Here is a 72,089-nt window from a genome sequence, read left to right on the forward strand (position 1 = left end):
TTCCCTGCAATAGGAAAAAGTAATATAGGGATGGGTGAGATACATACAGCTCCTCAAGCTTCACTCATTTGGGTAGTAAAATTGATGATTATGGTAAGTTTCTTTCTGTGTCTTTTTTTCCCTTTTTATTCAGGGTCTTATGTAACCTAGACTGGCAACAAACTAGCTGTGTAGCCAGGCATGAGCTTGAACACCTGATCCTCTTGCATCTTCTAAGTAGTGGGTTACCACTATGCCCAGCATTACCAAGAGATTTTAAGTAACTCTTATAGAGAAAGCAATAGCAGAGCGTGCACACATGCACACTTACACTTTTTTTATAGTGTTATTTTTAGTCACATGAAGAAAGGGAGGAGGGAGAACATCTAAGTTGTAGGTCTCCTAGCTATTCACTGAGAACATATACCATGGTATGTCAGTGGTCGTGACTGAAAGGCGATTGTTTCTAACCAGTATGTCTGATTTTTCACTGGAGTCTGACTTAGTTTACATCAGGTTTCAGATCACACAGTAGGTTCAGGTTTGGTCCGGCATTCGCAGGACTTTTGGAACTAGGACTACTCCAGGCATATTCCTTTTACAGTGATAGCAAAAGTGCCAGAGGGCAAGACCAACTATTTATGCTCAGGTTGCTTATCTTCTTGATGATATTCTAAGGCTTCATAGAGCAGGATGAATCTTAGAATCTAAAGTCTCAGGCCCAAAGTGTCCTCTGCCATCTGCACTTGTCAGTGTGGTCAGTGAAACAAACGTACTGGTCAGTGAAAACTGAGAATAAAAGAATTCCTTCTAATGTAGCAGGATTAATATATCCTTTACTTTATTCATGTGTTTCTCATATACTACATTTTTTTTTACAAATGCATGAACAAAACTACTTAAAATATTGGAGACATACTGATCTGACAATCCAGAAATAAACTCTTGGATTTATGATCAACTGATATTTTTGCATATGATGTATACAGTGTGTGTGTGTGTATGTGTGTGTGTGTGTAACTTCAGACTTGGCATCTGGTGTTCTCATATATGTCTCTATTTTATTTATTGAGGAAGGGTCTCTCAAATGAGTTTACAACACGACAGTCAGCTAGTCTGACTAGCCAGCCTGCCCTGGAGCTCTCCGTCTGCTTCAGTGTGCTGACACTACAGGCAGACATCACAAGTGCCCAGTCTTTATGTAGGTTCTGGGGATCCGTATTCTAATCCTCCAAATTCTGGTCCTCATGCTTGTGCAGCAAGTGCCTTGCCTACAGAGCTGCCTCTGCAGTCCAGCAAGGTGATTTGTAATATGGGTGCCAAGACAATTCAATGGAGGAAAGCTCAGTCTGTTCTAGAACTAGTGCACATACACACACAGAAGACTGATACAGAACTTATTTTACAATTTATACAAAGCTCAACGTGATAGAGATAAAGCACAGGGGCAGAAGACATGTGATGGCTATTATTGGTTGTCAACTTGACTACATCTGGAATTAACAAAGACCCAAGCACCTGGGTAACCTGTAAGGCATTGTTTTCTTAATTAAATCACTTGAAGTAGAAGACTTACCTTTAATCCAGATTCTTTGAGGTGGAAAGATCCACCTTTAATCTGGGCCATACCTTCTGGTGACTGCCTATATAAAGGACATGGAAGAAGCAAGTTTTTGCTCTTTGCTTGTTTGTCTTTGATCTTGTTTACAAGTTTACTGAGCAACTGGATTCTTGGATTTTTCATTTGTAGACAATATTGTTGGTGTTGAACTAGGTGGACCTCAGTCTGTAAGCCAATTCTAATAAATCTCTCCTCTCTCTCTCTCTCTCTCTCTCTCTCTCTCTCTCTCTCTCATATATATGTGTGTGTGTGTGTGTGTATACACAGACATGTTTGTATATGTACAAATACACAAATACACACACATACACACACACACACACACACAATCAGTTCTGTTCCTTTAGAGAACCCTGACTAATATATGAGGGAAAAGCATAAAATACTCAGAAGAAGATAAGCATAAGTCTTCTGGGTTTTTTTGGTTTGAATAAGAATGCCCCTATAGACACATATATTTGAAAACTTAGTCACTGGGGAGTGGCACTCTCTGAAAAGGGTATGGAGGTGTGGTCTTGATGGAAAAGTTTATCACAGGGTGTGGGCTTTGAGGTTTCAAAAGCCCAGTCCAAACCCAGTCTCTGTCTCTGTCTTGTTGTGTTTCTGTATCTATCTCTGTCTACCTATGAATCAGGATGCAGCTCTCAGCTTCTGTTCCAGTGCCTATCTGCATGCCAGCATGCTTACTGCTATGGTGATAATGGACTAAACCTCTGAAACTGTAAGCAAGTCCACAATTAATTGCTTTCTTTAGTAAGAGCTGCCTTGATCACAGTGTTTCTTCACATCAATAAAACAGTGACTAAGACCATGAGTTTGAACTGTGCAGATTTTTTTAAATGAATCACAAAACTGCAAGTAACAAAAGAGGGACATGTCATCTGAGATTTCACAAAATGTAAAAGATTTCGTACTTAGAAATGTCCCTCCAAAAATGTTTAAAGATATAACACAGCAATAAAAAGAAAAATAATCTGAATTCATCAAAGAATTTGAGCAGCTATACATCCATAGAAAATGTCAGTGTGCATGTGAAAAAGTGCACAGATCATTAGCTGTTGGGGATCTTTATATCAAATGACAGAATGGCAGCCTCTTTACACCCACTATAATGGCGAAGATACAGATGGGAACAAGTCTGGGTGAGGAGCTTCCAATATATTTCCTAAGGTTGCAAATAGTGCAACCCAGCATTCTTGGGCAGACACCCACCCAAGAAGACACATAAGAATTGTCGTGTGGTAGATCCGTGAAGCTCTTAGATTCCGTAAGAGAGGTTTCTCTGTGGATGGCAGCTAACACAGAAACTGACAACTAGTCAGAGCACAGAGAACAAGCACCCATGGAGTGCTCCTCCATACACAAGACATCTGTATCATACTTCTTATCCCCAGGTTTCAGGGACCGCCATGGAAGAGAGGTGTGGAAAGATTAAAAGATTAAGACATCCTCCAGATGTCGGGGAAGACTAGGGCAAAGCAATGTCTTCTGAACATGACAGGACCACTGCACCGAGGAACTCAGCAGTGATGGTTGCCGGCATAAAACCTCAGGATCAGGCCCATCAACAGACCAGAATGGAAGGACGAAAGGTTCATGAACCCCAACCCTTAGCTGAGGAGCTAGTGACTCCTGATGGGGACTGCAAGAGGGAGAGCCAGTTTTCTTTAACGTTGTGTCCTCCTGTAAGTCAATCATGTTTCTGTGGATGGCCATATACCCATGAGTATATGGACAGAAAAAATAGGATTCAAAGAAGATGTAAAGTTGCCTGCAGGCATGGGGTGAATCTGGGAGAACTTAAAAGAGGAACGGGAATGAAGATGATCAAAATTACACTGTCTTCTTGCGTGAAATTCTCAAATAGCTAATACAAACATATTTAAATTTATGTAAATATTCATAGCATTATTTGTGATAGCCAAAAAATGGAAACAACTCAAGGATCCATCAATTGATGAATAGATAAAGAATATGTAGTACATGGTTTTGAAGATGACTCAGGGATAAAATATTGCCACACCAGTGTGAGGACCTGAATTCAAATTTACAGCCCCCTTGTTTGAAAAAAAAAGAAGAAAGTATGATGAGTGTCTATAATCCCAGCACTACTGTGGCAAGATAGAAGTCAGAGACAGGAGAGTACCTGGAAACTTATAGGTATGCTAGCCTATACAAACATCCAGTGGAAAAACAACAAAAGAAGCCCTGTCTCAAACAAGGTAAAACACTCGCAATCACCCTCTGTCTTCCACAAGCATACCACGATACAAGTATCACTCCCACCCCTGTCCCCCTGCCCCGCCAAAACACACACACAGACACACACACACACACACACACACACACACACACACACACAGAATATATAGTATAAACATCAGTGGCATATTGATTAGAAATGAGAATGAAGTACTGATCCATGCTATAAAATAGGTAATCCTTAAAAATAGGAAGCTAAGTCAGGTTGGTCAAGAAGTACCAATACATGATTCCGGTTTTTATTTATTTATTTTTTTAAATTTATTTATTTATTACAGATTTCTGTCTCTTCCCCGCCACCGCCTCCCATTTCCCTCCCCCTCCCCCAATTAAGTCCCCCCCCTCCTCAGCCCGAAAAGCAATCAGGGTTCCCTGTCCTGTGGGAAGTCCAAGGAACCCCCACCTCCATCCAGGTCTAGTAAGTTGAGCATCCAAACTGCCTAGGCTCCCACAAAGCCAGTGCGTGCAGAAGGATCAGAAACCCATTGCCATTGTTCTTGAGTTAAAAAGATTTATTTATTTATTATGCATACAGTGTTCTGTCTACATGTTTGCCTGCGGGCCAGAAGAGGGCGCCAGAACAAGCTACTCTACAGAGGAAGAAAATCAGCTAGTGCTTGTGAACTCAGCTGTAGAGCAGACATGGTGAGGAAAGTCTGTAGAACATGAACAGTAACCACTATTTACTGTGAGTTTCTTGGGGGTAAGAAAAACATTTTATGCTGTGTATGGTGATAGCAACTCAACCAATTTTAAAAAATTTCATTTAGTTACATTACATAAATTTTATAGCATGAATTATGTGCCAGTACAACTGTCATAAAAGATACTTCCTGATCCGAATCCCAGGAAGTTATTGGGAAAACTATATAGTGGAAGCTCAGTTTGTGCAGACTCATCATGTTTCCCTGAAATTCAAAACCCGTTTTTGTCCAACAGAGACTCCCAGAAGTGGAAGCTTTCCCAGGTCTTTATCTGGCAGCTGGGTCATTGCTCTGCAAGTCAGACAGGAAATCAGCCTGAGTGTGTGAGAGCTAACAAATGGGCTGGGGGATTGCTCATAGGCTAAGTGCTCTTATTCCTGGTGTAACTGTGATGGGCTGTGTTCACACCTGTAACTACATAACAGGCTGAGTGAGGTACTTCCTGTGTCTGTAACCTCAGGGCTAGAGAGACTGGAGACAGGAGAATGGCTGGGGATTCCTGACTGCCAGCCTAGCCAAAAACAGTCAGGGTTGCAAAAGAGAGAGGAGGATACCGAACGCTCTCTTCCGGCCTATGCACACAGAGCATAGACAGAACACAAACATACAAAGAAAAGAAGAACTAACAAAAGCTGTGCAGTTAAACACTCTATTAATGACGAGAGGCATTTCAGCAAAGAAAGAAGCTCTTTGCCTCATTGTCTTTTGCTGTGCATGCATCACAGTAGCCCCATAAACCTATTTTACAGGCAAGTAAACTGAGGCTTGGAGAATTGACATAGCACAGCATCTTTGTGATGCTTCCGAAATTCACATGTCCTGGGATGGCAGAAACCTTCTTTCTACAAACATCACAGTTACTTTTCAAAGAGAATAAGAAGTGGATGACTTGGATGGAATGTTCAGTTGGTAACGACTGGTGCACATTTCTTCCGGAGAGCCCTCTGATGAATTCACCATACAGTTTGAATATCCTCTGGTCTGCGAAGCCCTCTCCTGCCTCCCTCTTGCTTGCTGACTGCTGCTTGAACACTTCTACTCTGTGCTGAAGGTGAACCGATATTGATGCTCGTATTTCTGTCTCCACTGCAGCAACGGCTGCAAGCACCATCGCCCATCTCAAATCTGAAGCCCAGGGCAGGTCAGAGGACAGGTGTTTGTTTTACTCCAGCTTCCTAATCTTTGTTGGGAGCCAGCACACAAAGCAGGTTTGCGTGCTGCAAGAAGGGAGGCCGTTTCTGCACTGGCACTAGATTGTTCCCCGTGAACCTACACTTAGAGCTAAATGGTCCAGTGGAGAAGGACACTAAGACACCGACTTTAGATTCCTCCTTACTCTGATCTGAAACTGCTGAAAACTCAGAATTTGTAGGTGATTATTTTGTCTTTACCCTTGGGCCTCTGTTCTCTTAAAAATTATTGAAGTTCTATCTTTTAAAATTAATGACCCGGTATGAAATTTCAGAGCAACTCAAATTGATTCGTCTATTTACTTACCTCTTTTAAATGTAAAATAAAATTGCATTTGTGTGTAAAATCCCCCAGCACCAATGGAAACTGCGATTCTACATTTGCTGAGAAATATCTTTATTTGTCCTCTGGGAGATCTTAAACTTTAGTTGGCTTCTATGAAACTTTTATGAGAACAAAACTAGGGAATGACTTTTCCTTCAAACAGGTGCTTTTTGTTGTTCCACAGAAGAGCACACAGGCCTGAAACAGAATTTTTGCCTCAGCAAATTACTGCCTGTCGCTTACAGAGGAAAGGCCAAAGGGGGGATAGAGCGGGGAGACAGCTGCCAGCACTCCTGAACTGCAGACTGTAACATCAGGTCACAATCATATTATTTCCCGGCTTATCTAAATATTGCCTCAAATGTCTTCCTCAAGTGGGTAGCATTGCTATTAACTCCCAGCACGGTGAGAAGAGTCCATCTGCCTTCTCGGGCAAGTGTAAAGATGTCACTGCTTCTAGCAGGAGGGTAAAGTGAGCAGGGTGGAGGCTGAAGGGCATTCTGCTTATATTCAGCTGTGTGTTTGGTTTTGTGTGTGTGTGTGCTTATGTAAGGGTGAGGTGGGTGTGTCTGTCAGTCTGCCTTTATGCAGCAGTAAATGTGTATGTGTATGATGTGCGTGTGTTTATGTGTATGCACACCCACACATGCACATATATATGTGTTTAGGACAGAGTTCAATCTCTAGTATTATTCTTTAGGAACCTGATCATCTTATTTTAGGGGATAGCATCTCTCAGCAGCCGGCACCTGTCAGTTCTGCTACACTGATCGGTCATCAGTAAGCTCAAGGTATCTACCTACTTCTGCTTCCCCAGTTCTGGGACTACATGTGTCTGCCCTCATGCCTTGCTTCATTTTACAAGGGTTCTGGGGTTTGAACTTAGTTCCTCATGCTTGGACATCAAACACATTACCGATTTGCTATTCCCCCAGTCCCTGAGCTGCATTTGCGATGGAAGTCACACAACCTACCTAAAGCCAAAAGGGAGAAGTCAGGAAAGCACTTGATGTTATCAGATGCAGCTAAAGTTATCACATCTTTGTGGATCTTTCTGTGGTGTTCCTTTATCTCCCAAGCTGCCTAGCCATTGAAGTACACCCTTAGAGATTTCACAGGCAGGATGATGGGAAAACCCAGAAATCAGCCTACTTCCATGAAACAGAGAATTAAGGTAAAAAATTTTCTGTAGAAAGATCATCTTAGGATATCTAGATAAACAAATCCAGTTGCCCATGTTTTTGTGACAGGGTGGCCGGAAGAAGCAGAAGGGAATGAGCTGTTCTCTCAGCTTTGAAAGTGGAGAAAGAAATCCTCTTGGATCTAGAAAAAGCACACAGAATCCCCAGAATATTCAGAAGGAACCCCACTCAATAAACTTGTTTTAGAACTTTGTCCTTGAGGTAGTATGACTTAGAAATGTCTCCCACAGACTCAGGCATTCGTACTCTTGGTCCCCAGTTGGTGGTACTGTGCTGGAAAATTAGGAGGTGGGGCCTTGCAGGAGTAAGTACCCCACTGGAGGCCAGCATTGAGACTTGGTAAATTCACCCCACTTACTGTGTGCTCACAGTCGGGGGATCTGAGCTCTCAGCCTCCTGCCATCATGCTTGACTCTTACTGCTGTGTTTCTTCACCATGGTGGAGACTTATCGCTTTGAAAACGAAGGTCAAAATAAACACCTCCTTCCGTGAGTCACTTCTGGACTTTGTGCTTTATCAGAGCAAGAGAACAGTAACTAACACACACTTCCAGAGCTGTGAGCTGATGAACTGATGTGGTTTCAAGTCATTACATTTGGTGTCGTTGGCTCCCCCAGGGAGCTAATGCAGTGGGTTGCCAGTATTTTCCTCTCCTCACTTCATCTTTAGCTTTTCTCAGTTTTCTTTTGGTTACCATGAATTTTTCTTTTGCCCCCAGTGCCTCTCTTGGCCCAAGTGCATGTGTACATCAGCTCCAGCCTCCTCTCCAGTCCTTCATGCCACTGCTGTGCTGTGATCACTCTTGGGAAAACACAAGTGAATTTATGAAAACCCCTCTTCAGTAAACCCATTAATTCTTTACTCTTAAAGTTAAAAATAAATTCAGTGTCATGATGCACAGTGTTACCCAGTCTGATCTGATCTCTGTGACCTCCTCCAGTGTAATCAGTGTTGAGTAACAGTTCTGAGTCAGAATGCTTGAATCCAAAATTCCTCTTGTAGCTTTTGATGACTGTTCTTAGTTGTCAACTTGACTACATCTGGAATTAACTGAGGTCTAAGGGGCTGGGTACACCAATGAAGGACTTTTCTTAAATAAATTACTTGAAGTAGATGGACTCTCCTTTGATCTGGATTTTTTTTTTTTTAGGGTAGGATGATATACCTTTAACCCAGATCTTTTGAGTTGGGAAGTTCTGGGCCACACCTGCTGGCAGTCTATGTAACTTTGGGATCCTGGCAAGTACTAAAGATCATACAAGACACCCAGCCTCATGGACTGAACAACTCTGGTCTTGACCCTTGTATTGGTAGACATCATTATTTGACTAGTTAGATCACATCCTGTAAACCATCCTAATAAATTTCTTACATATATATTTTTGTACATACATATATGTCTAGGTTCATTTTATTTCACTTTCCTGATTTTTCTTTTTAATCACATTATCTTCTAGCTGATGAGTAATCACCTTGACTGTGATTTTTCTCTAGAATAGTACAAACCTGCAAGATCCTTACAGGGTACTCTGTACTATAATTATCTCACAGTATAAAGTACATACCCAGAGAGAATTCTTCCTGTGCTGTTTTGTGTTAAATACCAGCTCTTGTAAGCATTACAGCTCAGATGGAAAGGTAACCTGGCAGTTAGGAGCCAAGGAACACCACAAAGTCACTGTAAGCTTGACAGCTTAGAGCTCTACTCCAGGAAAAGGGTTCCCCAATGCAAGCATAACAACTCTGCTCAGGCAGATTGGGGTTTCCCCAGAGAAGTTGCTACAACTCTTCTCTGCTTTGCTCTGGAGAAGTGTTACCGCTTGCTCTGGTCCCTAGGAATGTAATAAATCTGCTCCTCTAGGGGAAAGTTTCCCCAAGAAGGTGTTACAAATCTGTTCTGCTCCAGCTTGGTGAAAGTTGTTACAGCTGGGCTCAGCTCCAGGGAAAGTGTCACACTGCACAACAAACCTCATTCAAGAGATTTATTGGGAAAGAAGAGTCCAGGGGGGCGGTTGCCTCAGCAAAGAAATAGCAGCAATCTGGACAGAGTACAGAACTCACACAGGGTTTCTTAGGTTTGGTGTGTGGCTTTCCAGGGTAGCTTGGGACTGACTGGAGGATTTTTGGGTCTGATTTTAGGGCAAGCTCAGGGATTCGTACAATTTCATGCCCAGGGATTGGCAGTATTTCAAGCTCAGGGACCTCAGGGATTAATGGGATTCTGTGCTCAGAAATAGGTGGAATTCTACAGCCTGACTCTGGGGCCAACTCAAGAATTGGTGAGATTTCAAGCCCTGGTCTTGGGGTTAAGTCAGGTTCAGGGTGTTCAGGGTGCTTTTCCTTGGCCAGGTCTTGGATCTAGTCAGGGGCAGTATGTTTTTCCTTGACCCCCTTCCCCATACACTTCTGAAAGTGGAGCTTTTATTTCCCTTATGAATGGTATGTATTAAGTGTAAGCCCCTAGAATCACAAGTGGCTAGGCCCCTCCCTTGAGGACTTCCAACTGTCAAGTTCTGTCCACAGAACACTCTAACTTCCCTAATGGCTAAACTATGCCCCCACCTGGTGTAGGAGGACCTTCTTTCTATGTGTTACTTGTATTGGTTAATGAATAAATAAACTGCCTTGGCCTGATAGGCTAGAACTTAGGTAGGCAAAGAAGACAGAAATGAATTCTGGGAGGAAGAAAGCAGAGTCAGAGAGAAGCCATGGATCCTCTGCCTGAGACAGATGTTGGTTAGAATCTTTCCTGGTAAGCCACTGCCACATGGCAATATACAGATTAATAGAAATGGGTTAAATCAAGATGTGAGAGTTAGCCAATAAGAGGCTAGAAATAATGGGCCAAGCAGTGATTTAATTAATGTGATTTCTGTGTGAGTATTTCAAGGGCTAAACTAGCCGGGTGGCTAGGGCGAACAAGTGGGCCCTCTTTGCAACACCCACCCTGACTTTTCAACATGGGTGTTTGGAGGGAGCCCTTGTTTGTCCTGGCTGCCCAACTAGCTTACACCTGAAATAACCACACAGAAACTGTATTCATTAAAACACTGCTTGGTCCATTAACTCTAGTTTCTTATTGGCTAATTCTTACATGGTAATTTAACCTTTTCTATTAATCTATGTATCACCACGTGACTTTGGCTTACTGGCAAGATTCTAACCGGCATCCGTCTCAGGCAGAAGATCCATGGCATCTCTCAATCTGCCCTTCTTTCCATCATTCAGTTCTGTCTTCTCCACTTACCTAAGTTCTGCCCCATCAGACCCAAAGCAGTTTCTTTATTCATTAACCAATGAAAGCAATACATGAACAAAAGAACCTCCTACACCACATGGGACTGGAATTTTCATATAAGACCCAACAAAGCTTTAAAAAAAAAAACAAGTCTAAGCATACAAAAATAGAGCCAAACATGACTTTCTGATAACTGCCTTTTCTCGGGTAGACTTGATACTAGTGACAAAGAGAGGCATGGCTACCGTAAACACTTTTATCAAACACTTAAATGAGGTTTATGAGCAGCAAGCTCCTTGCTACTTGGTTACAGTGAGAACCCAACAACTTCCAGAGCTGGGGCGGTAAAATGGCTCCTGCTGGTACCTGCACCATGAGGCTAAGATCTCAGGCAGCAAGGGAAGGAGTCATTCAACAATACCATTCACCAACTCATATGCTAAACTGAGTTGTGCCATTTAAGAGTCAACTCATGCAATCAAAAACCATTACAGTTGTTCAGTAAAGACAGATTCAGATAAAAGAAACCTACAAACAGGTTACAGTGTGTTTAAAAATAGACCTAGGCTTGGGAGAGAGAAGAGAAAGGGTATATACAGTCATAGATTAAAATAGTTTAGAAGTAATAAAATAAAGTCCTAAAAAAGAAATAAAGTAACAAAATGAAAATAAATAAAAGCTATGTAAAGATGGAAAAACACAGTGAGTATGGATTATATATATTATTGTGTTGTCTTTAGAGTTTCTGATTGCTAATGAAGGAACAGCAACTGCAAAGACAAATTGGATTGTGAAAACTGTTGGATTAAGCCAACCTATAAAATTTTCTTAAAATGTCTTAATTTCAAAATGGAAATAAAAAGAAACATTACTTGAGGGAGAGGTATAGACTGAAGTTTCTGTCCCACTCAGTCCCTTCAGTCTTTTAGTCCCAAAGAAACACAGATGTGATTATATTAATTATAAACTGTTTGGCCTATCAACTCAGGTTTATTATTAACTAGCTCTTCCAATTTAAATTAACACAAAATTCTTATCTATTTTTAGTCACATGGCTTCGTACCTTTACTCAGTAAGGCATTCTCATCTTGCTTCCTCTGCACGTGGCTTGTGACTGCTTCTCTGCCTTTTCTCTTCCCAGAATTCTCCTTGTCCGGTCACCCTGCCTATACATCCAGCCTGGCTACTGGTCAGTCAGCATTTTATTAAATCAATATGAGTGACAAATATTTGCAGTGTACAAGAGCATTACCCCATAGAAGAGAGGCCATACTTTTATTTCCACATGAAAGGAGCGGTTGTGGATTCATTCCAGGTTGATATGGATCATGTTTGATCAGGGAAGAGTTCTCCCTGCCCTTAAAATCCTAGATACAGACATAAACAAATAAACCTATAAAAACTACAAAACACATGACATATATTTTACTTGTTCAAACATAAAACAAGAAATCATCTTAAATGACTCGTATACACCACATATTCCATGATAGTAACAAATGTTACCTTTAAAAGGTTTTGCTTTTTCAGAATAAGGGGACCAAACACCAATGAAAACAGATGACCCAGGTGATCCAACATTCCAGAAGGTCTCTGTTCCAGTTTCTGAATTCTGCATTCAGAACAGCTTCAAGGCTGCTGGCTGAGATGATCCAGCCTCACAGACTACTCCAGCCAAGATGTAACCATTTATCCTGAATTTTCTCAATATTTCCCCAAAGATGACAGTGCCCCCGGACAACAAGAAGCAGTCTAAAGAAAATAGCACCCACATTCCCAAAAAATGGGTTATGGAAATTTGTTATCAATTAAGTAGGGTTGGTTATAAACTGTTAATGGTCATAGTCAGAAAAATAGGTATACAAAAGAATTAAATTCAAACATCTCTTTCTAAAGGAGAAAAAGGGGATATGATACAGAAATGACATTAAAAGAGTATATTATTGAATCTACTTTACTCCAAAAATATTAATCTCAAAATATTTTATATTACTATAGATTTTGGTTTATTGATACAAATGTAGAGTTATTTTGCTATAATATATGTATGTTTCTACTCTTGTTTGGGGTATTGTGCTTATGCAGCTCATTTTAAAATGTACAGTTAAGAAATACAGGTTATAGTCATTGATAATAATCAAACTTGTAATCATATTAGGTATTTTTCAAGTTTAAACAGATATATTTAAATAGCTATATTGTCTTTAAACTCTTCAAAGACCTACAGAATATGGCATTTAAAGTGTTTAATAACCTAAGTCTTTTCAAGACTATGAGATACCCTTGCTCTTGACAGCACCAAAATACTTCAAAAGTAGATGATGGGAATCAAAGAACCTCCTTATGGAGGTTTTTTTTTTTTTATGGTAAAAGCTAGCCATTTGGGCAAGAAACTGTACTTGCTTCAATTGTTGATAGTGTACTGTCCAAATTGGAGCAGTAGGACACAAAAGAAAGTGACTGCCAAACTTTGTCAAGACAAGGTAAGAAAGGTTTACAAAATTCCCCACTTCTCAAAAATGTCTGTCAGATATTCTAGGCCTATAGGTTGAAGATGGATGCCCCAACGTTACAAAAGAAAGTAGGTGATTGTCCAGATAGCCAGTTATTTCTGTTAACTCTTAATTTAGGAAGTCCCTTGTTCTGCACTTCCTGTTTACTCAGGTAATATTGTATTCTTCTCAGGTCTTTGATGGGGTTGATAGTTACATTTCTTCCTAATCATGGTAGAAAGCAAATTAGGTACGAAACTCTGGAATCGTCAGGAAGGACAGCTGATGGATTATTTTCTCTATTTTTCCAAATACAAATGGACTGCATATTGTAACTGTAATTCTTACTTGATAACTGTTTTTGTTGTATGTAATTTTATTTTGTTAAATGTAAAATGTTCCTTTTTAATTAGAACAAAAGGTGGGAAATGTGGACTATTCCTTTACATGTGTGAATATATGTCACTGTAATTAGGTTAATTAAGAAATTGACTTGCCAATAACTGGACAGGTAGAGGTAAGACAGGACTTGCAGACGAAAAGAAGGCACAAAAAAGAGGAGGAGTCTGAGAATTGTGAGAATACACATTCAAAAAAAGGAGACTTCAATTTCCCAGACTCCAAAAGACAGTCCAAAAAGCCAGAAGTGGACTCAACTTATCTATAGGAGGATTTCACGAGGCTGCTGCAGCTCTACAGAAAGGAGTCATTTCCCTTACCAGAGGCAGAATGAACAAATGGCTTACCCATGGTGTCAATTAGCATACAAAAGCCAGTGCTGGCCTCAGGGCTCCCTCAGTACCACAATCAAGTTTCTGAGTCCCTGCTACCATCCTAGTATACTTGATTTTTTGTGCACGTGAGAAATAATGATCTACACTTGTGGACATGAGCCTGTCTTTTCTCCAATGAGTATTTCCAGCACTTTTGCAAAAAATAAGACATTTATAGCCCCGAGTGTTCATGCCTGAGTCTTCCATTCTGTTCAATTGGTCTACATGCCTATTTTCGAGCTAGTAGCGTGCTATTTTTATTACTGCCTCTGTAATATAACTTGAAGCCAGATGTGGTGACTTAGTAATGCCTCCAGCCTTACTCCTTTTGTAGAGGTTTGCTTTGACTATCTCAGGTCTTTTGTGTTTTCAAAGGTATTTTAAGTTTGTTTTACTTATGTGTGGTGGTTAGAATGTAATTGGCCCCCATAATCTCATAGGGAGTGGCACTCTTAGGAGGTGTGGCTTTGTTGAAGTAGGTATGGCCTCCTTGGAGAAAATATGTCATAACAATAGGAGGTGGACTTTGAGGTCTCATACATGCTCAAGTCAGGTCCAGAGTCTCAGACCACTTTCTCTTGCCTGTGGGTCAAGACGTAGGAATCTCAACTCCTTCTCCAGCACCATGTCTGTCTGTATGCCACGATGTCATACTATGATAATGAACTAAACCTGATAAAATGTGAGCCACTCTATTCAAATGTTTTTCTTTTATAAGAGTTTCCGTGATCATGGTGTCTCTTTGTAACAATAGGAGACCTAACAAGACACTATGTCTCTGAAGAATATTGGTATTTTGATGGGAATTGCATTAAATCTGTCGATTGTTCATTCTACCAACGCAAGAGCATGAATGATCTTTCCTTCTAGGGCCTTCAATTTCTGTGGGGTGCTTTTAGTTCTCATACTGGTTATTTGCTTCCAGGTTAGGTTTACTCTAGCTATTTTAGAAGTAACTTTGAATAGGAATGTTTTCATGATCTCTTCTCCATGTTAGTGATATATAGGAACATGTCTTTTCTTAAGTGTTAATTCTATACTCTACTACTTTGCTTCAAGCATTTATCATTTGCAGGAGTTTCCTGATGGAAACTTTAAGGTCTCTTGTATATAGTCATTGAACTGTCTTTTATTCTTGCTTTCTGTTAATTAATGATAAACTAGTCAAACTTTGGAAATAAGAAGCTATACTGAATAACTGCTATGTTCCAAATACTAGGGAGACGTAATCCAAATTCTACTCAGTCTGAGTTGTAGATTTTTATACAGGTCCCTTTCACTTTACTGAGAAAGTCCTTTTTAATCTTAATTTTCTAAGTGAGTGTATAAAAACTAAGAGCACTTTTTTTGTGTGTGTCTGGTGTCTATGGCTCCTTTTTCAGGGTCTGTTAGCACAGTGAGTTATCTTAACTGGTTTCTGAATTAACAACTCTAGCTCGTATTCCTTGCCTCACAATAAACTCAAGCTTTCAAGCATCATTTTTTGTATATGTTGTTGTGGGATTCAGTTTGCTAATATTTTTGTTACTTGTTTATTACTTTGGAGATGGGAGTTTGCCCTATTAGACACGTTATCTTACCTCAGTGAAGTTATCTCTTCTTATAGAATTTATCCTAATATTATCAACTTAGTCTTCTAGGATAAAGTCGAGGATTCTTTGGACTGTGTCTCTGGATCTCGGAGTGGGACAGGCAGTCTGTCGTTTCAAAATGTAGATACCCAAGTTTCCTGAAGATAAGGGACCGGGTGGTGGGAAACACCGAAACATTAAAGCGTTCTCGTTTATCAAGGAAATCTTTTAGAAAGATGAAGGAATTTTAAGTCTCAGACCTGTTTTCCCACTCTCTCCACTTTGCAAAGGATTTCATCAAAACAAAGTTCTTCGCGTTGCCTGGCGAAGCCTCTAAACCAGGTAGCAACGGTCACGCAAAGTTGGTAACTGTTCAGATAAAGCGTGTTGGGGGTTTCAAGCACAGAAAAGGGCAGGCTGCTTATTTTCACTATTCAAATGCCCCAGAACGCTGCCAGCCTTGCGCGCAGACGCAGGAGGAGCCGCGCCACTCGGAAAGCCTTGCCCCTCCCAGAGGAAGTGGGCGGAACCTCTCGTGGCGACTCATTTGCTGCGGTGCCTCAGTACGTTCAACGTCACTGCGCCGCGACCCGGAAGTGCGCGTGTGGCGGGGAGGGGGGCGGGTCAGAGGCCCTCGGCGTGGGAGTGCTGCGTTCGTAAGGGACCGAGGCGACTCCGCCGGTACCGCGAGCGTCCGAAAGCCCTTGGGGGCGGGGGGGGGGGGGGGATGGCGGGAGGTCGAAGCTGCTCCGCCCTCTTGGCGACACCCGGCCTCCTCACCGAGCCATGGGCGGCCGGAGCCGGTGCCCGGCGCGCGTTTCAGACACACGTGGCCTGCTCCAGCGTGCCTGTTCCGGGGCGCGTCATTTTTCTCGGGCTCCTTTAAGAGCTATGGCCCGCCGAGGCAACCCCGCCACCTTCGTACTTTGGAGGCAGTAACCCTGAAGTCGGCATTGGGTGGGGAAGGAGGGTGATGAGCACGTGTAACTGATCTGTTTTGGAGACCAATTGTTCCTGCCGGTCTAATATTTCATTTTCGGGGACTCTCTTCCCCTCCTGCTTCCGATATAGTAAAAGTGTGAGGAGTACAGAATTGGGTAGTTGCCATCCGAGACCTTTAGTATTCCTTAAAGGGTCACTTCCAGGTTCTTACCCAGAGAGGGTTTTGCTAGTTGACTTGTCTGATAGTATTTGTTTGCCTTCATTTTGAAATTTAATTTGCGTGCCCTTGTGTTTGCCTTTGTAGATGCGTGGTTGGTGACTGTCTCCAGATGCAGAGGCGCCTGCTTCCTTGGCACAGGCAGGTCCTGAACTGTAGTTGGAGTAGATTGTGCCTTCTAAAGCGACACCTATTTACAATGAAGTTGCAGTCTCCAGAATTCCAGTCACTTTTCACGGAAGGCTTGAAGAGCCTGACAGGTGAGAGGTGATGGTAGTCTTCTGTACTTTGGAATTGTTCACCACAAATAAAGGGGAAACTTTCTTTGCCCGATTTTGAGATAGTTATTGTGGGGCTAATGAAAGAAAGGCCTGCTTGGGATAAACTGAAAATCATAAACCCAATCACTAGAAGTGGGGAGTTGACTGTAGCATAAAGCACAGCTTTTCTATGTCTCTAAGAAATCCCATTTACCCATCATGAGACCCAACGCCTCTAGATGTGTGTATGGAAGAGGAAACACCTAATTAGGAAGTAAAATTCCTCTTCTGTTTCCCAAATAACTAACTGAAGGAGTTGGATTTTAAATTTGCAGAGTCTGATGTCATGCAGTTTGTAAGCAGTGAAGTTACAGTCTCTTCCTTTGTATAATTGCTTTCTGAGAGAACGGAAGGAACTATCCCTTATGTCCTCTTTTTCTGTGTCTGGGAGGCAGACAGCAAATGGCTGTTGCTACAGTTTTGCCAGTATTGGTCTTTAAAGTGAGCAAATGACATTGAAGCAGCCCACGGCTGCCATGGAAAGCTTGGGGGTATGCTAGGAATGACTGCCAGGAATACACTGAGTTGTGTGGGTGTGTAAAACACCTAGGATGCACTTGAGGTGCCTCTTTATTATTGGGATGAGCAGAATGCATGTTCTGTGTTGAGGTCAGACTTCTACTTGTAGAAGTCAGTAGTCTCCACCATGTGTGTTCCAGGAATGCAACTCAGGATATTAGACTTGATGGCAAGTACTCTTACCCACTCAGACATCTCACAGGCCCTTGAAGTACTTTCAAACCATAAAAGCTAGGATTCTATCCTATATCCCACTGACTCAGAAGGAAGAACATCTGTTTGCTTTTGTTTTAACTCTGTACACTAATTCTGTTGAACAAACTGGGGAACCATTGGTTTTAAGTTATTATGCTGTTCCCAAAACTGCTTTTTATTCTTCACATGAGATAATGGGTACCTACCGAGGAGAACGTCCTTTTAAGTTCTTTAGTGGAAGTAGAGGGTTTAAATACAAGTTTACGATGCTGTAGTCACAGTGATTTAATCGGAATGAAAAATTCTAGAAATTTGCTCTCTAATAGAAATATATAAACCTTCATGTGATAACCTTTTCTGGTTACATTATAAAACTAGAAAGAATAGAGTGAAATTAATAGTTCTCCAAGCATTATATTCAACCTTCTGTAACTAATGGTTATTCTTGCCACATTTATGCGTGTTAGGCTATATTTAGCACATATAGCACGTCTCTATTCAGATTCACACATTTCAAATGTTCAGTAACCATAAGTGGCTATCAGCTGCTTGGGCACTGCAGTCCTAACAGCTCTAATATAGGTTGATTGAACCTGTTCTTTTCTCATGTGCTCTCACAGCCCCTACTTTTCCCAGTCTCTATTGCCCCTCCTTTAAATAAAACAATACTTACGATGTTACGTATTATAGTCTAACTCCTCTAGCTCCTTCCCTCGCCACTTTTTTTTTTTTTTAATAACCCATCAACTCCAATTTGTGCTGCCCATTCATTCCTAGGTGTAGAGCATAGCTTCTCAGGGGTCACACCCTTAAAGTCCATTTCACTGCTCTCTATAAGTAGTGTCTTTCCTAGTTGGTGTTACCGGACAGGAAGTTGGACCATTGGCCAATGAGCTGGATTGACCAAAGTGGAAAAGTGCTTGCAGTGAAGCGCTCAGTGCAAACAAATTGAAAGTAAACTGCAGAGAGTGGTATAGGTAAAGTGTGAGGCAGAGATTAGAGAGAGATGAGATAGAAGTGGGATATGGGAGCCGTTGTTTGTTGTGTTAGAGAATTTGGACATTGCAGTGCAAATCTTTAGGAGGAGTTGCCTAGTGTAATTTACTCTGGTGCTTTTGAGTAATCCAACTATTGAGACTGGATTTAAGGGACTTGGTATTGGAGCAAGGAGATCTATGAAGACACTGGAGAGCCCTGAAAAAGCCCAGATTTTAGAGGCCTGCTTTAAGTGTTAAAGGAAACAGATCGCAGCTTGGACAGTTTTTCAGTTGTTTGGGACATGGACCTCTCCATTAGTGTTAGGACAGTTGTGAACATGATTTTTACATTTTAAAGACCCTTAACAGGGGTATTTGGTTGAGAGACTCGATTGGAAATTAAGGGAGCAAAACCCTTATTGGGGAGGGCTTATGGAAGTAGAATCATGTGTAAGAGCCCATGTTTATTTTAGACACGATTGTTTAGTCAAGCCATTTTAGAAAATCTAAGGTGGAAGAAGATTATGGGAGGAAAATATGTTGAGGATTCTATTTGAGTTGGGAGTGATTAGGGCTGAGTTTAGCTGAATGCATGATCCCCAAGGACACACCAAGCTGCTTCTTGCAGTAAAGGAAGACTACTACCTATGGAGAGGCCAATGACCTTGCAACAGAGCATTTTCAAACTGACTTTCCAATATTGGGTCCTCGATTAGTTTGTTTTGGAGAGAGTTTAGGAAGTGGGATCTGAAGAAGATTGTCTGTTTTCAGGAAAAAGATGTTATTCTTTGGTTATCAACTTATAAACCACAACTTCCATCTTAAGGGGAGCCATGTGAGCCCAGGAAGACAAACTTTTAGGTTACCTCAAATTCCATGTTTCAGTGTGAAAGCAGTTTCACTGTTTTATAGAACAGAGACAGTCATAAATCAATACAAGTTTAAAATACATTGGTGTGGTACATCAGAAACGTAGGTGCAATGAAATAAATGAGCTTTTCTATAGGATTGAGTTGCTCTCTGCTGGCATTCTTAGCTTTTGAATTGGTAGAAGCTAATTGTTTGCTAGTTTATCTTAATTTGTGGCTAGAAAACACAGACTAAAACTGACTGGAAAGCGGGGGCAGTCATTCAAGAATTGTGCAAGGCATGCCTTGGATAATGTTTATACTTTATATAGCACAGATTCAAATTAGTTTCAAACAATATGTGCAGTTTTGTTTTTTAAGAGTTCTTGGCTCTAATATTTATCATAAGTTTCATGCATAAGTTTACTGTCTCTACATTTGTCCCAAAGACAGAATAATTTCCATTCTAAAGTGTACACATACACCACAGAGAAACAATCAGAATTGTTTATTGCTGTTGAAACTCATACTTACAGTGATGATCTTAAGGCATCTTAGAATTCTATACTATCTGCTGGATCAGAAAGAAATTCTCAAAGTTCTCTTTCTACAGTTCTTAGGGGCAATCTACTGTAGGGAACCATCTCAGATGTTCAGACCTTTTGTTGTTTTTTTTTGAGACAGGATTTTCTCTGTGTAGTTATGGCTGCCCTAGAACTTGATCAGTAGACCAGGCTGACCTTGAACTCACAAACATCTCCCTGCCTCAATGTTGATGGAGGTCACTAGTTAATTCCCGGCCGCTTAGCCCCGAAATAATCACACAGAAACTGTATTAGTTAAATCACTGCTTGTTAGCTCTAGGTTATTATTGGCTAACTCTTACATCTCAATTTAACCCATCTCCATTAATCTGTGCCTCACCACGAGGTCCTGGCCTACCAGCAAAGTTTCAGCACGTCTCTCTCCAGCAGCTGCACCATAGTTTCTCCCTAACTCTGCTGTTCTTTCTCCCAGAATCTGTGTATCGCCATGTGGCTGTGGCTTGCTAGCTAAAGTCTGTCTCCAGCGGGGGCTACATGGCTTCTCCTCTGACTCTGCCTCCTTTCTCTGAGCATTCAGATATTCAGATTAGTTTTCACCGCCCACCTAAGTTCTGCCCTATAAACAGGCCAAGGCAGTTTCTTTATTCACCAATGGAATTACAGCATTCAGAGGGGAATCTCACATCACCTCTGCCTCCTGAGTGCTAGATTAAAGGCATATACACCACTGCCTAACTTGTTTTCATTCTCATACAAGACTGCTCAGTTCAGTGATCTATCTGTAATAGATGACAAGACCTTATGCTTATATGAGCTTTAATCTTCAACACTGTTGTGTTAAAAAAAATAAACAAATAACCTTCTTTCCTCAGAATTATTTGCCAAAGAGAATCATGAATTAAGAATAGCAGGAGGAGCAGTGAGGGATTTACTAAATGGGGTGAAGCCTCAAGATGTGGATTTTGCCACCACTGCCACCCCTACTCAGATGAAGGAGATGTTCCAGTCAGCTGGTGTTCGCATGATAAACAACAAAGGAGAGAAGCATGGGACGATCACTGCCAGGGTGAGTGAAAGTGTAAATTGGTTTCAAACAGTATCAACTTTTTAGAAAGTACAGAGAAGTCATTGCCTCCTGCCCTCTGAAATCTTGCATACCCCTCCATTGGAGCTATGTATTATATAAGTTTGACACTCAACTCACTTTCAGTTCATGAGGGAAAACCAAGTAAGTCCTCTGTTGGAGATTTTGTTTTTAATTTGTAGGTTTAACGATACTCTTCATTTATGTGAGTTAGTTTCCTTGCCACCCTTCACAGCAGGCCCATATACTTTTGTTCTAGGGTATTATTAATAACAGTGTTTGGTTAATTCAGGTTGAGAGTTTGGATTTATGACGGTTAGTTACAACTGTGTTCTGGGAGTATATTTTATTAGATCCAGGCAGGTCTTTTAGAACATGCTCCATGGTACTGCTCTTTCATGGGGGAGAACAGCTCCATCTGTGTCACTCTGAGCTGTCCAGTGGGCCAAGATATGGGGTGGACAGCAGTGATCCTCACTACCTCCTCTTCTAATTTGTGTCTTGTTAACAAAAAAGTTTTTAAAGAGTAATATGATTTACAACAGGACATTAACTAATTTTATAGCAGTATCTTATATTTCAAATGTTACTGTAAAAAGTTTAAAATCAACTAAATTCTTAATGAAATTGCCCAGCAACCAATTTCTTTGAACATGCTTCCTTTGTTAAATGAATGATATGTGACATACATTAAGGTAAGTATAAATGTAATGTGGTAAATACAGAAACTAGTAACATAGTTGTTTATGATAATAAATATGTACTATACATGACTATATGTTACGCTTTTGGGTGCACAAATACTATGTATAATATGATAGACTGAGGTTCTTTGTTAAAGTGTCCTTATGTGGCACAGGACTGTATTTCTTTTAGTGTTCAGTTCTTGTTTCATATTGAAAATTTTTATTTTCCATTGGCTATTAGTTATAAATTGCTTTGACAAAGTGTTTTCTTTAAGCATTTTTTGTTTGTCTTAATGGTTTTCCTTAAATGAGCATGTTCTACTGTTCTCATTATATTCGAATGATGCTCTTAATGAAGTTTGGCCAGGCAGGGCCCCTTGGACATGTGTCCCCAGATAACTATGAATACAGTCCATCGCATTTGCAGATGACAGTGTCATGTCAAAACGTCAAAAGATTGTTTACCCATGCTTCCATTCTTCAGCAAAGTGACCTGTGGTTGGTAGTCTATGGAAGTGAGCTAGTGCTCCTGATGTTAAGAATTTTCATTCGCAATCAGAATTCCACAGAGTTGTGTGCCAGGGGATAAGCTCAGTTGTGCTGTGGAATGATCTTTCTGTAGTCTGAAATGTATTCCTCTAATTGGTTAATAATAAAAGCTGTTTGACCAATGCTCAGATGAGATAAGGTTAGGCATAATGATCAAACTGAGGACTTGGATGAGGAGAGACCAAGAGGAAGATGCCAGCCAGCTGACAGGGGAACAAGATATATTAGAGCACAGGCAAAGCCACAAGAAATGTGGCAAAACATAGATTAATAGAAATGGGTTAAATTAAAAGTAAGAGCTAGTTAGTAATAAATCCGTGCTGTTCAGCCAAGCAGTCTGTAATTACAATTAAGCCTCTGAGTGATTTAGAAGCAGCTGCGGGATGGGGCGGGACAGAGAAACTTCCGATTACACGGTTGTATAATATTTTGAAAATTAAATAGTGAAAAAGACAAGTCTTGTTGATTTCCACTTAATCCCGTTTTTATTGTGGTGTTTCATTTCTATCTACTATCAACAGTTTCTGGTGCTCCAAATTTTGATTATTTTTGGTCTGTCCTGGTTTTGTATAGGGAGGAAAAGTATATTGTTTCTGATAATAATTTCACATAGTTTCCTGCATCAAGTCCGTTTCTTTCGTTTCATATGTCATTGTATCTCAAGAGCCTTAGGTTATGATGAAACTATAGGTATAGCTTTGTGTCTGGAAAAGGATGTGAAACTGTGTGGAATGCTAGAACAAACTTCCTAATGAGGAGGTCCTAAGCTCCTGTGTGATTGAAAATCTCTGTGCTTGACTACTGCTAATTTGTCATTTGGCAGTGCAGCACTGATATAATCAAATGAGCTTGCATTTTAAATGTGGTTTTGCCCACATCCCATGTCCAGGTCTTTCTCAGTGTTTTGCTCACACCATGTTGTTACCAGCCTTTGCAGCTGGAGGTGTCTTTCCTGAAGACTCAGTATTTCAGCAGCTGCTGCTCAGTGGTCTGTGGTCCAGAAACTGGTCTTTGCCTCTCTTCAGACTGGAGCTGTTCAATAGTATGTCAGAGAAGAGCTTGCTCTAAAGTGGAATAACTGGAGTCAAATGTACTGAGTGCATTTCCTACCACCCCACTCCTCACAGTTGTGTTTGTCTCTGAAATTAATCTTAATCACAGTGGGTAATTTTAAGAAACTGTTATTTGGATTTTTTTTTTGAATTGTATGTTTTTGTACAGAGTTATATGTGTAAACTAATAGACTTTAAAAGACATACAGGAATTGGCAGGTATCACAATATCCTGCCTTGATGTAGTCAAGTTTTTAAAATACTTGGTGATACTAAAACCAAATAAAAAGAAAACAAAAACCTTTGTGGGGGCTCAGTTAGGTAAAGATACCTGCTGCCCAACCTGACATCTTGAATTTAGTCCCCAGAAGACCAATAGTGGAAGGAGATAACGGACTTGGGAATGTTTTCCTTAGCTGTGGCACGCGAATGCACACTCATACATGCTAAAATTTAAAAAGATAACAAATTTGTCTTTAATTGCAGCTTCATGAAGAAAATTTTGAAGTTACTACACTCCGGATTGATGTCACCACTGATGGAAGACATGCTGAGGTAGAATTTACAACTGACTGGCAGAAGGATGCCGAACGAAGAGATCTCACCATAAACTCTATGTTCCTAGGTAATCTCTTGAGAAGTCAAGACTGTGTTTTAATTCAGCCTGTCAGGGTTTCCTTTCCTTGGTAAACTTGTGCTATGGAAATGGTGTTGAACTCACTAACTTATGAGAGCCAGTATATCCTGTTGACTGGAGCCAACATCTCTGGGCTCAGATACGGTTACTCACTAGCTGCAATCTGAAGTATTTCTGTCAGCCTCCTTTGTTCTACTGTAGTGAAGATTAAGGGAATAAATGACAGTCAGTGCTTAACTGCCACATTTGTACATTCTTTTAACTTACTGTACTTAAACAGTGCAAGAAAAATGTGTAACACAAACACTCCCCCTATATCATATCATTCTCTGCACTGTGTTTTATACATATGTATCCAAAAATGTTGTGTAGAATGGCATATAACTATCAAATCTTTGTTAGTGACTCTACATACAACCTCAAAATCTTTTTGAGCATCCAATCTTAGGAAGCAGCAATGAATTTGCCATAGATAATGAAACACCTGTCAGCTTAATCCTCTGTGGTATGAAAGGTGAGGAGAAATAGGAGTTGAGGTGAGTTGGGATGGTACATCTCTGCTACACCAATTTTTATACTTCTAATTTCACACAGTCTCTTTGTTTGATTATTGCTTCATGTTCTGAGAAAGTAAGTTTAGGCAAGATGGATATATAAAACTGCAGAATGCTAAAGTTAGTGATGGTGAGAGCTTCCAAAACCTAGGCAGTAAGGAGCCCAGATAATGAATGTGCTCTGTGTGTTTCTTTTTTTTCGTGTATGTTTTTTTTTACATAATTCAAATTTAAACTACTTCACCTGGTTTTATAGAGTCTCATCCAACAGGAATATTTTCAGTATGCTTCACTAAACAGAAAAACCGAGTCTTTAAAAAAGTAGTATTTCACATGAAACAAAGCTACTCTTGATGCTGTTTTGCTGGAATTTATCATTTGCCCAGCTCAACTACAGGCACATTGCATAAATTTAATCTCAACAAGTCTATGAAGCCATTTAATTGATGTAAATGCCTAATGTGTAGCTTGTAAATTGAACAATTAGGATTCTCGCTGAAGTAGTCTGGTTCTAAAGGTCATGCTTTTTATATCTTTAGTGCTTTTGTTTGTTTGTTTTCTTTTAAATATAGTAATCCCACCAAAACAATAACAATGCTTACATTAGCCTAGTTTTCTTCAGGCTTCTTTCAGTTGTTACTGGTTCAAACATTAATAGTATGGATGTTAATGGCTGGTTACTTTGCTTCCAAAGACATTATCACCCCTCCCTGTTTCTTTTTGCATTACTAGAGATGGAAATGAGGGGCCTGTACATGGTAGCTTGGGAGAGTTAGCCATCCTGCCATTCTTGTATTAGAACATGATCTTAAGGTACACGCTATAGTCTTATTTTGCTTATTTAGCATTCTTTTCTCCATTTTTGCTTTGTTTCATATGGAACTTTTGGAAATTGTCATATAAATCAAGATTCTAATGCATAAATCCAAAACAGCCCAGAAACACTTAAAGACTTGCCCAATATTATCCAGTCTGAGAGAAATCTGAAAAGCTTTTCAAAACCTTGTGACTAAGGTTAAAATGTTATTTTTTAAGATTGCTGGGTTTTATTTTTTTAACCTGTGTTTTATTTGTTTTGCTTTTTGTTATTTTCAATTTTGAGGATGTGTTCAGACCATCTTAAAAACTCTTCTCTTAGGGTCCTCATGCTGAGATAATAGGTATTTTACCATCTTGGGTCTGTTTATTTCAAAACAGCATTTGCATATTAGGGAAATGAGACATTAGCCTCTTTTGGTACTGATATATTTTCCCCAGAATATTATTGAAGCTTGTAATTTTCTGTATGATGCATGCTGGCTTTCTTCTTTTTCCTACCAATAAGCATATTTTTATTTTCAAATAGTTTTTGTCTACTATATTACTATGCTTAAGATTTATTTGTGTTTATGGGTGTATGCATATGTGTATATGCACATGTATGCATGTACACAGAGGATGGAAAACGGTATTGAGTGCTCTGTATTACTTTCCACCAATACTTTTGAGGCAGGGTCTCTTTCTATTCATATTTTACGAATATATGTTTTCATTGCTGGTGGTGTTCTGTATTAATATGAAAATTAGCTTGTCTGGTGTCTTCCCCTCCCCATTTTATACGAATTTAGTAAATTGATTTTGTTCGTTTGTAATTTTTAGCCTTATTGAATTTTTACTGTGTGGTAGTTTTCAGATGATTCTTTTTCCTTCCCACTCTAAATTCTTGCCAATGATTTTTCTTCCCTCTTTTATAATGAATAGGTTTTGATGGTACCTTGTTTGATTATTTTAATGGTTATGAAGATTTAAAAAATAAAAAAATTCGATTTGTCGGACATGCTAACCAGAGAATTCAAGAAGACTATCTTCGAATTTTAAGATATTTCAGGTAAGAATTTGTAAATTTTAACAACAGAAAATTTCAGGTTTTTTTCCCTTTGAGCACAGTCCTTTTTTGTGTAGTGCATATCAGCAGAAATATAAAATAGGGACCCCCAAGTACCTGTCTTCTGTGATGAGGTAGCACCCTTTGACTTTCAAAATATACATAAACCATCCTTTGTGGAATGTTCTATATGAAAGCTTTAAGTTTTTAATGTATTTTGCTTCATTGTGGTTTGAGTCCTCACCATGCACAGTGCTAGGTGCTCTGATCACAGTGAGGATGACTTAAAGTGTCTGCCTTCACAGAGCTGCAGAGTATGAGATGCTCTGGGACAGACCTGCTCAGATGCCTCACCACAAAACGACACTGACAAAAAGAAAATGCTATTAAATGAGTGGCGAACTAAATCAGAATATAGATAAATATACTTAAAAGATGGATAACCTTGGTGAGTGTAAGATGCATGGATAGATTTGTGGGTAGCAGTGATTTTAATTTTTGTAGGCATGACTTTCAACTTCTATACATGTATATGTAATGTTGTGATACACTGTAATTTAAGGTAAAGCTCCTGTCTGCCCTCAAACACATAGCATGTTTATGAGAAAACATCATACTCCTTCAAGCTTTTTGGTTATCTGTGTCACTCCAGTCTGGATCAGTGATGAGGATGTCATCTCGTGTGTGTACCTATCATCATTGCCCACTGATGAGTCAGCTGATCCTCGGTTTAGGCTCACCTTCTTTGACTACATTGATACATAATGAGATTATGCATTTCTAGTCTTTTTGTGTCTAGATTATTTAACAGTCATCTCTAGCTTCATCTATTGCTATACTTGACAGGATATTGCATCAGGAGTGGCGGCATATGCCTATAATCCTAACACTGAGGGATCCTAAGGCAGGAAGGTCATGAGTTCAAGGCCAGCCTTGGCTAACCATAAGTTTCAGGCCACTGTACCACATGTTCAATGCGCTACATTTTCTAACAGTTGATCAGCAGTTTATTTTCAAAAGTGACCCACAGGGAACACAGGAGAGCCGGGGTCACCTCATACTGACCTGACTTTCTTTGGATATAAACCATTGTAGATCTGTTTGTCTTCAGAGGATTCTCCCCATTTTTTAGTGCCTATGCTAGTTTACTTCTGCTTAGCTTTACAAGTGTGTTTCTGTCTGCCTTGTTTAGCACTTGCTGCCTTTGATAAGGGCCATTCTCCCTGGAGTGATTCCTGTGCATTTCCCTGGTGACTAGTGATACTAGACATGATTCATAGACTTTTGATCATTTATACATTTTGCAATTATTTTTGAATTCCTTCTATAATGCCCCATCTGATGGGACATTTACAAACATTCTGTAGGTTTTATCTTGATAGTTTCTTACCAGGGATTAAAAAAATCCAAATTCTAACCTTAAATAAAAAATGCCGACCTGAGTAGTGTGCATCTGGTAACATTCACTGGCCACTTTTTGGGCCCACTCAGAATACTGTGTAGCAGGGCATAAGTATTTAGTCAATAAATCCAAGTTTTCTAAGCGAGTATATGCAAACAATCTGTCAAAAACAGACCAAACAGCAAAACTTTGAAATTGTCGCTCTGTCTATGTTTTGTTGACCCATTACCTAGATGGGAAACAACCCCGGGAAAAAATGGAAAAATACTTTATATGGTGATAAACGTTGGTATAGAAGTAACAAAATTCTGAGGCTTGTCTTGTAGGGTTTTTTCCTCTTTAATAAAACATTTTAAAAAACCTTAAAGAAAAAAAAAGTCACACGTCAAATGTCTTACAGGTTTTATGGCAGAATTGTGGACAAACCTGGTGACCATGACCCCGAGACTCTAGAAGCGATTGCAGAAAATGCCAAAGGCTTGGCTGGAATATCAGGAGAGAGGATTTGGATAGAACTGAAGAAAATTCTCACTGGGAACCATGTAAACCATTTGATCCACCTGATCTATGATCTTGATGTGGCTTCTCACATAGGTGAGCATAGGTTATACAACTATGTAAACATTTTGAGCAACAAAAGACCTAGTTTAAAGTACATGAGGTAAAATGTTTTGTGTTATATAGCTAAGGAATTTTTAGTGGGGAAATTGTATTCTAAGGTAAACATTGGGATTAAAGGTTAACAATTTATGGGTAAAGAATAGTCCAGTGAACACTTGGATTTGATGAAGCTGTGCCACTTACTGGCTTTACAGGTGGGTTATCATCAAAAAGCAGTTAGACCTAGTTACTCCTTCTCCAAGAAAACTTAGTATGTAGAAATGAGGCCAGTCAGGAACACAGACTTACTGAGCGGGAGTGGGTGCAGACGGGAGCATGACTGAGAAAGCATCTGCTGTGCACTTGACGTGACCATGGCTCCTGGGCCTCCTGCTACAGCTTGCTAGGGAAAACAGGAACATGATAGGGTTTCCTAGGAGTTGAGAGTGACAGATGGGCTGAGAAAAAAAAGTGGAAAAAGAATACTGCTGGAAAAATACTTCATGGTGGACTGGGCAGTGGTGGCATATGCCTTTAAGCCCAGCACTCAGGAGGAAGAGGCAGACAGGATCTGGCTAGCCTGTTCCAGGACACACTCCAAAGCTATACAGAGAAAGCCTCAAAAAACCCACAAAACTACGTGGTATGAGAGACAAGTGAGGGTTTTATAATTAAAAACAATGACTAGGGTTTTATAAATAAAAACAATGTCTTTTTTTTTTTTTTTGCCATACAGGTTTACCTGCTAATGCAAATTTAGAGGAATTTAACAAAGTCAGTAAAAATGTTGAAGGTTTTTCACCAAAGCCAATGACTCTTTTGGCCTCTTTATTCAAAGTACAAGATGATGTCACAAAACTGGATTTGAGATTGAAAATTTCAAAAGAAGAGAAAAACTTGGGTTTATTTATAGTTAAAAACAGGAAAGACTTGATTAAAGCAACAGATAGTTCAGAACCACTGAAACCATATCAAGACTTCGTTATAGATGTAAGTATGTATTAGGTTTGGTCGTAAAAATAGTTCTTCATTAACCAGAGAAGCATTTTTTTATTCTAACTGTAGACTTTTATATAAGTAAATAGTGGAATGAGATTGTGAATATTTAATCGTGAAAAATTGTGTGTCATTTAGTCAAGGGAACCGGATGCAATTGCTCGTGTATGTGAGCTGCTGAAGTACCAAGGAGAGCATGGTCTGCTCAAGGAGATGCAGCAGTGGTCTGTCCCGCCATTCCCCGTGAGTGGACATGACATCCGGAAAGTGGGTATTTCTTCAGGAAAGGAAATTGGAGCCCTGTTACAGCAGTTGCGTGAACAGTGGAAGAAAAGTGGTTACCAAATGGAAAAAGATGAACTTCTGAGTTATATAAAGAAGACCTAAAATGAGCTCCATATGAAATAGTGGGAAATCTTGGTAAGACTGGTTTTATCTCCTTCTGTTTCTTACTTAAATCCTAAGAAACAGCAGCAAGAAAAAATTCTTGTATAGCAGTATAGAAAAACTGAGCAAGTCTATGTCCTCTCAATACAGGTTTAACTCTGAATTCTCCAAGTCTCTAGGAGTAGTGCTGATGAGAAAATTGTAGCTGTCACTTGTTTAGACTGGATGTGGTAACTGTCAACACTTGTGTGTGCTAAATAACTAGTTAATGTTGTCTTAGCTGTTCGCTGAGTTTTAAAATTAATCCACAGTGCCATTCATTTATACAGGACTTTGTGATTTCCTTATGTGTGCAAAGGAAATCTATCAGGTCCCACAGATAGTGAGCACAAGTATTTATTTTACTAATTAGATGGATATGGTTTAGAGTTTGATAAAATCACTCATGACGAAGCCCAAATAAGAGGGAGTTTAACCATGGAGCTCCTTCTGTTGTCACTACCTGCCTAAGCATGTAGGAAGTATACAGATGGAGTGCTATCCTTTAAACAGTACTGTCAGCAAGTAATGGTAAACAGGTAAAAGTATGGATCATGAGAGTACACTGCACAAGGACAAAACAGAATTCCCTCACTTTATGACTACAGCTTAAATGAACTCAAGTGGAACTTAAAAAGTGACATTGAGGAGTTACATTTTATTACTGTACTTCAAATTTTACTTAATTACTTTTTGACTTACATAATTCAACTAAAGTGCAGGTTTGGACATAGGTATTAAGTTTTGGTACGTTTTATTTAAAGATGCCCTTTAATTGCTTTAACCTTTATTTCCTAAAGGACGTAATCCCAGAAAGATATACTGTTCACTTAAATGCAAAATGCATATATATTACTATTTAAAGGGTCTTACACATGACGGTTATCAAATAAATAGTGCAAATACACAAAATGCTATTTTTTTCTGTTCAAACTGCTTATTTTACTCTTTAATATTTTCAAAATTTACAAATTAGTATCTCAGACAAGCTAAAGAAAATTAAAAGGACTTTGTTCCTTTCAAAATAATATACACTGCTTTGCCTCTGTCTTGTGCTTGCCAACTGAGCTGGAACATTCATCATTTAGTGGAGCTGTGCCCTAATCCTGTTCCATAGTCATTCTCATCATTTCAAACATCAATGACACATATTCAACAGGATAATTAATGGCACCAAGCTACTAAAGCTGATACTTCTGAATCCAACCTTGTGTTTTATTCTGCTTTTTCATCCTCTGAACAAGTGTGCTCTTGAACTTGGTAGTCAAATGCTGTAACCACTATACACATATCAGAGACAGTGACCTCTGGAGCAGATCTGACTTGAGAAAATAATTCGTTAGGAAGTTACTCCTACAATGCACTTACAAACAAAGTATTACTTTGTCTGGACTTATTTCATCTTCAGTTTCTGGAATTGTGGGTAACAGAGCAGAGCGAGTTAAGCCCCAGAACTTTTGAGGTGACATATCTTTTTTGGTGGCTGTAAATTTCCATCCAATGTGGCTCGCACAAATCTTACACTGGGCAATGGTCCATGCATACCTACGAAATGAAGGAAAACACAAGCTAAGCAACCTATTTTTATTTTAACCTTTGATCTAGGCTTGTCAGGAAATTTCTCTGAAACCTCATGAATTTACAAAGCTACCTTACCAATATTGTATTGATACTATGATTTGATAATTTTATCACTATAAGTTTCTTTATATTGCTGTTTGCAGAGGACTGCATCAGTCCAGGCTTAATCTCACTGCTTTCTACTACATTATTGTTAGAGAACAGCAATCTTGGAGATACAGATGATGTAAAGGAAAGAGCCCATGACCTCCCTGAAAATAAGGCACTTCTGTTCTCAAGTTAGCAAGTTGGAGTATTCTGCATTTAATGTTTACATTAACATATTTTGTTAGTTTTACAGTCTTCAAGAATGATGTCAAATAAAAGGTTTTTTTTTCCAGGTGCAGTAAAATCACTAATCCCCAATTCCTCTGCCACTTTCAAAGTAAAGGTGTGGCCCAGAATAAAGCAGGCTAGATAAACCAAGATTTTCTGGTTTTTACATCTCATTATGTCCCTGCTTAAGGCCTTTGAGTCACATATCAGTGGATCAACCAATAGTTGTAGTTACAGTGGATCATAAAGTTCTGCAGTGAGCTGACAGATACTTCAGTTTTTAACCCTAACATATGCAACGATACACACACACCAAGTTCATTTCTACCTATTGATGAAATGAAGATTAGTTAAAATTATTCCTGTCATATTTGTTTTGTATCATTTCTAGACGCTACACTGAAGACTAAACGAGGAGTCAGTAAAAAACAGTGAACACAACCACATTACCCAGGAAACCAGCTGTGTACTGTAGAAGGCCGACCTATCAGATTCAGGTTGGAAGCTTTATACACAGTCAGTGTCTCATGTACATATCCATGAGGGTTCACATATGCTGCCATTGGACCACATAGGGATAAACTGTAACAAAGAAGTAGTATGAAGAATAAGATAATGAAAAGAAAAAAACAGTAACTCCAATTTTTCCTTCCTGGGATATATTTAGCTTTATTATTATATTCAATATATAATATATATATATTAATCTTTGAATTTTGTATATACAAGAGATTGGCAGATATTCTATTATTGCTTGAAAATTTTCTTTGGTGATTCCAGGGAAACACTATTATTTAAAAAGCCTAATAAAAAGGTCATATTTATTCATCTTTGGACAGTTAGATGCTTTGAAGACATCAGTTTCCTTTCTTGATTTACTGTCTTATTTTATAATTCTACTGAATTCATCAAAGTGTTAAACTCCTGTATCACAGCATTAACACATACTCAGGCATGCCCTATTTTGGTCATTTGTAGCATAACTAGTTGAAAGATAATGCTTGAAGCACTCATCTTGTCAGAAGATACAGTACCTCAAGCTTAAAACAAAACTTGAGGGAAAAATATATTGTATATATATTGTAGATATTTCCAGCCTGGGAGACAGCCTTACCCAAGCCAAGTTAACTCCCTGTGTTTATTTTCTTTATTGAGTATATTTTTTAGGCACTGGAAGAAAAATTTTAAAAGGAAGTTGAAAATGTATTGAGAGGTATACTAAATGTAATAAAGAGCTTACCTAAATATTTCATTCTTGGTTGTTATTTCTGTTTCTTGACACTGTTTACAGCAAAGGGAAGTACACTAAAAAGTTGAAGTGCAAAAACAGACATGTTACCCAAATCATGAATAAACTTCTTTAGGGTACAAATGTCTTGGCTTTTATATGTCACACTTCCAACCTGATAAATTTATATGAAGCCTAGGATTAATATTTAAGGATTGCAAAAATTCAGATTTTCAGGTTGACTATACCTTATTCAAAGGTATACTGACTGCGTGTGTGTGTGTGTGTGTATATATATATATATATATATATATATATATATATATATATATATATATAGTGTGTGTGTGTATGTGTATGACTTGATTGTTTAAACATCCTAATCCTCCAGATTTGGAATGGTCTGAATTACAGAACATTTCAGATTTGAGAAAAGCTTTTCAGTACAAACCAGAAGAAGCAAACAAGTACCTCTCCAGTATATGACTGTAGTCCTATACAATAGAGGTAGTTCCTGATCTCAACAGTGTGACAATCCACACAACAGACATGCATCTTTACTTACTTTATTCATGATATCTAATTCACAGCGAAGTCGTTGAATAGCACTACCAATTTTAAGGAGCTGAATTCTCAACACATCATCAATAGGAAGACAAGCAGCTACTCTGTAAGAAAAGTCTTAAAAGACAGGGAGAGGTATGCAGGCTTTAAACTTAGGAATCATTAATATATACTTATATTCCAGCTACCTTCTTTTAAGTCAAACATACTTGAATGAAACTGACTTACAAATATAGAAATGACAAAGCTAAGTTCTGGAGCCAGATTTACTTGTAAAAGCTCTATAAAGAACAGGAAGTGTCTACATGAGAACCACTTCTGCAATTCAAATTTAGGTAGAAAATTAACAAAATAGATTCTATTGCTTAAAATATTAATTTCTTGAAAAATGTTTTTCAAAGTAAAAGATACAAATGCCTTTTCAGAATTCATAAAAGGTGAGTTTGAATTAAAGGTTTTTTTTTAAAAAAAATTCCAACAACATACCACAGCTTGTAGTATTTGCCATACCTATTGGATTCGCAGGAAGAGAATCATCTTTGAGATTTTCATCCCATTCACGTAGCTGTTTCTTAATTCTATCCATTAATGTTTCCTGGTTTAAAATAAAAGTAACCACAATAAGGTTCAGCCCCTTTAAAAACCATACATTGGTACTAAATCTGAGACCAGACACAATGTTTTTACAAGTGGAACTGCTTGCCTCTAACTCCTTTGACTAGCAAGTAGGTCAACTTTCCTGGCTTCTCACCCTTAGGCTGTCTATTCCAAGGACTATGTGATTCTAAATGCCTCTGGATGCTGTTTTAGACTGCTGCTTGAACTGGCCTCTCTTCTGACCTTTCCCAAGCCTTTCCTGGCTCAGTGCATTTGCTACACACCCCACTTAGCAACTAGTTACTACAGAAAATTGCTATCTATCTTTCCAGGCATTAACACGTTTTTGCATCTGTGCCTTTGTAAGGTTCAAGAGCTGCTGAAGGGCAGAGGGCACCTGTGTTTTCTTTTAGTGGTACATATGTCATACTTGCTCAAATTACTTGTTTTATTTTTCCAGTTCTTTAAATTTCTTGGCAGGGATTCACTAAGAAATAGAAGTAATATTTGTTTAATCTTTACTATGTAATAGTTTCTATTATGCCCATCTGCCTCAAACAACAGTGCAACTGATTGGGCTTTGAAGGCATTCATTGTATTCCAAATTAAGGTTCTTCAAGTTATCCTAGTATTCGGTCTCTTAGTGATTTTGCTAGTCCCTGTCAGTGCATACTTTTAACTGATAGCACAAGCCTGTGTAGATGCATCAGTTACTATGCTAATGATACAGAGATACATTGGAATGCACTTGTTTGGAAAACAATATTCTGATGTAAGAAATCTTACAGTGTGGCTTTCACATGACCATAATTTCAGTAACCAAAAATGTGTCATCCTATTTTGCTAAGATACAAGTCAGGACTAGTAAGTTACTTACAGCATCATATAATGAATACAGCCAGCGAGGCCATGAAGTCAGATTTGCACAGTGAAACTTTCTCTGAAACAAAAAGTGTCACTCAGGAAAATTCAAGGGAAAGGAACAAATACTACAAACAGTAACACCTAAAATTTCTAATTTTTAAAAGCTTACCGATAGATTATCTGAAATGTATTCACAATCTTATGGTAGGTGGTTATCTGAAAGGCATTCTTATAGATGGCAAACACTTTCAACACCTTAATGACAGTGCACTCTGAGAAATGCTCGTCAAAAACAGCATTCAACACAGAGCACCAGGGTGGTTACTATACACTTGCAAGCTCATATGGCATATTACTATACTGAGTATGCCAGCAACTGAAACACAATGGTAAATACCCGTGTATTACAAACTATGCTTAACAAATATAAAAGAATAAGAAGTGTTATGCCAACATGGGGGACTTACCACGGATAGATTATGCAGGATTGTTCATTGTTCTGGGTGGGTCAGTGGTAGAATGAATAGAAGACCTAGGATATTACTGTCTGAATAGTGTGATACACTATATATAATACATATTAAATATATAAAGTATTTTTTGTAATTTCGTCAAAGAAATTCTTCAATCACAGGGGACATGATTCTTTTTGCCATCCCATTACAGGGCCCCAACCTACAAGCAAACTAGAGTCTCAATTCCTATTGAAGAAAAGGACTTCTAAAAACCTTTATCCAATTATTCTGAGTCTAAGAATTCTATGTACAAAAAAATGTGTTTAATGTTTAATAGTAATTACACAAACTGAAGGGAGCAGAAATGTGTGTTCTTACATTCATGAGTCCCTCTTGACTTTCAGCACTTTGAGAGGGGCTTCTATCCTGTGTGGATACTGTTGCTAACTTTCAGCAGATTACAAGTGCTGCTCAAGGCTTACTTTGTAAAACGGGCCAGACTTCAATAGCCACCAAATTTAGGAACTTAAAGGGACTAAGAACAGACTCTTCATAGAATTTGTAGTTGTTCATGGAACAGATTGCTACTGATAGCATGCATAATGATCTTTGAACTAAAACTACAAAAAAATTTTAAAAATGATGAAAGGCCAATCAAACTGGCAATGAAACTAATAGGACAATGGAAAAGCAAAAAAAAACAAAACAAAACAAAACAAAACAAAAAAAACAAAAAACCTTAAAAATCATTCCACTGACTTCTTTCATTACATGGAGTCCAGAGATATTTTTGTTTTATCTATTATAGTGAACAAAGTAAATGATAAAATTTAGTTAAATAAATTGGAAATTGACAGGTTTTGTTTTTCTTTTACCAAATTTCTCTTAGTAATGGGAGCTGGTAGGATCTTTACTATTCTAGTGACTTATAAACTAGCGGTAGATATACAAATATCTATGTGTAGATATACAAATATGTATGTGTGCAAGGCATGAAAAAAAATCACAAGTCTCTCTGTGTTAATATCTGACTACACCTATCTTAGAAACAGCTTAGAAAGCTTCATTGAAAAGGGGGCAGTGAGAAGGCCAGAGGCCCCATTTATACTCAAAGTGCTTGTAAACGTGAGAATTGCTACGCAGCACAGTACATGTAGGCTGACACAGTACCAGAAGTAAAAGATAAAACTAATCTAGTCTGAGGCGGCCCCTCAAATCACTGAACTCTCAGAAACTGTAAATGGGACAAAGACAAGCCACCTGGAAACAGTGACACGCTGGTTAACTGCACTCTTGTTTACATAAAATTCATTATCAAGAGAAAAATCGTGTGTGTCCTCCCTTGGGAAGTTATTAGTTACAATTTAGAACACTAAGGCAGTGTACTAAAATACAGTTAAGTAAAGACCCCTTAAAAACAGCACACCATGACCAACACTAACATGACAAACGAAACAGGCTTGTGACTACAAAGATGACAACTGTCAAGAGTTCTGAGAAACCAGTGGGCCACTAGGGAAAAAATACGGATAAAAACTTCCTAAATTCATAAGAAATACACAAGTCCCTTAAGTAAACTGCTATAAGTAATTATGCAAATTAAGTTAAAATTAAACCCACAAGGTACACTTACCAGATCAACAAACATGGTTGTATATTAACTATGAAACCGTGGCAACAATGAATACCAGCAGGTAAATAACTCCTTTATAAGGAAAACTACAAGCCCGCATTGTCACTTCATCTCACTATTAGGATTGAGCATATGTATGTATTTGTGCAAAGGGTATCTGTACACTTAGTGTAGGTGTCAGAGGTGACTAGTGTAAAATACAGCAGCCTGCTGCAGCTTTAGAAAGGAATGACGCTGTGTCTATCAAAAGATACAGAGGAGTCTCCTGTAGAACACTGTTAGTAAAAGAGGTGGTCAACAGTAGCGGATATCCTTTTGCATAAGGTGCAAGAAAAATGAATATCTGTATCTTTATAAACTCTAGAGCATTAAAAACTAGAGCAAGTTTGAAGGCTTTGGAAGTTTGTACTCATTTCTACTCTGCTCTACATGACACACAGGAATCTCTTGTTTATTTATTTAGCACAGGCTGAAAGGATGAACATCAAACATTACAGATTTCTATTGTTCACATTGATTACTTTATTATTTCAGAGTTAACTCTTCTGATTAACAGGGTAAGCTTTATATATGGGCAGACAAGAGGGATGAAAAAGTTTGCCATTTGGAAAATCTCTTCCAATCATTCTGGTGAGTTTAGAAAGGGGCCATGATAGTAAAAATAAATTAAATAAAAATATAATAAAAGTAAACACCAGTGTCAAAGCCTGAATCTCAGGAAATCAAATCTCTATGGAATAGGTCTGAAGTGTTTCCCAATTAACTTGGCTCCAATATTTTCCCCTTTTCAACATCCAACATGCTGAGCAGACACATGTCTATTGGACTTCCTCTACATTCCTATGGTACTTTGTAGGAATAAGAGGTTGCACAGAACACTCGGCGAAGCTTCAATATTACTTTATGATATCTGGGTAGTTTATATAAATTCAAAGATAACTAAATGTAATCCAGGAAGACCGTGTTCTCCTGAATGCTTTATCTTTCCTATTGGAAGTGTGACAACTACCTTTAAATCATGTTAACAAATGTCCCAACTCTTCCACCTTAACTACTACTCAGCCATGGAAAAAGGACACATCTAATATGGCTTTATTTTGTGGTGGGCTGTACAACTGTGTGTCAATTCTAGGAAGAGGTCTGAACTGAACCCCACATCTGTCTAAACACAAGCAAAACTCAGACCATTTTCAAAGCAATCGAATGTCCACCTACAAGTGCAGCATGCAGTCCTGGCCAACCATCCCTGTAGCTCTTCCCTGTTTTAGAGTCTATATTCTGTTGGGCACTGAATAGCTCTAAGTTTACAAGTTGCCTGGGCACAACATACATTTGCTAGCAACATTTTTTTTTTGATCTCATGATCAAGATTCCAAATTTCAGAAGCTAAGACATTATAAGCTTAAATGAGGAAAGCTTTGAAATAATCTGAAAAATACAAAGGCTTTCTGTAAATCTCTTAAAATCTCATGTGCTACCTCATTCCCTAGTTCCTTCTGGTAAGGCTTTGGCAACTCTTCCCACAGTCAGTGAGGGCTGAATGCAAACCTAGGATGACAGAAGACTCAGGAATTCAGGTGATCTGTCAACACACAAGCAGTGGCTTCCTTGCCCATCGAGCCAGTGACAATCCAGTTGCAAAGGAAAAAATTTCTAAATTCAATGTAAACATGCAGAGACACTTCTGTCTAGTATATGAAGAGTTTAACAAATAAGGAACATAAAAGTTAAACTTCACAAACTGTAATAGCTTAATTGAAGTTCAGGTTGAGAATTTCAAGGTCTTGTGGCCAGGACAGGACTTAAGTCAGTTATTAGTTACAGTCCCATCCTATACTTACTAATTTTCAAAGAGGAGTTAATTTAGAAAGTTCAGATAGTTAAGAATTCCCATTACTGCCCCAATATGAATTATAAATTTCAAAATAAGTCCTACTGAGAAGATACCAGTCATTGAGATGAACAACTAAATACTGACATGACATGTAGGGAGCGGGCATCTTGATATGTTTAATTTGTCACATAATCACTTCATTGGCAGACAAGTGATAGTACTAAAGAGCCCGATTAAATAAAAAACAACACTCCTTGATAGAACCTTTTGACATACTCACTCTAAGAATTATGCTTAAAATAATCATGAACATTAATCCCCCACTGTTGTACTGATAAGTAAATAAAGATAGATATATTGAAAATCTCTATACCCAATTTAGAAAAGGAAGTACTATACAGATGAACCAAAGCTGCCTGCAACAATGTCAAAGTTTCTAAAATATTCCTTTCAAGGTTCTTTTTGCATGTGTTTAAGCAGTCTAATTATACTTGTGTAGAGCATTAGACTAAGCAAAGCATACTGCACTATGAAGGAACGGTTAACAGAACATAAAACTGTGTATCCTAAAAGTTAGAAAACCATCAAGCACCCAGTCTGCCCAAAGTTCTCTAGAAACTGAAGTCTTCTAAAAGAATACTAAATGTGATAGAACAATGAAAAGAAATAGATCCTGTCATGAATATTATATACTAATTCACATCAGTTTAGGATGCCATGCTATACCTACAGCAAAATGTAAACCTTTCCTAATCTAACTTAGAAGAGTAGGGATGATTCACATGAACTTTTATGTTTACAGTGGAGATAATCTTTTTGTATTTTTAGCAAGTACCAAAACCCAACTTCTAAACTTAGAAATTATTATACATTTCTTCGTTATGGGAAAATCATCAGTTTAAGAAGCATGTTTTATACCTAAAGCTATTTACACATACACCTACTGTGAAGTACATATCTCCCCATGGAGCAGAACCGGTTTCGCTTTTCTCCTCAGAGGTGAACTTGTGTAGCCAATGGACTACATAAGATGTAATGCCAAAACAAGCACCCTTGGCTTTCTTCTAGGCAAGACTCCAACCACTGACCTCCATTCCCAGCACCAAACAAGCAATGCCTTACCCTCACAAGTCAATTTTTGCCACAATCAGCGCATGCTGCAAAACAACTGACAAAAATTTTCCTCTGAAAAGTCTAAGGACAGCGTTCTTTTCTACTGTCACTGAATGCCAGCCCAAACAATCTTGTCCCTTCTTCAAGGCTGCATTTAACTCAAAAGCCAAATAATGTGATTAGAGTTTTCTAAGGTTCCTATGGAATTAAGGGCCACAGGCCATTAATACATACATGATAAGTATAATATCAACAGTGTCTAAGAATTGTGTGACATTTCACAACTACTGCGAGTTATCTTTCATAAATAACTCCTCGTGAATTATTTTTTAAACCTGCCTATGACCAAGTGAGCTACAGTGTCTAGAAAATGTCATGACAGTCGTGACTCTTTAAAAGCAACCTGTCTTCAGTTCTAGAAGATGCATAAAAAATTAGTGTCTCACCTTCTGGTATTTCTGCCACCATTTACATGAATATTGGTCTTCCCAAGAGACAGGTTTTGAAGGAAATATCTGGCACTTATTGAGTGATTCTAACTGAACTGCAGACATAGTTGATGGCAACACACACTCTGGCAAAATTTGCACTTTAGCTTGCTGGATTCTAAAACAAAGAGAAGCATGTTGTTCATTTTGAAGATATAATGTTAGTTTCTTGATATAATTTTAAATAAGATTTTTTCCAAGTTCCCCACTTTAAACAAATGGAGCAAATACTATATTTGTAATGTATGTGTATAAGAAATTTTCAAAACAATTGTTTAATAAATCTTAATATAAAATATAAGAGATAATTTAGATTTCATTCTCCCTTGTAGAATCAGAAGAAACTATACATTTCAGATAAATATGTAGGCACAAACGAAGCAAAATTTATTTTAAAAATTCCGCATACAGCCTGCAGATTATCCTAACACATCTAATTTCATAGATATTCTTAGATAACGCTCCATCCCCAAGTCTCTAGGCTCACACACTATTTGTCATTAATATCCAGGCAGCAAAAACAGGCAGAGAAAGGAAAAGACATAAACATACACACACACACAAACTTTGAATAAGCATACATACATACATACATACATACATATTCTCCCTCTCTGTTTCTAGACAAAATTTTATTGCACCAAAGACAATGCAGAACCAGTGTCCTCTATATCATGCCAGGTCTTTGTCTGCAGAACTTTGTCTTTCAGAACTAGGGATAGATAAAGTAAGCCCTTGTGGTCCTGTTCTACATGCCTGGGGTGGGTGTGTATGCGTGTGTTGGTTCTTCCTTAGGTGTTTATGACAGTTACTTTATGATTATAACAACATGATTTTATAACAGACTACAAAAACACGTGAAATTGGGGGAAAACTGTAAAATTTAAGATTTTGCATTTATTGTAATGCCTGTTGAAACTACTTACAGATATAGATGGGTAATGTGTAAAGAAAATCTAGGAGCATCTACATCCAAATGAATTTGCAAACCCAAAGAAACAACCTTGTCTCCCCAAAAATCAAAATGTTACTCTAATATAAGTTTCAGCTAAAATGTTTGTAATATATATTTCAAACTTTTTCACTAAAATTTACTTATTTCAGATATGATATATAAAAAATCTCAGAATTTCAACAGGATATTAATCTTTTTCTGTACACTTATAGGAAAGATTTCTCAAGAGTCCTACACCAAGTCAAATATACCCTTCTATGTGTTATTTTTAAAAAGTCTATGTATTTGAAAACCAGACTTTTAATAGGAAAGGTTAGAAGCAAACACTGTACTTCATTAATGCAGTGTCGTTTAGGTCAAAAACAAAAACGAAAAAAGTGAATCTTAAACTACAGATTATTTCATAGAGTTAAGTTCCCAGTGTGCTAAGGAGAAACTTTGGTATACTGGTCGATTGCTAGTTTGGGAGTCAGAATGTGGATGAAACCAGCTGTTTCTCTTTTACTTGCACAATGTTTGACAAGTAACCTCACTGGGACTTAGTTTATTTTCATTTGCCAAAAGAAGAGACTGCCCTAGACCACCTTCATGGTTTCTTAAATTCGTCATTTAAGTGACGGTGGTCTCAGACCAGGGTGGGAGTGGAAGCAAAGAAATCTTAATCCACGAGGGCTTTCAAATTGAGACATCTTTTTTGAGAGGCTTTAATATATACTAGGTGTATAGAATACTAGAAAGAATTAATATGTAGTCGGTCTATAGAATACTAAAAAGGATTAATATATACTAGGTGTATAGAATACTAGAAAGAACACATATACATAAGGTCTAAGGAACACTAGAGAATTAATATATACTAGGTCTATAGAATACTAGAAAGAACTCCCCTTTCTAGGACTAGTCCACATTTGCCAGTGTGATGTTGGTCTTTACTAGATTGTAACCGTGTCTCTTGAACTACTTTCTCACAGTGACTTCTTCCAGCTTGTGTTTTATAGTTTTACACAACTAATTATTAAAGTCACATACAGAAATATACTTTCTCTCCCAACTCAATTTCTTTTATCTAGAAAATAATAGTCAAAGAAAATCAAATTGTATGAACTTCAATGTATATAGGAAGTAAATTTTTTTTTTTTGTTTTTGTTTTTGTTTTTCGAGACAGGGTTTCTCTGTGGTTTTGGAGCCTGTCCTGGAACTAGCTCTTGTAGACCAGGCTGGTCTCGAACTCACAGAGATCCGCCTGCCTCTGCCTCCCGAGTGCTGGGATTAAAGGCGTGCGCCACCACCGCCCGGCTTAGGAAGTAAATTAAAAGCTGTTGTTGTCAGCAAGATCCACGGTAACAAAATATCACAATACCCAGATCACTTTGTACTCATTCACCTAACACTGTCCTAAATGTAGACCATAAAAGTTTCAGTCACTTCTCTGGCAGCTTGTCTATTGAGGGTCTCAGTCATACAACCCTTTAAGACTTGGAGTCTATACAATGAAATGTTCTAGGCAAGGACCAGGAGAAAAGCCCCTCAAGTTGGGACACCCCATCCAATATCCTTGTTTTCTTGTCCCGAAATGCTGCCTGACCACATGCACTTCTGCATATGACTATTTACAGCTGCTTACAATATGAACATAACAGACAACAAATCTTGTTCTCATGCAGCTCACATTCTTGTTGATCCCTAAAACCTTCAAACATTCCTGTGCTCAGATGACATATGAAATAAAAAGGTATGACAGAATTTTCAGTTCTGACCACAGGCTAGATTCCCTACAACAGGTAGACCCCAGAGACTATCCCCTAAGACATGACAGTGGTTTCTATGTGTGCCTAAGACATGACACCAGGAAAAAGAAATGCTTACTTCGAATTCATTTCCTTTTTAGGAAGAGGGGTAATTATCAGAATTTAATGGGAAAAGAAAATAGCTGATCATATGAAAAGCTAACCATGTGACTGCACTAGGATTCCCAGGAATCTTGTAAATGTCACACAGGGCAGCGACAATGGCATTTCTTCATTCTTCATATCAAGGCATCTTGGGATGATACAGAACTCCCACTGCAAACAGCCACAAACCTCGGTGGCTGGTACAGCTCAGGGTAGCAGTTGGCAGATGTAATCAGTGTAGCTTTCAAATAGCCCAGGAATGCTGCCACTGCCACCCCTGTCCCGGGGAACACCATGAGCACAGCCTTTGCCTTCTATTCTCCTGTGCTGCAGAGAGCTCTTCAGTCCCCCAAAAGCCGTGCCTCATATTACTGGTTTCAAACCCGGAGGGATATTGCAGTCGCCTAGAAATAATTTTTAAACGATGCCACAGTCACACTCCATATTAAGTCACATCCTGGGAGAGGAGATGAGGCCGAAACTGAAGCCTGAACAGTTTACCCTGGACAAGGAAGTCTGCTACACATCAGGGTTGGAAACTATGGCCATCACCATAGAAGGCAAAGAGAACAACTAGTGAAGCTATAAAATAGCAAATGACCACAAAACCACCTCCCTCTATGATGTTGAAGTGTCTTACCCATCTGACTGTGTTCTAAGTTCAAGGACCTTGAACCTCTGCCGTCCAATTGCTTTCACTTTCACTACTTCAATTCCAAACTCCTGCTCTTCTCGATAAGCATAAATCTCTGCTGTGGTTCCGAACTGTGCTTCCCTTTCTTGCGCATTACTTCCAAGAGAAAAATGTACAAGAAGAGTTTTCAGCTTTAGCCTTTAAATACACAAAACCGGCAAAAGCAATACAGACAGGAAAGCAGTTTACAGCAGTGAACCTTCACTGTAAAGCTAACACAGGAGGCTCCAGAGAGCACGTTAGAATGAGGGTAGATTTTTAGAGTCACTGAAATAACCTAGGGCTAAAGAGTTTTAAACTCATTTCACAACGTACACATTCTTTCACTTTGTTAGACACTGATGGTTGCTGCTAATTAGCAGCTCTAAGCACATGTGTGTGGGGAGTGTTGGGGTGATGGGAGGCTTCCTGTTTCCATTTCCTGTCTCCACCACATTTCCTTCATTTGCCAAAGGCTACTTGAAGTACGGCTTCAGTTTACCACTGTTTTGTATTGGTACACTTTGTGAGTTTTGAAAGGGAAAAGTAACCTCAGTATGAAATATAAAATCCTAGCTGTCTGAATAAAAACAGTTCTGAACTTGCATTCCAGGCAGGTTTCCCATTAAAGGCATGCAAGCTTTTCAACAGCCAGACAGCTAAATTGTAAAAGTAAATGTCTGAATTACAAAGTAATGAGAATAATATTCCCAATTTGTGCTTTGACAAATTGTTTGCTTCACACTCTAATCTTCTGAAAAATTCCGGTTGGCTTTGTTTACCACCCTGACCTTGCTGTGCCAACACAGAGGGCAGCACAGTACACAGATCACCTAACCTCTTACCTGTACGCAAGAACTGCAAAGGTTCTGTCTTTTTGGATTAAATTCCGCACCATGCTCACTTCTTGTGGGTGGGACAGCTGTAGTGGTAATGTCTGCCCAGGAATCAGGATCATCATCACTTGAGGAAGGACTGGAATTACCTGACAGCTGTCATCATCATGCAAAGTCCTCCCATGAAACTCTTCCATATCAGCGCCCAGATACTACTCAAGAAAACAGAGTCAGGACACTTAATACACCGTAGCAGATTAAAGGGTAGAGCAGAGTCAAAGAACTACATAGACAGAGCACACATATTTACTTATATAAGCTTGGTTATATAAGGACACCTCCATCAAACTCTAATTTTTGATCTAATATTGTCTATTAGAACTCCCAATTTTTTATGAAGAATCTCTCAGTATTTTGTAGCTTAAGATATCTTATTTTAACCAACAACCCCTTTGTGCACCCCACATTCCAGCAGTGTGAAGAATACATTCTTGGTGGCTTAGTTCATAGTAGAATTGTTCAGAGGAAGACAATTCCTCAAAGAGGCACACCCAGGATAAGTTTAAAAGTTAAGACTGTATGTTTGCATATTAGAAAATAGTCAAGAATCACAGGAGAATATAGTATTGCATTGCTTCAGTTTGTAAAATTACATTCTTATGTACTGGGAGATAAGAGCCCATTCTCATCCACAAGTTCTAGGGTCAGCTAATATGCAGGGATCCTTCAGTCAGTCACTGCCATTTAGGAAACTCCAAGCACATTAAAGGTCCATCTACTGTATTAGCTCAATTGCAAAATTACATACTGTATGTGACGTTGGCAGGCTGGTGTCAAAGTTTATGATGTTTGGTTTTCTGGCGTCTCTACTATTCTGGTCTTCAACTTCCATTTCAATTTCATCTTCCTCATCTTCACTCTCTGCTGAAGAAATAGAAAAAAAAAATGAGTTTTTTTTTTTTTTTTTTAAAGGCAGCTCTGTGGCTTTCACATGCCCCGCCCTGAGAGGCAAGACATTTACACAAAGACAGCCATGCAGGGGCAGCAGAAAGAGACCTTATGCTTTTTCTGCCACCATAGTGCCTTCTTCCTTTCCCTGGTTTAAGAAACCAACTGTTTTAGAACACATTAAGATTTACAGGAATGTTGGAAAAACAGAACTCTAGTATGCCAAGACTTTATGTTCTTCCACAGTTAGCACTGGATATTCATTTGAGATCTTGTCGCAACTAATACTGGCATACTACTATTAACTAAATTCCTTATTTTATTTGGATTTCCTTAGAATTCTAGCTAATTTCTATATCCTGTTATAGACTCCCCTCCAGGATATCACATTCTATTTAGGTGTCATGGCTCTTTTGCTGCCTCTGCCCTCCTGTCTAGGGAGAGCCAGATCATTCAGAGTACATATCAGGTACTTTACACAGCATTTCTCAGTAAGGATCAGCTTGATGGAACTCTCAGGATTCAGCTGAGGCTCATTGTGTTTCCGCACCTCATATCAGGGGTACATACAGTCAAGCTGACCTAGGGAGGGGCTGATGTTCCCCCCGATCACCTGCTGGGGACACAGCCCCCAGACTCCTTCACAGCAAAATTCCCTTTCCCTTCTTTCACACTGTACTTTTAGACAGTGGATCACCAGGCACAGCCAACTAAGGGAAGCAGCTAGATTATGTGTAATTCTCCTATATTTTTCTCTTCTCCATCAAAATAATTCTGACCCTTTATGTAATAAATTCCAACTGATTAAAGCTGAGCTGATTTATCTGAAGAAAAAATGAAGGCTTGAACACACTCATCTCTGAGGATATTTCAAACTCTAGCTGTAAGAAGTTCCTCTGTGAAAAAAAGCAAAAAGAAATAAGCAGGCAAGAAAGATCTGCTGGTTACACTGGAAAAACGATTCCATTAAAACCTGGCAGAGGGCACTGCTGTCCCAAGGATGCCTCTCCTGGCAGTCATCATCATATTTAAAAATGAAATGTTTGCCACTCTTTTCATACAAACATTGCCTTGTCATTTTAAATTTGAAAATAATGTTGGCAGAAAGGAAAAATACATTTTTAAAGGAGATTTAAGAACTCTATCTGCACATACTTTTCTAAATTTGAAAAGTAAGCTAATCTACTTTAAAACCTGATGCTACCAAGGGCAGAGATGAAAGCCCAAAAAAAAATCCAAACAAACTGCTACTTTATAGAGGTGTTAACTCTATCTTGTAGGAACTGTTCTCCTCCTGCCAACTGTGGCTTCATTTTCCACCCCAAGGATAATTTTGTCCCTTTATGATATTTGGAATTGTCTTAGGATATCTTTGACAGTCACAACTAGAAAAATTCTGGAAATCCAGACTAGGTGTTGGTCAGGCATGTTACTAAATACCCTGTACTGCTTAAGGTACATCTTACAAGGGGTTCTCCAGCTTGAAACACTGGCCTAAATGAGATCCTAAACCCACTAAACTTTATATGTGTGTGTGTGTGTGTGTGTGTATACACACATATACATATCCTCCTCCAAAACTTTTAAATGCATAAGATTTGATTACAAATTGGTCAGCTTTTTCATTGTGAAATTATTTTTTCTATCAAACCATCTGTAAGTAGGTTCCTAACAGCACAAAGATTTTACAAAAAAGTAAATGCCTAGAACTTTATATTTATTATGAATTCCTAGATATAATATTCTGTCAGAGATGAGAACATAATTATTTTAAGTTGTATGCAGATAGTTGATGCTTAACATTTCTGAACATGTTTTTCTCGACAATAGGAAAGTTTCATCAACAGATAAGATGAAGCTAAAATGATGAGAGAAACATTCTGAATGTAATTATTTCACCTGCAACCCTAAAAAACATAGATTTGACTTGACATTTGGAGAAATCTATTCTCTTCTCTACTACAGCAAGCTTAAAATATCTGCTATGAATTCAAGGGCGGCAGTTATACAAAATCTACACTTGACATTTTCTACTTTTATTCTTTAAAGGGATTTGTTATGTATGGTGTCCAGTCTCATAAACAAAGCTAAAAGCCACTTCTCCCACTTGGAAATGTTTATCTTTGAGTACTTAATTTTTCCAGGGTAGATTCTTCACACCTAAAATGTTAGGCAATTTCTTTAGCACCTAAAGATGATCACTTTCCAAAGCAGCTTACACTACATGGACTCAGGGGGCAACCCAAAGTTTTCCCAGAAATTGAACTCTTATAATTTGGAAAGCCATTATTCTACATCTACAACATCTGTGAGTCTCTTACTTCCAGCATCTTAAATTGAGAAAACACACAGGGACTTTTCAGAGCCACTGCTACACTCACAGCAGCCTCTGGTGAATGCCAACACAACATGAGCACCCTCCTTGGACTCTGCCACTCTCCCTAAATCTTCAGCACATCCACAGTGGAGCTGATGTCGCTGGCATCTCTTCTGCTGAAAGATGACTTACCTACCTTTACCAACTTCAGCGAGTACAACTTCACAAACAACCAGTGACTCAGACAAAAGTGCCTTCTATGCCCTGGCGTGGCACCCAGCATTTCCCCCTTCAGGCTAAACCATTACCTAGTAAGAGATTCATACCCAAAGGACACCTTTCCCGAGGTGACTAACTGAAACCTGAAATTATTTCTTCACAACCCACAAAAAGTTCCTAACTCAAATGACTAAAGATGCAAGTTTTCAACAACTTACAGCTAACCTAGTTCACAACTGTATCCTAAGTAAATCTGTATCACAAGATTGTTCAATTCCTCTAACCCCAGCATAGTCCCTATCTCTAACGAATCACAGGAGGAGTTGGAGACCCTAGTATTCAATTCAGCATAGCAATGAATGAAACACAATCCCTAAACCCTAACAGCACTTGCCTGTCTGGCCCTAGATGATCTGCACCCGAGATTATAATTATTCTCATTAGCCTCACCACAACTGTGAACCCTAAAGTAGAATGGTGTGTGTGGTGGTGACTTTCATACTAACACACTGCCAGGTTTATAACCTAAAGCCTCAGGTAAAAGTCTGTGTTGTCTACAGCATTCTAGGAATAGTATGGACCACTACTTCATGCCCTTTTAATATTCAGTACTGCAACGTATATAGGGGCATACAGTGAAAAGGAAAGAGAAACTGGTAATACCACTCCCTTGAGTGATAATATGCAAGCATACTATTTTCATACCAGAGAAAAACCACCAAATATGGCCTCGACAGATAGCCATATATAAAACAATACCTGAGGTGCTGACAAGCACCCCGCAGAGCTGTCTCTACAACTGTGTGACCTTCCATATCACTAAACTATACAGACATGTAACAACTCGTCGATACATCTCTCCCCTACAAGCAAGGTTCTGAACAGGTGACAGGGGTAGCAGCAAAAGCAGAAACGCATACAAAGCGTTCACTTCGTGGCGCGTGACGTGTGTGTGCTTAGTACATATTAGCTGTCAGTCTTACTAAAAGACAGACGTGCAGGAAACGCAACGGCTACTAATGTAACCCGGTTTCGGACGTCGCCGGGTTCTAAAGCATTTCCGTGGAGGCTTGCTAAGGAAACAGATGCAAAGGATTGGGTCCCTGCTCTAGGAGACGAAAGTCCCTCGCCCCAACATCCCCCACAGCTCAGGAGACAGAGGCCGGGGGGAAAACGCTGAGCTGCAGCGGTCGGGGCTCATGAGAAGCTCCCCCACTCGCCGCTGCACCCCGGTTGCTGTCCTTGTCCTCCCTGAGGGGTCGGCCCCGGACTTCGCTCTCCACCCATGGCCAGGCGCCCGTCCCGGAGGTTACCAGGCAGCAGCGGCAGGTGGTTGCCCATGTTGTGCGCAGCGTCCGGCTGATCTCCCTCGTCGGCCATGTCTGTTTACCCGCAAAGGAGCCTGGGACAGGGCGGTGCCGGGACGCAGGGGGAGGATCCGCTTCGTGCTGCCGCCTCGCGTCCGGGCCACAGCGCCCCCTGGCGGCTCCAACAGGCAGTCAGCGACACAGCGGAGAGCGCTGGAAATGATCACGTGAACAGCAAGAGCCCTGCTAAAGCTGTCCACACCCAACCAAGATTGTGAAGCTGAGTTTTTAGTGTCCACCTTAACTAAACAAACTTCCTTATATAGCATTCCCTTCTGAAAGGAAGTATGGAAAGGAATATTCAGACTTTTCCAGGGACAGTTGGGATACAACTAATTTTTAAAACAGTTTCAGGAGTCTTCATAAATAGCTTAAAATTAACAAGTATCAGTAAAAGGCAAAGGCTTGCAGAAACAGCAAAAGTCAGTCACCTGGAAAGTAAAACTGTCAGGATATAATCATGCCCAGTCATAATGGCTTCACTAAGAGAAAATGGATTAATGTGTAGTAAAGCAATTAAAATATGCCAGAAGAGAATTGTTTGAGCACTGACAGTAAACATCTTTCCAATAAGTTTTCACTGAAGGAAAAAAAAACTGGAAAAAAAAACCAGAGTGACGTAGTATACATAAGGAAGGAAGTGGTGGTGGTGGTGGTGGAGAATGAGAGGAAGGGAAAAAGAAGCACAGAAATCTAATGAGTCTGAGGTTTTCAGACTTTTGACTCACAGAAAATTTGTCGCATTGAAAAGTCGCAACCTGCAAACCTTTTTTGCAAGAGTGCCCGCAGTCAATCCCACATCGCTCTGCCTCCTGACCCTGAATCACTCTGTGGCCTTGGCCAACCCACTTTTATATCCTCAGGACTCAGTTTACCCAATGTCAAAACCAGAAAATAAATCGTGTCCAAGCTGTGTCCTTTGCAATAATGCACAATCCTGATGTCTTTTGTGATCAAGTTAAGAAGCAGCTGCATGAGGCGTTGTGATGAGCTGGTGGTGCTAAGGTATTGTTCCAGCTAGAGAAAGGGTCTTTCAGGTCTAGGCTGCCTGAGAGCATGTGCAGCAGGGAGCAAGGGGAAGAGATGGTGAGTGTGGAAGAAGGAAGTAAAAGAGTTCAGCCAGGTGATTCACAAATGTGCATGTCTGAACACACTTATATGCCCAGGATCAATGTAGACAGAGTTTGCTGAATTTCAATACATTCTCTGTAGAATCTTCTATCTATAGCAAGCATCTGGTTTCTATTTTATGTCTGTTTGTACATGTGTGAATAAACACTTTTTGGCGCATGGGGGAGCGTGTATGCCAGTGAGTGTGGAAGCCAAAAATCAACCTTGAGTTTTATTACTTAGGAGCCACCCACCTTGTTTATTGAGACAATGCCTTTCACTGACTGGGAAATAAACTCTTAGGTGGGGCTGACTGCCCAGTGAGTCTCAGGGATCCACTGCAGTGTTGGATGGTATTACAAGTAAAGCTTACCACCGCATCTGGATTAAAAATATTTATATAGAGATTCTTGAGGTTAAGTGCAGGTCCTTGAACAACAAGCACTTTACCAACTGAGTGCCTCCCAAACCCTAAGTGTTTAGATTCTAAGTAAGAAAGCTCTTAGTTTCTATGCTTCTCTCAAAAGTGTCCTTAAAATTGTTGGGACCCCTAGTCAATCAAGAACTGTCTGGGCAAGAAAGGACCACTGTAATCCTAGAAAAGCACACCCCCCATCTCTCTCTCTCTCTCTCTCTCTCTCTCTCTCTCTCTCTTTCTCTCTGTGATGCTCTAGCATCAGAACCCTCATTTGTATGTCTTTTGCTGTTCTCTCTTCTTCTATCTCTCCTCCATTCAAATTCATCATCTTAATTTTTTTCCATTTCATCCCTTTAGTATGGACTCATGTATCTATACCTTCATCTTTCAATATCACTGGATAAAAGAACCTAAGCAACTGTGCTTCTTGGATCAAAGCCCTGAGTATTAACAAACCATGATCATATGCTGGTGTGTGTACTTCTGTCAAGGGCTGCGTCTGGCAGCTCTTGCTGTGAGTTGTGTACTTGAGCATCCCTGACTGTAAATCCAAGTTAGCGGTGGATTAAAATATCTTGTCTGCTCTACACAGGTCTAGAGGGGAGAAAGGGGGGGGGGGAGCCTGCTCTGTAAGCAGGACTATAATCAGAGACAGTGCATCTTTCATAGCCTCCTCAGTGTCAACAATTTTATTAATGACTCTCATATTTCAGCCATATGTAAAATAAGGCAGGGTTTGAAGAAATTGTTATGTGCAGCTTTCACAGCTGCTGTGATATTTTCTGGTCCTCCAGAGCCTACGCAGTTTCCACAGAGTTTGGGTTATTTGTGAAAAATGATTGTTTGGGACAATACTTAAGGTTTCAATTTAGTGAGACCTCCTCCCACCGCATCCATCTCTGATTTGACAGGTAAAAAAAGTAGTGAGGATTTTGCAAGATGGTAAGGTGCTGGGCAATTGATGGTTTTTAAAGTTTTCTACAAAATTATTTTCACCTGACTCACCTGGAGTTTCCCAATGGCACGTGACACTCCCACCACAGCTGAGGATCATTGCAAAGAGGGGAGCACGGAACAGGAAGGGACCTCAGGCTCCACTTATTCCCTTACGTTTTAGCTCATAAGGTCCACATCTTTCTCTGTGACTGTTTTCATGGTGTTATGTGTAAGAGTTGACTGTATTCAAGTCGTCTGATATTTTGCTACGATGACAAAACACCAGCTGTTCATTGTAGCAGAGGTTCACGTTTTGCTCAAATAACATCCATATGGGGACTCTCCATCATTAGGTTACTTTCCTATTGCACCACCTCCCTGCTGAAAGTTTCTTCTACAATCACTAGCTGCCACAAGGAGAAGGCAAAGGCTTGGAATGAATCACTGCCATGTAAATGCCCTCACTTCAGAGTGAAGCATAGCATGCCTACTTGACTAAAGCAGATCCTAGGGCTCTGTCTAAGCTGGGGTGGAAGAATAAGATTCATCATAGAAGTGGAATCAGTTCATATCAGCAACATTTGCCACAGAATAGGCTTAAATGCATATTTTTCATGGATGTGTGTGATGTGGGATACCCCTCTGTATGCTGTGAATATGTTTTATTTCCATTGGTTAATAAAGAATCTGCTTTGGCCTATGGCAGGGCAGAATATGGATAGGTGGGAAACCCAAGCAGACAAATAGAGGGAAAAATACGATAGAGTCGGGGAGACACCACCAACCACTGAAGGAGTAAGATGCCAGAGTATTACCAGTAAGCCATGGAGTACGTGGTGATACACAGATTATTAGAAATGGTTTAATTTATATGTGGAGCTAACCAGTAAGAAGCCTAAGGTATTGACCAAGAAATTATAATTAATATTAAGCCTCAGAGTGATTATTTTATAAGTCGTTGTGGGGACCGGCAGACGGGAGATAAACCAATCCAGTGGGACTGGTCGAGACAGAGAAAAGCTTCCAGTTTCATGCATGGTTGATTATGTCTCATTTAGCCACAGGAATAAACTCAAAGAATACAGCTTTAAGTGATTTCGATTTTATATAAACTTGAGTATGTAGCTTGCTGAACTTCTAGGCTACATGGTCTAGTCCTTCACTCCTAAGCTAAAGCTTGCATACAGTATTGCTGTCCTGAATATGATAGGCAGTCATATTATAATGTTAAGTACTGTGGAACTAATCAGAGTGAGGTTCTGGTACCAAGCTTGACAACTGGCACACATCAAAAGGCCGATGCTCTGCTGAAGCTTCCAGCACATAGAAGTTATTCTGGGTGAGTTGGTGAGTGAGTGATGAAAGTATATAAAGATAGGAGACCTTGTGCGCACTCCTGTAGACTTTGTAGACATGATACACACAGACTATTCTAAATTTGTAAAAACATTTTCTTCAGGAATCATTAGAATACTGACATCTTTTAACCTTATAAGCTATTAAAAATATTTTTGACTCTATTTAGAAACAGAAACACATTGTATTAACATAGCACTTTTTAAATTTGAATTTTATAATTTAGTTTTATATTTTAAATTACATATTTTAAATTTCTAAGCTGATTTCCTTTTGGTTAAGATTAAGTTACAAACACACACACACACACACACACACACACACACACACACACACACACACATTACCCGAAGCCTACACAGGGTCAGACTTACCACCACTCTGTTCCACTTCTGTATCCTGTCCCTCTGGAGAGTCCTCAGGGCAGTAACATTTGAACTGTGACCTATGATCACAAAGCCTCTGCTGGAATACTTTGAGAAGGATCTGCCTGAAGCCATTTGAATTTAACTTAAAAGAAAAAAAAAGCAAGTAGAAGGAATATTCTCTAGAATATCCATTAAAGTATATTACAGTACATATATAAACTAGCAATGCATAATATAATAATTGTCTAATAGTGATGTGACTGACAGTGCCCTAGTTTGTTTATACAGGTGACATGGAAAACTGAGCAAGGTATTGTGCTATGACACAGTCACGTCACTAGGTGGCAGTAGTTCTTTAGCTGCTTTATGCCTTCACCAGCCACCATCACAGAACAGAACGAGCATGACTGTACTAGGCATTCCCGGCAGCCTGGCAGGCTTGTGGGTCTTATTCAGAAGTTACTTCTGCTCTGACACTCATGGGTGAGCAGGTGTTTGTTAAACACTTAACTCTGATTCAAAATTGACATGTGTGCTTTGCGTGTGGTTTCTTTGAATTTTATGGCGTTCTTGAGAAGTCTGTTCCCAACCTATCCCAATATGCTGTGAACACAAGTTGGTTTCCATGTATGACAGAAGCACAGCCTGAAGGGTTTTCAGCATCTCAGTTTCCACGTCTCTGCAGCTTTGTCTCTTTCATCCTCCTTACGTCTGTGTTCACTCTGTCGTTCTGACTTTTGTCCTCTCCTTCTGGAACTCGCTCAACTACTGCCTAGGTCAACTTCAGACTTCTCCTCTTCCTATGAATCTGTGACCATCTTCTTGCTTCTTATTGCCCCATGTGCCTTTGCTTGGTTTAGCACATGAATGTTGTTTTTACTTAAGTCACTTTTTTGTTCTGCAAAAACTATTAGTCACGTTTCTTGTCGCGGTGACCCAGCAAGAAGCACCTTAAAGTGGGGAAGTTATTTTGTCAGAGCTTTGAGACTACAATCCATCATGGCAGATAAGACATGGTGGAAACATCTCTCAGTTGTTGCTTCAGGGCAAATGGAGCTGTTTGATTATATCTTTTTGATGAGGGGGGCAGGGAGATGGGACAAGAAGTGGAACCTCAAGACCTGCCATTTGGTGATCCACTTCTTCAAGCTAGGCTCTACTTCACAAAGATGACAAAACCTTCCCAAACAGCATTACCAACCTGGGGACCGAGTATCAAAACACAGTAGCACGCACCACACACACACACACACACACACACACACACACTCAATAGGCCATGAGCCAACTGTTGGCTCCAACCCAGATTTTAGGCTTTTCTTTGAAGACTGTAGGCTTTGATGGTTAATGTATTGACTGTCAACTTGACAGGAGGACAGCATGTAGAATTACCTAAGAGAGAAACTTCTGAATGTGTTTGTGAGTTTCTAATTAATAAAGGTGGAAATTATGGATGGCACCATTCCACTGACTAGGGTCCTGTTGAGTCCTAACATTTTCATCTCCCTCTGCTTCCTGATTGTGGACACAATGTGACCAGCTAGCCCATGCCCCTGCTGCCCTGACTTCCCCAGAGTAATGGACTCTACCCCCAAACTATGAGGCAGCATTCCTTCCTTTACTATACTTGTCAGGGATTGTGTGACCACAGCAGGAAATGTAACCAGTGACCTCATGGGTTATTATTTTGATGTTTAACTTAAAGCCTTCTTATTAGTAGAATTTACAAATACAGATGATTTAAAATTTGACTTTCCCAAAATAAAGCTGGGGCATAATCAAACTTTGCTGCAGACTTCAATTTTGCAGTCTGTCAAGAAGTCTGGCAGCTGCCCAATGTTTTGGCAATATTGTAAGTCTTCTACTGAGCACACACAAGCCTGAAGTAGAACAATTCCTGGTGCTTTCTGGAAGGAAGCTCTGCTTCTGTACCGCTCACTTCCATAGCATTAGCGCTGTCTTAAGGTGGTTTCGTTTTCATTGCTGCTTTTGCTGTATGCTGCTGAAAATATGCAGGTATTTGGTGGGGTTGATCATTCTGTGGGTTGATTTTCAGAGACCACGATGCTATTGCACTTACCCTGTCTGTCGTCTTCTCACGGCCCTTTGCTTTCCAGAGCAGGCATGTACAAGGTGGGTTGAATTAGGGCTCCTGCATTGCTGTCCCGAGTCAGGGTCTAGACAATGAGAGACGATTTGTAGCCCAGCCTAATGTCTTCTGAGTTTTTTTTGCCATGTGGCCATTTTCTCATCATCTGGCATCTGCCCAGGTTGGCTCAAGGTACTTGGGAAGCCACCATATTCTAACCAAGGCACAGCCTCTGCTGCTTTGAATTTATGCGGGGCTGCCACAGGCAAAGCAGAGCATCCCGCAACTCACCCTTCTCCTGCACAACCCTTCTCTCTGCTAGCCTTGGGCTGGAAAAAATAAGTAGTGAAACTCTTATTGTTCTGAAACAGTCATGCATAAATCTTACTGATGGCAGCAACTGGCCCAAATACCTCAGGTAGAGATATAATTGATGAATAGAGAGAATACAAAATGCTTATAATTTAACCCTTTTCCTAAAAAAATTAGTTTATGTCTCACTCAATTCAATTGGCTCTTAGCTGGAAATCTTTCCTGACATCTTTCAAAGAAAAAAAGACATTTACTACATTATTTTGAGACCATTCCTCCCTCCCTCCTTCTTCCGTTTCTTCCTTTCTTTTTTATTTAGTTTTGTGAAACAGAATTTCACGATATAGTCCAGGCTTGACTTGACTACATAGCCCAGGCCTCAGACTTAAGATATTCTGCCTCTGCAGCCTGAGTGTTGAACTTGGGGGCTAAAACCTCCATGCCATGTGCCATTTTATTCTTCTTTTCTACTTGACTTGCTCTGCAGAATGGGCATGGAGGTTGGAGATTACGTCTCAGTCATCTTTGTATGCTCAGTGAAGCATAAAGTATAGGATGTTGATAAGAAACGGTAGAATTTAATTCAAGCCAGAAAGGAATGCCTCAGAGGGAAGGTTCAATCATCTTTCAGGTCAGCATGAACCTCCAGTCTCCGAGGCAGGACAGAAGTTCTCACTCAAAGTTGACTGTTGTCTGCAACAGCAAAGCGCAGAAAACAAAAGCTGTCAGGAAATATAATCTACATCAACAGACTCTGTGGTTATTCTCACAAAGTAGCAAAGATTCTTGAAATACCAACTAAAAACTGATAAAGACTATACAAACAGTAAAGGAAGAAAAATGTTGATGTCATGTCTATATGAGCTCATACGACCACAAAGTATTGATTACTGTAAAATTTCCTTAAGCCAGGAGACCTGTTATTAACTTTTATTTCTCATTTACTATAAGCTTTTAATACTTTTTTCTTTACTGTAAATCACCTTTATTTTTGAATTTGAGATGTTACCTGCTGTATCTGGCCCTTCTTGGTTGTATGTCCCTGGTAGGAATCTTAAATTGCTGGCCTCTGTGTCCTCATCAAATCCTTGAGTGGAAATGATATTTCCAATTGAGGGTAGGAAGTGCTAGGACTGGAATCCAGTGCCTTGTGCATGCTATGCTTTGTTAATCCCACAAATTCAAGGAGAAAGACCAGTGATCCAAATAATCATGGCTAAATGAAGCTTTTTTTTTTTTTAAATTCATGGTCATAGGCTGTCTTTCCCTAACAGCAGCAGTCAAGCGATCAGCTCTGGACATGGGTAAGATAAAGAGTTTTACAGTTCAGGAGAAGGCAGCTTCCAATGGGAAGATTTGGCAGGCAAATAGGCAGAATGACAGAAGTAGAATATAAACATAACACGTTGGCTATAGCAATCCCATGAGACAAAGACATATTTGCAAGGTGGTCATAATAAGGTGATTATAACAACAGGTCGTCATAATAACCTTTTTGAAACAAAGGCATGGTTGCCATTTCCTAAAACAAACAGTACAGAACTGTTTGTAGTTAAGGTTATGGGTGGGGCGTAGACCAGTCCTTGAGAGACAGATATTTAATCATAAGCAGGAATGAACCTAGTTTGTCTCTACTATAAGATGGCTTTTATGCTTAAGATGGAGGTTAGTTTATCAGCATGGGATCTCCCACTGAGTTATATCCAATTTCTGATAGTTCACATCTTCAAGGATGCTTGTGATATGAAATAGGAAAATGTGAAGAAGCCTGAGAACAGAGCAGGAACCACTAAAACTTAGCTATTAATAACTGCTAACCAACACTCCTGGCAAGATGGCATTCCCCATGGAGTGAATACTTCTTCAACCTCCTTTACTTGCTTTTTTGTTCTCTTGCCACGAATTAATCTGGTCTATCAGCTCCAATCTACCATTCTTTTTTGTGAAATTGGAGGCCACTATGAGCTTCTAGAAGGAAGGTAACTTAAGGATGCAGGTGGAAAGGACTCCAACCTTCTGTTCTCTATCTGGCATCTGGGAGCATCAGTCTAAGTCTGCATGTACACGACAGCAGTGCCAATGTGTTTTTACAGTAACCATCTCCAACATTCACAGAGGTTGACTTGCAATCCCTCCAAGACCCAATACTAGCTGAGAAGCAGCAATCCGGAGCCCAAAATTTCAGCTCAACTCATCCCTCTACTAATTTCTGAGTTTTATAACATCATTCTTGGTTTATTTGGACATAGCTGCTTCTTGCAAAATGCTGCCTCCACAATGTCTTAATGTTTTCATTTTGGTTTTTACTTACCCACTTAAGAATCTCTATCTCCTATATAGTCATTCTTCATGTTGCAACCTCTCTTTCCACATAACTGGGGTAGCATATGTGTTTTGAGTCTTTATCCTGACTAATTTGTCGTGTGTGTGTGTGTGTGTGTGTGTGTGTGTGTGTGTGGTCTGTGCATGTGTCTGTGTTTACCATGGATAAACTCAAGCTCATACTTTGAGTATCACCAAACAAAAATAATAAAGGAAAATAAAATAATAATAAAGAAAATTGAGTGAAACTTGAAAATTGAGTGAAAAGCTCATTAGAGATGATGTCTAAATGCCCCCAAAATATGAGAAAATATTCAACTTCCTTAGTAATATGGAAAATGCTTTTTAGACTCAGAAAAATACTGAGTCAGTATACATATTCTTTATGACATTAGATGACAAAGACATTAGACAAACTACAGGTACTCATAGTGAAGGTAATAGAAAAAAAATACTGTTGAGTAAAGGAAGCCAGCTATAAAACAGTGCATATAATTCCATTCAAAAGAGACAATTAATAACTAGAAAAGTGAAATGGCAGATACTCACACCCAAACATTAGGGAAGGATTGTAGGAGGCAGCAGGGTTGAGGACACCAGGAGAACACAGACTGCAGAATAAGCAGGGTTCATAGGGGCTCATGGAGACTGAAGCAGCAATCATGGAGGCTTCATGGGTATGCACACATGCTGTGATTGTTTAGCTTGGAGTGTTTGTGGTACTCCTAATAGTGGAAGTAAGGAGTGACTCTGACTCTTTCTCCTGCTCTTGGGACCCTCTTCCTCCTATTTGATTGCCTTGTCCAACCTTGACATGAGGGTTTGTGTCTATTCTTACTGCATCTTGTTATGTTGTGCTTCATTGAAGTCACTGGGAGGCCTGCTCTTGACTGAAGGGCAATAGAAAAGGGATCTTGGGGAGAGTCTGGGTGGGGAACTGGGAGGAGTGGAGGGAGGGAGGCTGTAGTCAGGATATGTTATATGAAAGAAGAGTAAACGAGAAGAAAAAAAATGAATCTGATGTTGAAATAATATTGTAGTTAACCTTGACCTAATGTAGGGTCACTGAGTGGGAGAGGAAAAGGGAACATTGGTATTGATAAGATTCTATTTCTGGGCATGACTGATGGTTTCGTAGGTGAAATGATTTCATTCGTTTAAAATTTTTGATTTATGTATGTGTTAAATTCAATAAAAGGTTTTAAAGTATTTAAAGTCTGACATTTATGAACTTCATTCAGCATTTATTCTGAAAATTTATTTTCAAAGTTTCTTACTTACTAAGCTTTAACTTTCTTCAGAATGTGGCACTTGTCATTGGTTCCTTGCAGCTTCCTATAGGCTTAAGTCACAACACGAAACAAAGTATGTTTTATTCATTACTTAGGATGTTATATATTGGTAAGTAAGCTTACAACTTTATTACTGAAGAATTTTAGTTTATTTTGAATTTTCAGGGCTCAAGGCATTGCCTGGCTCCAGCAACTGCTCACTAAATATCTGTTGAGTGAAAGCTGTGGAATATTTGCTCAAAACATCTTATTACTATTCTCACTGATCTAATAGAGTATCTTGTATAGGGAAGACATTCAAACATATTTCTCGTGTGTTTGAAAATTAATTCTGAAACCATACTTCCAATTTAAACTGCATGGTGCCTCGCAGAAAAACTGGCTTCAAATTCTTTTTTTACTAGGCAGTGAACTGTCACCAGTTACGTAGGTAAAGAATGTCACTATCCAAATAAGTTTTACGCTTAAATGACTTTTTTTTCCTGCCAATGCTTTTAGATATCCAAAAGTAAAAAGTTACTTATTTTTCCATTTCCAGGATGTTTTTATTGACAATTGCAGCACTTGAATGCTATGACAGGAAATAGTAGTGGCTTGGCCAGCTTTACCACAGATCAGCTCATTTATTCTTGACACTCATCCTTAAAATGGAGGGGTCTGGAACTGCAAAAGAAAGGAAGTGACTCTGGTATCAGCTAATCAGTCTCCTCTCTAGTCAGTGTAGACATCACTAATCAATAACATCATGCTTTTCTACCAGGTCCAAACATTGCTTTAGAACTCTCAGCTTAGTACACAATATTCACAGAATGAGCTATAGTTGGTAAGTTACAAGTTGGTAAAGGATGGTTGTCTATCATTAATGAGGTGATCCAACAATCATGCTTTCAATCCCAAATCGTATCTCCTGTGATAACTTCAAGTCACTGCACAGTCTTTGAGTGCATTCAGAACTATTCGAAGAAAATGTCCATCGTGTTCATCAAATTTTCAGACTAGTTTACTAAATGATCAGTCTCTGAAAGTGATTATTTAATGTATAGAGATCATTTAACACAATTCTTCTTAGTTACACATTTCATTTCCAGGATAAGATTTAAAATTAGCATGGGACAAATATCAAGTATCCTCATGGAATGCAGATGCCTTCAGTCTGAAATCCCACTGCCCCTTAAGTATCAACAGTGAAATGAATTTTTTTAAAACTGTATCACGCAGCAGGTAGAGATTTATTTTGTTTCTCCTTTCAAGGACTGAATTTATTAAAATCAGAGTAAAGATCTAGGAAATTGCTCCAGCAAAGTTTCTGGGGTCTCAAGGATTGTAATAATATCTTCGTGTGAAGTTTAATATCAAAATGACTCTGAATGACCAGCTTTGCTAATTTTAAGTATATTACACTGAGTAATTGCTGACAATATGATAATATGGTGTTATATGGGAGATGAAAGAAAGTGAGAAATCCATCGTTTTCAAATATGGTGTGGGAACAGAGATTATCAGAGCACTTAGGGCCTTTCATGTCACAATCCCTGAAGCAAGTGGGATGTCTTTTACTTATTCACCCAAGAGTTGGGTGAAAAAAACACTCCATCTCTTACAAATCATGAACTCTGACCTAGGAAGCATATTTTCAGACTGAAGGAAATGATTGTACATGGTGCTAATTTATAAAAGCATTTATGAGACTTTTATTATATTCCTTTTTGTGAATTTTTATTTAAATATTTTTTTTTTCATTTTACATACCAAGCCCAGCTCTCCCTCCCTTCCCCTCTCCTTCTTCCCCACCTAACCCCCATTTGTTCCTCAGAGGGGGTAAGGCCTCTCTTAAGGAGTCAACAGAATCTGGCATACCAATCTGAGGCAGAACCAAGTCCAACTCCCTTGCCCCCCATATCAAAACTGAGCAAGGTATAGGATATTCTTATAAGGCCATCATCTAAATTCCAGTGAGCAGAGGAGAAAGAGTCTGGGCCAAGAGTGACCACTCATGAAACTCTGGCTGTACTGCTGCGATCAACCTTTAACCTTGTGGGCTGTTCCCTTTTTTATCATTTTGGAGAAAAATGAGGTAACCCAAGTTTCTCAGCTCTAACATCCTAGATGTCAATAAATGCTCACCTTGCGAAAAAACACACCAGTGATAACATCAAATTTATCCAAATAATTTAGGCTAAATTACTTGTAAAATACTTTAAAGGAGGGGATCTACAGAGATGGCTTAATGGTTAAGAACACTGACTGCTCTTGCCAAGAACCACACGTTGTTTCCCAGCATCCACATGGTGGCTTACAACTATTTGTAACTCCAATTCCAGGGAGATCTGGTGTCCTGCTCTGGTCTCTGTAACTCTAGGCAAACAAGTGGTGCACAAACATGCATGTGAGCAAAGCATCCATATATATATATATACATATATATACATATGTACATACACGTACATACACATATATACACTTATACATATGTATGTATAATAAAAAATATATTGGCCTGGAATTCACTTTTTGGAACCCAAAAATTCACTTGTCTCTACGTTTCTGGTGCTGGTATTGTAAGTATGTATGTAACATCATGTCCATTTTTTTTAAAAATGGGGTTCTGGGGATTGAATTCATGTACTTATGCTTGTGTGACAAGCACTTTACTCCAATTTCTCATGCGTATAGGTGCTAGTTTGAGCCTCCGAGTTTCTCAAACCTTTATAACCCAAGGCTGCATAGTAAAGACTGATTCTGCATGGTTTTGTGCTGTGTGTGCTCTGCTCACCCACCCCCATGAGCTCAGCTGTGGTGTCATTTGCCAACTATGTTTTTAGGGCATTCAGTGTTCTTCACCCCTAGAGCATGCTGAAAAATTAATGTCACTGACTGTATCTGACTAACTGTGTACATTTGCCCATATGCATGCATACACACGAAAATACACATATATGTGTGTGTTCCCATATACTTAATTTATATACGTACATGTTTTAGATGAAATACTTGTAAATCAATACCAAAAAAATCTAAATTTTGGACCCCTTGTAAGTATGATACACAGGCCAAACAACACTGTTGATAAATTTATAATAGGCCATGGCTTGCCACAGTAAGCTCTACACAGTACTGGACTCTTGCCTGTTTCTTGTAATTTTAGGATATGATTATTAACTTTTTAAAACTGCTATAACAAGAAATAAACATGACTTATAAGTTTGAGCAATGAATATTTACAACCCTGTCATTTCATTGGGCTATAATAAAACTGTTGGCAATTTTATTTTCTGGAAATTCCTTAAAAGACCTTGCCTTATTGAGCTCCTTGACCCCAGACTGACAGCTGGGGACCCAGCATAAGACTGAACTAGGCCCTCTGAATGTGGGTGACAGTTGTGTGGCATGGGCAGTTTGTGGGGCCACTAGCAATGGAACCAGTATTTATCCCTAGGGCATGATCTGGCTCTTTGGAGCACATTCCCTATGGAGGGATAATGTATTAACATTTCAGTTATATTTAATAAAGGAAGACTGACTGAGGATCTGAGAGTGCAGCATCCCCACTGCTCAGCTTACAGACAGGATTATGGTAAAACACACCGTTAATCTCAGTAGCTATTAATGAAAAGCACTTTTAATCCAAGTGACCATTCTAGTTGCCATGGAAATCAGGTGGTGCGTGCCTTTAATCCCAGTGGTGTATGCTTTTCTTTGGTACCAGCCCTGAGGAGGAATGTAGGACCTGGAAGACAGCTCTCAGGGACAGTCTCATTCGGAGATTCCTGGAGGCAGGATCCCCATTTCAGACTGAGGTCTAGGTAAGAGCCAGTGGCTGGCTGTTCTGCTTTTCAGATCTTCAGGTTGAAGACCAATTTCTCTTTCTGATTTTTATTAGTTGTGCTTCAGGATACCTTGCTCAGCCTAGGTACAGGAGGGAGGACCTTGACCTTGATCTTGCCTCCCTGGGAGGCCCCACCCTCTCTGAGGAGTGAATGGGGGGTTGGGGTGTGGAGAAGTGGGGGGGACTGGGAGGGCAGGAGGGAGAGGGAATTGGGATTGATATGTAAAATAAGATTGTTTTAAATTCTTAGTTTTAACTAAAATTTTAAAAATTAAACTTAAATTTTATTTTTTTTTTAAAATTAAAAAAAGGACCTTGCCTTTTCTAGCTTAGAGAGGCTGTTCACATTCTTTGGACCGTTGTCTTCCTTCTCCATGTTTAGGGTGCCCAATGTTGCCTCTCTTTTGACCCTTCTCCCATCCTCATATGTTCATCTTCCCGTAGCAGCAGCTGGGAACAGTTCTCTTCTTTTGTAACTAGACTGTGATGAGAACTGACCTCACCAAGTGTATAAAGTTGCCTGTGCCATGTTAGGAGAGAAGCTAGTTCATAGATTATGTGGATCAGAATGCAGACACCTTTGGGTAAACTGTTATCCAACAATATGAGTGGAGGCCTGTATAATGGCTTTCTTTTTACATCAAAATGTGAGGTATGGGAGGGAAGTTTAAAACTTCAATGATAAATAATATGAAGAGCCCAAGGGGCCATGGAATGCACCTCTCCAGAAGGAGAAAATAGGGCCCAGTCAAGTTTATTACTTGTTCAAAGTTGCCAAGTCACACAGCTTCTTGATAAAGCTTCCTCCTCTGTGGCTCTTCTGCTTGGATACTCACAATAAAAAATTGTGCTTTGTTTTATAAAACCAGATAGACATCTCTGTTCTGCTAGATGAATAGCCTTGTACAAGAACAGAAATTTGTTAAAAGGCTTGAAGACGAAATGTCAGGATGGTTTGCCATTTTACAAAAGAATCATTTTTAATCCCAAGTGACAAAATTACTCAGTTGCCAAAGGGAGATGGTATTTCAAAAAAAGGTCACACAAAATTAAGGGGCTCAAAATATGATGTACCAGAAGCTTAAGAAATACCAAGGATCCTTGGACCTTGGAACCTTTAAGGATCTGTCTTCTGCTCTTGCCCACCCTTTCAGTGTGTGAATTTGTACCCTTTCATCTGTCATCCACACCTACAGTCAGCATACAGTGTGTCAGGAGGACCTATGGTACACTGATGAGAACAACTCAGCGCTTGCTCTTCCAGGATTAAAAGTAGTAGATCAAGACATTCAAAAGTGTGCCCTGGATCTCACGTGCACCTGGAATGTCAGGTTCCTTGCTCTTGCACGTGAGGATGACAGAGGTAGGAAGAAGCAAACTTGATCTTTGCAATTTAGCAGACTCCCAAGACAATATTAACATATGCTGTATTAGTGTCAAGTGACAAATAACCTCAGTTTGGCTAGTAGACACCATGTTCCTGCCCTCCATATTGTTCTCTGGGATCTGAAGCAAGAGCTGGCAGAGGGAGGGAGGTGAATAGCAGCCATTCAGGGCATGCCCTTCCATATGTCTAGGCTTCATTCCAATTGTCTGTGTTTTGGTTTCTTTGGGGGAAGCTATCAGCCTTCTAATGAAGTCAACATTCCCCTTAACAAACATCTGGGAGCCTATAAACACGCTCTCTAAGCGCGACGAAGTCTGCCAAGCTGAAAATGTATTGAATGCCAAATTTGAACCCATGTACAATTCTGTTTCTACCTTTCTATCATATCCTCTTGCTCACAAATAGATTCTTTTTATGTTCCCCACCCTGTGTGTGTGTGTGTGTGTGTGTGTGTATGTGAATAGCACTTAACAAAATTTGAAGTATAAAATCAGGTATCATTGAAGGCATGTTTGATGTGACCTAAGTTCATATTCAAGAAGACAGACTCCCAACACTTTCTTTCTATGCACGGAAATCCGCTTATTCAGCAGATAATGAGCCTCCCAGTGGCAGGGCCTAAATCGGTTGTCTAAATGTCACTTAATAACCTCACAGAATCTGGCAAACATCAAAATGTGAATTTTCCAGCTGTTCTGACTTGACTGTTGATTTGGAGAGGTACCAGTTCATTGGTAAAGACCACAGCTTTTGTAAGAGGGCTTCTACATGACACATCACTGAATAATGGATGTCTTATCCTGAGTCTTGCTTTCGGCAACATGACCTGAATTGCTGCATCTTTTGAAAGTACCAGAGGTATGTATCCAATCCAGTTTTATTAAATTCTTTGAACAAGCACCAGTCCACAACTGTCACAGAGATTTTTCACACAGAGAAGCAAAGAGGAGACAATGCAGAGAAGGATGAAGGTAAGTGACGTTAGTCTGAACAGAAAACAGAGGCCTTCATAGCTGTGACCACAGAGATGCTTCCCAGCTCATAAGCCAGTATTAAGGCATAAATGTTGGATAAGGATTTTGTATTTGATATCTTTGTAATTGCCCTTCATTTCATAATAAATATTTTACAATGAGAATCTAGTTCATTAATACCGCAAAAGAGTCCATGTTTATTACACCAGGATCAATTTTTTATTTAATGATCGAAGATAATGAGAAATTTTAGTGTGTGCACAGATGAAAATGTGACTGAAATCAGAAACATGAAGATCTAGAAGCCACAAGATGGCGTCGTTGATATTTACAGAGAAAGATGTGTGGGAGTGGTGGCAGTGGTGGTAATGTTTTGAGAATTGCGATATTTCTTTCTCTCTTTACTATTTCAGGGAAGAACAAAATGAAAGTATATGCAGAAATGATTTTTTTTTTAAAAAAATACTCAATTGAAAATTTAAAAAAGAAAACATCCCCAAACTTGTACATGAAAACCAATGTTGACTGTGTGTGTTGTGTAGGCTAGAAGATTTGACTCCATGTAATGAAGTTAACAAAATGGATTCCTTCGTTTTTACAAGTATTTTCCACTAGTTTAGCCATTCCCCTATCTTTTTAATAAAATTACTAAGCAATAAAGTAATAAGCAAACAGAAAAGGGAAAATACCTTGGTCCTCAGTCAGTAGCCTTACTCTTTGTGGCATGTTCTTTTTGCTTGTTTGTTTGGTTAGTTTGGTTTTTTGAGACAGGGTTTCTCTGGAGCTTTGGGGCTTGTCCTGAAACTAGCTCTTGTAGACCAAGCTAGCCTTGAACTCACAAAGATCCACCTGCCTCTGCCTTCAAAGTGCAGCGATTAAAGGCGTGTGCCACCACTGCCCAACAGCATGTCCTTTTTATGGTTCAAAATATGACTAACATGGCTTTGATCTCACCTCCTCTGGGCTCCCCTTCCCCACAATGCACTAGATGCCCCTGGATTGCCACACATTTCCCTGCTGAACCATCCTCATTGTCACTCTTTCATTATTGGGATGAAACCCCTGCTCTTCACTCTTTATGCCTTTGACATTCTGATCTCTTTTCCTGATTGTTTCTCTAGGTAACTCTCTGGAACTTTTGGGATTGCTTTTAAAATCCAATATATGGACTTATTTATTGTTTCGCAATCATTCCCTTTAGGTGGCCTTCCTTTCTATGTAGAGTTCCCCATCTCACTCCCAATACAGCTCTACTCTAGCCATTGCTATCATAATGCTTACTGCCACTATTGGTCTTGTTTTTTTTTTTAAAAAATTTTAAATTATGACTTCAGCAAATTGTCATTCCTACAGAGCTACAGATATTCTCATGGTTATCCTTGCGCTGCATATACATCACCTACATTTCCATTCCATTCCACCAGAGCATAGGTGTGAATAACTCAATCTTCACATTTGGCTAACTGATTCGCCTCACACTGTGGAACCTTAATGAAAGGAGATCAGGGGAGATACACCTTGGTGAAGTCAGGTTTCATTATTTGGGGCTGAGAACAGTTAGTATTTCCTACTTGGCATGGTGGAGTGTACCTCTTTAGTGATACTCTCGGATGTGGCTGCCAGTCTCAACTGCTACATTAGCAATGGGATCTTCTGGGTGACCTTCCAGGACCTCTGAGTCCCTAGAAAAGGAAGGCCCTGGAGTCTGCTCCTAGAGATCACTTTGCCTCTAAATTTTATAATCCAGCGCAAGGATAACCATGATATCCTTTGGTGATATGTGATTTGCAAAACCTCTTCCAATATAGTTTTTGTTGACTTCTAACTAATATATACATGGCTGCTCTTGTGTGTTAGTAAGGAAGTTAAAGGGTAGGGTGGTTGGCTAGAGGCTAGGAATGAGCCTCTAGTTCCCATTCTACAAATTCTGTGTCTTCCCCTTACTGCAAAAATCACCTAGGTTTAATAAAATTAGGAGTAGCACCTTATCTTTTAAATCATGTATAGGTGGCATAGTGACTTTTTCAAGTCTTCTTTTAAGTCCCACTTAGAAGACTGGTAAGACCAAACAAGTTAAATACAGAGTGATATTAAAAATGATAATTTAACCTTCAAAGAATGGATAGGTCTTTTAGTGACATTTCTCTTGGACAAAGAATAAATGCAAGTCAGCTGTTCTCAAGAGCATGAAAGGAACGGCCTTTGTATACCCCTGCCTTCTGCAATCTTTAAAGTCTTACCCAAGAGCATTGCACTGGCATTGTTGCCAAGACTGCTTCCCATCCTGAACATTCAAGTTTAAGTACTTACATTCTTCCAAGTTACCAGATCAGGCGTGTTCTGAATTGCTGGCTCCATAATAACCTTCACTGTGAATAAAGCAGGAAATCTCTGGTCATTCTGTGGTAGAAAACTCCAGTTCTCAAGCCCTGTGAATATATAGATCATATGGCAATGGGCACTTTGCAGAGGTGTAAGTATCTTGAAAAAGAAAGAATCTAAGGACTCCATGTGAGGGCCAATCCAATCACAAGGGCCTCCTAAAACAGAATATGGGTGCCAATGTGAATGAAAGGAGAAGCAACAACAGACACATGGTTGATGTGATGCGAAAAAGGGACCACGAAACAAGGAATGCAAGATGTCTGGACAAATGGCAAGAAACTGCTTCTTTTGGCTTTGTTTGTTTGAGAGGCTGGGATGTCCTGAAACCTCTTCATTAGAAGACTTGGAAAGTCCTGAAATTGAGTTGTTCCTGTGAGCAATTGTCACTCTAAGCTGGTGGAAAGCACACAATCTGTAATCTTCCCCGGGACTGTACTTATTTCATTGTTTTCCCGTTTTGTCACAAGGCATTAGGTAGCGTGCTGTGTGCCCTTACTCTCTGAAAGCTTTATGCACTTCTCTGTGCAAAGGTTCCCAAAAGCCCAAGTACCACACTTTAGAGAGACAGAAGGAAAACTGAGGCAGAGATGCATTTTTCCCAAAGGCAGACAGGTAAACGGTAAACCAGGCTTCAAATTGTGGAAGACCTCTTAAATAGACTGACATCTCTTACTTGAGACACTTTGTTTTAATAGTAAAAAAATTTCATCCATTTTCCTACAAGGTACAAGTTGCTTAGGAATGGCATAAGAGTGGATGTGAAGTTCAGATCCCATGTAGTTATACCAGGGTCTTCAGAGTGTGCGGTCTCAGGAAGACAGTCCAACTTTCTGAGGCAATGGGCATAGGGAATAGTTTAGCCACCTGAGACTCTACTTGGCTTGGGCTATGCACACACATCCTCTAATAATACCCTTGGTAGCATGTGACCATATCAGACACACATGTACAGGTGACTGCATCTGTAGTGGGCTGTACACATATATACAGGTGGCAGTACGTGTACCAGCTGCATGCACATTTACAGGTGGCCGCACCTGCACTGAGCTGCACACACACTCCACTCAGAACAATGGAGTCAACAATGGAGTCAAGATGATAAATTCCCTATTTATGATCGTATGCATAGACATCATTAGGAAGGTATACAATCAAAATTCAGATACATACAAATACATAGAGGAATGATTATATAACCTAATGTGTTAATCAGAAATAGAGAACCATCCAAACCAAACTTTTTCATATCCATCCCCCTTCCTTTAGCCCTCATGGAAGGAAACCCCAAACAATAAGAAAAACCCTTGAGTATCTTTACTCATGAGGACAGTGCTTTCTTGCAGGGTATTCTGAGCTGTTCTTTTGTTTTGCTTTAAATAAAGTTTCCTTGGTACTTTGAAATTTGTGTGGGCTTTTACTTCATTCTTGAATAAGAGGCCAAGAACTTGAACACACCAGGCCTAGGCCCTGACCTGCTCTCTGTAGCTTCGTTTAGCAACTTTTGCTGTAAAGATTTTATAGGATTTAAGGCACCAAATACATTGTTACCCAATAAATCACCACTATAGCTAATTATTGAAGCACTTGGAAGGAAATACATTTTATTTATTTATTTATTTATTTTGATTTTCGAGACAGGGTTTCTCCGTAGCTTTTTGATTCATGTCCTGGAACTAGCTCTTTTAGACCAGGCTGGCCTTGAACTCACAGAGTGAGTGCTACCTCTGCCTCCTGAGTGCTGGGATTAAAGGCGTGCACCACCACCGCCTGGCATACATTTGTTTTATTTAATACTCTTAAATTCTTACCATTTTCAAAACCAATGAGTGGCCACAAGGAGCATAAATAGGTAAAGTCATCTGTTATCAAGTTTGACCACCTGAATTTAATTCCTGTGATCACATCAGGAAAAAAAAATGATTACCACACATTATCCTTTGACCTTTGCACATGTACCATAGCACACATATTTACACACGCACACATACATACTGAAAAATTTAAGCACTAATAAACTAAATATTTCTAACAATTTTTTGCTTTTCATTATTTGCAAAGCACACATAATTACATTCTGCAAGAACTGAGGGCTTTGACACTATTCCCCACTTCATTTTAGGACAAAGCTTTTGTTACGTTAGCCTTGAATTACCAACTTCCAAGGTTAACTACAGAAAGACAGCATGTGCAGTCAAATGCATGCTGGTACGGAGTTGCAAAGTCATCTCTTCAGTAAAACTTCAGGGCCTGCATTTCTTTCCCTGTCTGTGCTACCTTATTCTCAGGCTGTTGGAAGCTCTGCATGAACTAGTATGGTAGCCACTCATTAAGGATGGCCACTTAAATATAAAATAGGAAGCTGAATGTTTAAGACTCAGATGTAGCTCTTGTTTGAGACCTTGTCTAGCATGTACCACACCCTGATTCTCAGTGCAGCATAAATCAGGTGTGGTGGTACATGCCTTTTAACCTAAAACTTGGGATACAGGGGCAGTAGGACCAGAGGTTCAAGATTATCTTCATCTATATATGGATTTCAAGGTAAGCTTGTATTAGAGACTCAGTTAACAAGTAAGTAAGGACATAAATAAAATAAGACTGAATGTATATCTGCACACGTCATTTGGTGTGGAGATTGGGCTGCACTAGAAAAGACACTGAATGTGCCCATCACAGAGAGTATTTCTAGGTAGGGATGCTTTAGTTGTTTTTTCACTACAGACCAGCACAAATCATGCATGGGTAATAAATTTGATTCCAACAATAAAATATCTGGAAGAAATACTGGAGTTGATCCAGTTCTTTAATGGTGATGTTGGCAACAGTCTATGGATTGATAGCACCCAGGGCATAGAGTTGTTCAACAGATAATTGTTAGTTTAGCAGGGAGAATGAACAACTAGAGTTCAAACAATCTCATGGTTGTTCACATTGTCTTTTTATTGATATTTTTGAAAACCTCATGATGAGCTAGGCCATTTTAGAGATAAATAAAATTAAGTTTAGAGAATGTATATGATTTGAACAATATTGAGCTATCAAAATTAAGAGATCAATGTTTAATTACATTTATTAACATAGGAAGCTGAGGTGCAGAACAGACATTCTATCACGTGGTTTTGTGTGTGTGTGTGTGTGTGTGTGTGTGTGTGTGTGCATGTTTAAGTCAAAGGACAACTTTCTGGAGTCTGTTCTCACCTTTAACCTTGCAGGTCCTGCAACCAAACTGGTGGGGAATCAAGAGATCGAGAAGCCACCTATAGAGCTCTTGTCATTCTCTGTGTAGATATCAGCAAAACTAAAAAAGCTTAGAGCAGAGCTGAGCTGGGAGCCTGAATTCTACAGTCATGTAAGCTCTCCTCTTCTCTTCTCTCCTTCTCCCTCTTCATTTCTTCCTTCCTTTTCTTTGCGTTTCTCTATCTCATCAAGACAGACTCTTCTTGTGTAGCCCATCTTGGCCACAAATCTTGGTCCTCTTTCCTCTACTTCCCAAGTGCTGAGATTTTAGGCATGTGCCACTACACCTAGCTAGACTTCATTTTTTTTTTCTGAGACAAGGTTTATCTGTGTAGCTTTGGGGTCTGTCCTGGAACTTGCTATGTACACCAGGCTGGCCTTTAACTCACAGAAATTCTGCATCTGCTTCCCAAGTGCTGGGATTAAA

The 72,089-nt window shown here is 39.3% G+C and overlaps 2 protein-coding genes across 7 annotated transcripts; one reads left to right on the forward strand and one right to left on the reverse strand.

Annotated features, from left to right (window-relative positions):
- The first annotated feature begins 15,963 nt into the window (after positions 1 to 15,963).
- On the forward strand, positions 15,964 to 32,912 carry Trnt1 (tRNA nucleotidyl transferase 1). 4 transcript variants are annotated; one of them, XM_041632356.1, is made up of 9 exons: positions 15,964 to 16,039; positions 16,605 to 16,777; positions 20,794 to 20,987; positions 23,779 to 23,917; positions 26,224 to 26,350; positions 28,150 to 28,343; positions 29,086 to 29,339; positions 29,484 to 29,765; positions 32,059 to 32,912. In XM_041632356.1, exons 2-8 carry the CDS (start codon positions 16,630 to 16,632, stop codon positions 29,730 to 29,732), a joined length of 1,305 nt encoding a protein of 434 aa, XP_041488290.1. In that variant the 5' UTR covers positions 15,964 to 16,039; positions 16,605 to 16,629; the 3' UTR covers positions 29,733 to 29,765; positions 32,059 to 32,912. The 4 variants fall into 4 exon arrangements, with proteins under 4 accessions (XP_041488290.1, XP_041488264.1, XP_041488270.1 ...); XM_041632330.1 differs by having other exon boundaries at positions 29,484 to 32,912; XM_041632336.1 differs by having other exon boundaries at positions 15,969 to 16,046; positions 29,484 to 32,912.
- On the reverse strand, positions 31,084 to 49,689 carry Crbn (cereblon). Of its 3 annotated transcripts, none has more exons than XM_041632292.1 (11): positions 49,597 to 49,689; positions 45,608 to 45,723; positions 44,809 to 45,011; positions 43,931 to 44,080; positions 40,402 to 40,561; positions 34,934 to 34,996; positions 33,970 to 34,054; positions 33,461 to 33,576; positions 32,908 to 32,972; positions 32,118 to 32,249; positions 31,084 to 31,316 (listed from the first exon to the last, which is right to left on the reverse strand). In XM_041632292.1, the coding sequence occupies exons 1-11, from the start codon at positions 49,661 to 49,663 to the stop codon at positions 31,136 to 31,138; spliced, it is 1,338 nt and encodes a 445-aa protein (XP_041488226.1). In that variant the 5' UTR covers positions 49,664 to 49,689; the 3' UTR covers positions 31,084 to 31,135. The 3 variants fall into 3 exon arrangements, with proteins under 3 accessions (XP_041488226.1, XP_041488237.1, XP_041488248.1); XM_041632303.1 differs by having other exon boundaries at positions 45,608 to 45,720; positions 49,597 to 49,665; XM_041632314.1 differs by lacking the exon at positions 49,597 to 49,689 and having other exon boundaries at positions 44,809 to 45,014.
- Positions 49,690 to 72,089: the final 22,400 nt, after the last annotated feature.

Source organism: Microtus oregoni, unplaced genomic scaffold, assembly GCF_018167655.1.
Source record: "Microtus oregoni isolate MIOR12 unplaced genomic scaffold, Mior012 000002F_ref0000024, whole genome shotgun sequence".
Taxonomy (NCBI): Eukaryota; Metazoa; Chordata; class Mammalia; order Rodentia; family Cricetidae; genus Microtus; species Microtus oregoni.

Bases quoted from the DNA above. Each gene is read 5' to 3' on its own strand.
- Crbn (XM_041632292.1), bottom strand. From the start codon at position 49,663: ATGGCCGACGAGGGAGATCAGCCGGACGCTGCGCACAACATGGGCAAC. The intron at 45,012-45,607 runs GTATGTAATTTT...TTTCTTGAGTAG, and splicing joins GCCTGCCAACGTCACATACA to TATCTGGGCGCTGATATGGA. The intron at 31,317-32,117 runs GTAATGTGGTTG...TTCATTTCGTAG, and splicing joins GTACACAGCTGGTTTCCTGG to GTATGCATGGACCATTGCCC.
- Trnt1 (XM_041632330.1), top strand. From the start codon at position 16,630: ATGCAGAGGCGCCTGCTTCCTTGGCACAGGCAGGTCCTGAACTGTAGT. The intron at 26,351-28,149 runs GTAAGAATTTGT...AATGTCTTACAG, and splicing joins CGAATTTTAAGATATTTCAG to GTTTTATGGCAGAATTGTGG. The intron at 29,340-29,483 runs GTAAGTATGTAT...TGTGTCATTTAG, and splicing joins ATCAAGACTTCGTTATAGAT to TCAAGGGAACCGGATGCAAT.